This window comes from Ixodes scapularis, unplaced genomic scaffold, assembly GCF_016920785.2.
Source record: "Ixodes scapularis isolate PalLabHiFi unplaced genomic scaffold, ASM1692078v2 PGA_scaffold4__175_contigs__length_147842914, whole genome shotgun sequence".
In the NCBI taxonomy this organism is placed as follows: Eukaryota; Metazoa; Arthropoda; class Arachnida; order Ixodida; family Ixodidae; genus Ixodes; species Ixodes scapularis.
The window spans coordinates 83,471,289-83,534,579 of NW_024609879.1; the positions used below are offsets into that span (position 1 = coordinate 83,471,289).

The window sequence follows — 63,291 nt, forward strand, 5'->3', positions numbered from 1 at the left end:
GACATGTGGTTTTTCGTAGATAGGGCATACCAAAAGGTGTGCGAATGATTGGTTGAGTGGGCATCTTCGGCAGTGTGGAAATTGTGTGGCTGAGTGGGATGGTATAGCCATGTTATTCTAAGAAAACAATTGTATGAAAAGTGTCATCAGTGAGACAGTTAAAAGATCTTCTGATGAAAATTGTATAAGCCAGCCTTCAATGGCAATCCATGGTGCAACCAAAATATTTTAAGCTGTAATCTGTTTTTTTTTTGTAGTTGTTTTTGAAAGCGTGTGGGAAATTTTGTTGGTGATTGCAAGCGAGCTTGGCCATTGTGTAGTTTTTAACTAGCGGAAATGCAGGTGTATATGTCCTTAGGCATGGTCTTTATGTTTCCTCTGAACCTTATAATTATCTTTTGTAGTAGTGTGTAAACTGTAACTTTTCTTTTTTTTTATTTTAAGAACACGAAATTCTACTTAAAACTTTTGAATTAGATAATAACGATTAGTTCTAAAACTTTGACATCTGGCTCGCATAGCTGGCTCTACATTTGGGCAGAGAATGAGCCAGGGGTGGCCAAACTGCGGCTCGCGAGTCGAACGCGGCTCTTCGCGTGTTGAAGTGCAGCTCGCGGCTTCCTCCCCCCCCCCCCCTTTTTTCCCCTTCCCCGCCTTCCTCCCGGTCACATGAGCAATTCTCCAAGAAGAGAAATGGAACGCGTTTTAAATCGAAAGACAGGTTGCGGTTCGGTAGTCTTGTGCTACTGCTACCTTAGGTACAGTTGGACTGCTTTAATTGGACTCGGATAGTTCGAGTTGCGTTTATTGCTCTGGACAAAAGTTTGCCCCCCGCTGCTCTTGGAAGTTTCGTGGTTTTGTTTGCGGCTCTTAGGCCTGGTCAGCCTGGCCACCTCTGGAATAAGCGTTCGGCGATGCGTAATTTAAGTTTGCATGCCGTGCATCGAACTTGAAGCAACTACTAATGTTCCAGATTGCAGACAAAAACGCAATAAAATCATACAAAAAAAAACATAATCTAGGTATTTCTTTCACTACAACAGTTGCGGTGCCCGCGCCTGATGTGGTCAAACGATAGAGACGCAAAGGCTATAGCTGCCAGCCATTATCTCTACCCACTAATCCTTCAAATCAGAGCTCGCCGCTCCGACGCCCCCGCGCGTTCTACTCTTCCTCTCCCTCAGTTTCATACCGTATAGACTTTCTTTTTATTTTTTCACAAAGGAAAGATTTTTTATGTGGATTTTTAACGTGAACATTGTCAAAGCAATCTAATATTGATTTTACAGCGAGAAGTATCTTCGATTGCGGTCGATGCCTGGGTCCAAACGGATACGTCAAAATCATATAGAGGTGAGATCGTTCAAAGCGCGCGAATCATCTTAACCTGCCCTCATTTTGTGAAGCCACAAAATTAGTTCATATGGTGCGCGTAACACCTCCTACGAAGGTGGAACTAGGTAAAAAACGTATTTATGTGTTTTTTTTTTTTTTTTTTTTTTTGCATTAAACGTATTACATGAATTTTAGCGTCCAAGATTACCTAACGAACGGTCCATAATAAAAATTGCCTCTTTTTTTAATCAACGTACTTTTTTTCTTTTTTTGTCAAGAAGAACATTGCCTTGACGACCGCTCTGGCAAATTAGTTCATAACAAAAGAAAAGCAGGGCGGCAGAATGCGTTTTTCTTCTTATATTCCTGAAAAATAGACGCAGTAAAACACCCAATCATAAAAAAGTCTTGCTGGCATAGGTTTAATTCAGACAATCAAAAACATTCCAGATGAATTCCAGTACTCTGCTGAAAGCGCTAGCGCTGTGAAACTGCTCTCATCCAATATTGGGGGACTGAAGTATCACAGCACAAATACATCACACATGACCTCTTGGTGAAAACGTTCAGCTCGCAGAGCCAAGAAACTTATTTGTGTTGTCTAAAATAATAACACAAAAAAATATCGATTCACTTATTATATCTCGCTTGTTTCACATTTAATTAATACCACACCTCAATACACAATGTTCTTCCGATATTGAGGCTTAAATATAAAACAAAAACAAAATACACACTTTCTCGACTTGATTTTCGAGTAGGCAACGATCATATCTACATTTTAACAAAAAAATAAAAAATTGTTTTTTTGAGAAAATTGATTTCAGATTTGGTGCTTTTTGGTTTTCGCATAACATTAACGTAAACGTCCCTCAAAGGATATACCATACAACCGGCTCATTTTATAATATATATAAAGAGAATTTTGGGGCTCTCTGTAGATATAAAGAATGTTGCTGTAACCCAAGTAGATCGCCAGTATTTAATTGTCAAAGTTTGTCAGCAATTAACCAAGGGGGCGTTTTTGACATTTTGACAGAAAAAAAGCTAAACGCCTAAAATTATTTTATGGTATTAGAGACTTTTAAATGTGCTCAGAGAGTGCTTGAAAAAAGTTCATGTAATGTGGGCTGAAAATCCACGGCGGGAGATCGAGCGAAACATCCGACCCACCACGTATGTGAAAAACACTGCTTTCCGCCTCGGCCTCTTAAAATTCGTAAGTCGAGAACAAAATATCCGACGAACTTGCGGTTTGTGGCTACTGCGTTTTTAGAGACGACGCCATAACATATATTTTTTTCAGCGAAATTAAAAATTCGACCCTTTTTGCCTGCACGATTTGAGATGAAACCACCTATATATACAAACACCTAATTTCCGCTCCAATGTAACGCTAGCGGTGCGTACCGGATGCCAAAGTTTTAGCACTAACCATTATCCTGTTCAAAAGTGATAGTCGATTTTCGGAAATTTTAGATGGGAAACTGACGGCCGCCGAAGCCCATAAGAATTAGAGAGCCTCAAGTGAGAGCGTGTCCAGCTGCTCGGCCGGGGTACACGTTTAAAGGCGCCATTAAATTGCAAACTTTTGCTGTGGTTAATTGGGGCTACGGGTGGTTATCGCCTACCTCTTCCGGCGTTCTGAATCACCCAGCTCAATAAAGGTAAAAAAAAACAGTGAATGCTACTATGCACGATTAACCACGGCTATGTTCGAAATTTACGGATCACATGACAGCAGAAATAGTGCAACGCTGTGGAGGAAGGTAGATTTTCGAACGCAAAAACATAAAACGGCCAGATGATTTTTTTTTAATCGCGGTTTATATGGTTGTTTGCAATCTGTCGCCGTCGCCGCACCGCCCTACTCCTCTTCCGTCGCCACTGGATTACAAGGTAAGCAGTGTTGCCGTTGGTGGCTACTTTGCGCCAAATACGCTACTTTTGAGCACGGTCTGGCCACAAAAATGTTAAGTTGGCTCCTTGACCGTTTTGGCTACTTCCTGACTACTTTTAATTTATATTCTGGCGAATTTTTAGTATAAAGAATGTTCACGATACTGAAAAAGCGGTCAATTACAAGTTCACAAACATAATATAAACGGAAGCAACAGAGACTTTCTTGGCAAACTTGGTTGTTTGCTTTTGTTTTCTGACAGGCCCGGAAATGATACGCGGTATTATTTCTAGGCACACTTCCCGGCTATCACGATACTGAGCGGCTGCTTACAGGAGCGTTTGTGGAGTATGCCCTTTTCCACATCTCGCGGAAGGTGCGCTTCCAGTATCGAATACATATTCTTAGTGCGTGTATTCTCAAATTTCACTAACAAAATCTCAATTGAGAAACAGATTAAGTTGGACGACCTTGTGGCGCGATTCTGAGACCTAAAGTTCGGGCTAAGGCTGCAAGAGAAAACGACCTTCACATTTGACGTGCCTATGGAGCTTCTTAAAATAACTTCCCCTCAATTACTCTAGATGTGGGAGCATTTAATCACGTTGATTGAGGCTGTGCATAACCTCAATTTATCACTTCGTATGACGATTCTTTTTAGAAAAAACGGCGACATTTTTGGCGCCAAGACAAATCAAATGGGTCCTTTTGGCTGCTTTTGTCCTGTGTTTTGGCTACTTTCACCAACCGCCCAATGGCAAAACTGGTCGTAAGAGTACAGTAAAACGCTACGCTGTTCCAGAGGCGCATATACGTTTTCCCGCACGTGGCATGCACTTGTCAAACAAATCCACACGGCGTCGATTCCTGAACGGTATCCAAGCCTGCGAAGGCAGGGACGCAGCACCTCGGCGTGTCAATGAAGCTCTGATCACGCCGCGAGACCGGCGAGACTTGTGTCTGACAAGTTGCGCCTTTCTTTGCTCCGGTGGTGCGCTTTAGTCCAAATTTCCACCCGTTCTCAAAGGCAGTTCTCACCGTTTACACGGTGTTTTAATAAACTCATTCGGCGATTGACGACGAGCGAGCAGAAAATGTGTCTTTAGCACGCTGCCGCCCAGCCTCCACAACGCTCCAAACTGTCGATTTTCCGTGTCCCAAGATGGCCGTCCGATGGCCGCACTTACGCTGCAGCGACCAGGCGGGGATGCGCGAGATCAGTGAAATGCACTGATCTCTATGACAATTGCTGGATCGCGCTTCCCCGCTTGTTCGCTGCAGCGCAAGTGAAGCCACCGGACTTCACTCGCTTGGGATACGATTTGCCGTTTTTGCTAGCCTTTGCTGCGGTTTTCCAGCGTGCTGTGGACACGTTTTCTACTCGTTCGTCGTCATTCGCCGAAGAAGTTTTTTGAAGACTCTGTGTATTGTTGAGACTTGCCGTCGTGAACACGTGGAAAATTTTACGAAAGTGCAGTGTCGCAGGAAAAAGGCACAACGCGTCGAAAGGAAGGGCTGGCGGCATGTTCAAAGCTTCCTTGTCACGCCGAAGTGCCGTGTCTCTGTGCCTTCGCACGCTTGGATACCGACCAAGAACCGACGCCGTGTGTATGTGTCTAGCGAGTGCAATGTGCGTGAAGCTGTTCGTGCCTCTGGATCAGCGTCTTTTCCCCTCGCGGTTTAGGAACGAGCTTAATCCAGCGTCCACTAGCGACGGAAGATGGGGGGAAGGTACGTCTTTTTTTCGTCCTTAGACGATTTACACAATACCGTGCACAACAGCTCCTCGTCACTGATCAGTGCTGGCTTATTATCAACCTACTTAATTGCACTTGACGTTTGAGCGCGGCTCGCCTAATTGTAATTGGTCAGCAGATTGCACACGACCATATCGGCCGCGCTTCAAAGATTATCATTCTCGCTGTCTTGTACTTTTGCTTTCGAAAACCCCCCTGGCTCCACAACGTTGCCCTATTCGTGCTCCCACGGAATCTATTAGAGTAGATTTGGGACATAGCCATAGTACATAAGAACACGTACAGATCTCTCCCTTTTATTGATAGCAACTCACCGGAACAGCTGGACGATCCAGAACTCCGTGGCCGATATATATAAATGATCTAAAGGCTTCTACGCGCGACACACGTTCAGAACTTTGGCGCGGCGTCAATTCTTGACCGGTATCCAAGCGTGCGAAGGCACAAAGATGCATCACTCGGCGTGCCAAGGAAGCTTTGATCACGCCGCGACACCGGCGACACTTGTTTTCGACGAGTTGTACCTTTTGATACGGCTTCACGCACATTGCACTCGCAAAACACATCCACACGGCGTCGATTCTTGGTCGGTATCCAAGAGTGCGAAGGCACAGAGACACGGCACTTCGGCGTGCCAAGGAAGCTTTGAACACGCCGGCAGCCCTTCCTTTCGACGCGTTGTGCCTTTTTCCTGCGACACTGCACTTTCGTAAAATTTTCCACGTGTTCACGACGGCAAGTCTCAACAATACACAGAGTCTTCAAAAAACTTCTTCCGCGAATGACGACGAACGAGTAGAAAACGTGTCCACAGCACGCTGGAAAACCGCAGCAAAGGCTAGCAAAAACGGCAAATCGTATCCCAAGCGAGTGAAGTCCGGTGGCTTCACTTGCGGGAGCGGCAAGCGCGATCCAGCAATTGTCATTGAGATCAGTGGTGAAATGCATGGATATGAATCGTTTCAGCCGCCTGGAAAGGGCCCCATTTTCCCATTGGAGCTTAAAGAAAATCACTAACATTTGAATAAGACAACAGTTAGTTCTGAAACTTTGGCATGTCGTACGGACTGCTTGCGTTGCATCTGGGCAGAGACTGAGTGTTCGACAATGCGTGGCTTGCCCGCATACCCATTTAGATTTATACGAAATAATTATCAGGTGAATTCACCTACGGCGTCTGCGTCATTAGCACAACACTATTGCACCCCATGACCGACTTTCGTGATACTGCGCAGTAAATTCAACGGTGCCTCCCCCGAAGAGGTTTTCGCCAAAGCCGCTTCCGAAGGAACCCGAGTCAGCAAAGATCTTCAGGGAGCTGCTCGAGAGGACTGCCGGCAAGGCCAAACGTCTCAACAACCGCCTCAACACCCCTCAACCAACCCACTACGGTACGTCAATTACAAGTTCGTCCGAGGTCACGTTGTGACCATGCATACTGCTCTCTTCACCCTGAAATCCACCGCTTCCTTGTCAGAAATCATGTGACAAACAAGTTCTAAAGCTTAGGGCTCTTTTGTCCCGATTCATAGTGAACGGGACCCTGCAAATGTTGCTCGGATTGATGGACTGACTAAAGGCCGCCGTCCTTACACTTCGTTGCAATTTTTTATAAATCACAGAGTAGCATAGGACAATTCCAGCAGTCGCCTTTTACGTGCTGCCGTTTGTCTACTATGCTGCGGGACGTGTTTTGACCATACGCAGTACTCACGTTTGTATTTTCAACGATGGCTATATTTTTCATTCCAAATAGCAGATTCCAGCGAGCGCTCGAAAAACAGCCATCAAAGAGCGTGATGCGTTCGGGATGCCCGGCGCCGCCAGCGCGTTCGTGGCGTCAGGTTTTCCTTCAGTCAGGTTTTCCTTCACGGGCAAAACCACAGGAAAGCTGGCGTGGTTGCAAGCTTCGCCACTTCGTGGCGTCAACGCGTTACGACCTGGCAGTTAGGAATGCCCGTTCCCCGCAGGAGTGTAATAGGCATGGGAAAGGAGGGAACTCCGGTTCGGCCAACAATGCCTAGCTAAGAAAGCCTAAGTGCTGAATTTTCCTGTGTAGCTAAAGAAGACCGCCGTAGGCCAGAAATTGAACACGACAAGCCGCCAGCCGTTCGACTATACCCATGTTGAATATACCTGAGACTGGGGTAGAAAGGAACATAAAAGTCAAAGGAACAGAAAGGGACAGGACGACGTCTCAAGCAATTGAGACGTCGTCCTTGTCCTTATTTGTCCTTGCGTTTGTCCTCTGTCCCTTTTGTTCCCCTTCTCCAGGGATTATTTTCATCGTCCTTGTCCATTTCTGTTTCTTCGACTTTTATGTTCCTTTCTACCCCAGTCTAAGTATATATTCAATTGAGACGTCGTCCTTGTCCCTGTCTGTTTCTTCGACTTTTATGTTCCCTTCTACCCGTCTCAGGTATATTAGACATGGTTAACATCCACCAGCTCGCCTGCACCCTTACTATTTTATCGACTATATACCCGTTTTCACCTCAAGAACCGTAGTAAGAATAAAGTCCGGCTCCTCGCAAAGCATTACTGATTTGCTCCTTTCCGTAGATAATTAAAATATATGTAGGCGTATTCTATATTAGATATATGTTATCTTATCAAGACGTACACGTTCCAAATACCAAAAGCATCGTTTTTTTCTCCGACAACCTAATCTCGTAAGAACTACTTCGCGCCGAGCATGAACGATACGCAAAAACTTGCTTGTTTCTTGAGGTGAAAACGGGTATAGGAGTCGTGTTCTCACTGAATGGACACGACTCCTAGCCGAGCGCTGATGCCTTAGTCGTGTCTTATCTCTGGCTTACGGTAGCCTTCTCTAGCGACGCAAGAAAATTCGGCACTTACTAGGCTTTCTTATCCAGACGGTGTTGGTTCGGCCAAGTAAGGACAGCTAGGGCTTGCGTGGACGCGGCTTGCCGCCGCACTTCCGCGAAGCGGCACTGATGTCATTCGGCTTATTCATTTAACGTTGTCGTTTCTTCTCGAAAAAGAAATTGGTGTCTGTGTGGTGTGGCCAAACCTGGTTGACATTTCGACAATAAAAATAGGCGCTAGAATTTCGTTGCAGTACCCCTTTAACAAACAATAACCTGTTGTTGTTGTTGTTTTTTGCATTTTTTATAGGAGCCGTAAAAGCGGAAGTCCTGAACCGAAACAGGAAACAGCAGACGAAACGACGCCAGGACTGCGCTGAGACTCCCCAGGTGTCGCCACTTCGCGGTCGCCAATCGAGGACGAAGTTTCGCGGCCTGTTCGGCTTCGATACAAGCTACGGTCGACTGCCTTCTCGTTCAGCGGAGCGCAACGATTACCACCACACCATGCAGCGAAATCGTGGCCCCACGGACGAGTCAATACGATCTAGTGAGATACAGGACTTCTACCGCTACACCAGTCCCGAACGGCTAAGGTCGCCAGCACCACCTCTCGGACCTACAGAGAACTACCGTGACTTTGGTTTGCCGCGCTGCCACCACCAGTGCAAGCGGGACGTGGCGCCCCCGAACGTGATGTTGATGAACAAGTTTGAGGACTTCGAAATGCCGAGTCCGCGCTACGTCCTATCAACACCAGGCTTTGCCAAGCACAAGGGGAATGTGCAGCGCTTCCGGAGGTTCGGTTCAACCATCGGCTGGGTGACAGACGAGTACACCAAGCATAAGCAGCATGGACCCAGCTACTATGATTCGCCGTAACATATAGCACTCCTGTATATTACAAGACTTGACTATCATAACATTTTAATCATTGTAAAATACAAATCATGCAAATTACTGACATTTCACACACTCCATTACCAGCATGCCACAGTAGTTATCTGGAAAGCCATGAACAAGCTTATTTTCTTTTACAATGCAAAATAAGAGTTGTGTTTATGTATGTCTGTGCTGTTGGGTTAGCAGCCACTACCTTCAAAAATAAATTATGTAATAACTTTACAGCTATTTCCTAAATATAAAGTTGAGCAACCAACGATTCCACTGAAGCTTTTTATTAAAACCTTTTGCACAAACACCCCGGTAACGTCCATGAAGTTATATACAGTATGTTAGAATGATGAATAAACTTCCACGCTGAAGTGCCAACCAATCACTGGTGCAGCAGCGACACAATCTCGTCGTACTCCCGCTGCTTTTCGCTTTCCTCCAGCTTGAGCGCGTTGATGATGTTCTGGAAGCGCTGCTTGAGGGCCTGGTTCTCGAGCGATGCAATCTCCAGCTCCTGGGTCTGCCTCCGCTCCTGCAGCTGCCCAATCTCCCGCTCCAGCTCTGTCAGCCGGTCCAGCAGTGCCGTGTTGTCCTGCTCAGGTTCGTCTGCGTCGTCGTCTTCAGTATCCCCCTTCTTCGAGAACCCTTCCCCGATGGCCTTGCTCCCATTGAAGTCCGGGTCGTCTATGTACTCCTCGACCAGAGAGCTCGTCGCGGCAGCCGTGGCAGCGGCGCTGCTGCCGCTGCTGCTGCCGCCCCCAATGCTGGAGGCTGCCATTTTGGCATTTCCGGAGGGACCCAGCATCCCCCGCTGGAACGCGGTGACCATGTCCGGAGTCGCGACAGCAGAGACGTCATGTTTGGACAACGTCGGCCGCTTGGACCTTGACGAAAGGTCTTCCTCGCCGGCGGAGTCAACGATGTTGACATCGTCTTCGTCGGAGCTGCTGAGCGCCTCACCGAAGAGGTCATGCTCTCCGACGTCCATGCTCTGTGAATTACTGTTGAGCAGCGCGCTCACGGAGGGCGAGCCGAAGCTTCCGCTCACGTGTGGCTCCCCCTGGCCACCCTTGCCGTCGTTCTTCTCATCGTCAACGTTGACGACCTCGTACCGGATGCCGATGGCTTCGTTGTCCATCCGGAAGAGCCGTTTGACCTGTGGGTGGGAGAGCAAAAACAATCTCCAGGGGCCAGGCCACACGTACGGCGCAGTGCCACCTCGGCGCTGAATCAACACTAGTCGCCGACAGGCTAAAGGCTGGCTCATGCACTTGCGACTGCTTACAACTGAGTGCTTTAAAATCTCCCAGAATCTTTTAGGATGAGAGAACACACTGATGCCATCTGCAGCAACAACAAAGGCGCTGCACACAATCACACAGCATACAGGCATTTTCCATCTTAACTTACCGTCATGGTTTGGAAATGCATGGAGCATTTCCCCACGATGAGTCGTGGGGGGTTAGCGGGAAAATGATTTAAAGGGGCCCTGCAATCGTAATTAAGCGTCTACCTTTTTTGCGGTTTACACGTCTCTTGGGGTTCGGGCAAGCCAGCGGGCACGGAGAGAGTAACTAAATATCGGTGCATCATAATTTAACTGTACGACGCAGAAACCTCCTCCACCAACGGGGGCGACCCGCGGTACCGAAAGCGCGCGAAATGTGACGTCTTAGGTCCTGGGCTTACTACTGGTCAGAGCCGCTAAAAGCTTCTTTTTAGTCAAAATACAAGACATAAGTGGCACGAACCATCTAAATTATTTATAAAAGTAATTTTTGTTCAGTATTTTAGATTGGAAAAGAAACAAATGCAGTTTATAAAGTACGGAAACAAGAAATGACCCGTCGACATACCCGCCACCAAGCGGTGGAAAAGGCGGCGCATACTAGAAAAGAGTAGTGGGATTAGGCGCCGACACGGAAAAATCCCGGATGTACGCGGCGGTGCTGCGGTCGTTTATGGACTGGAGGATCCGACCGGCTCCGAGCGTTCCGAAGGCCTTCAGCGAGTAGTTTTGTCTTGCGTTTTGGCCATTTCGCGGTACAGCAGCGCTAAGTGGCTCCCTTTCTGAACTGATCTTTACCCCGTGTTTGCTGTCGTTTGTGGCCAATGAAGTGTCATGCCGAATTAGTGTTCAATCGCGCAGCAAATGCAATGACAGCCGCTCTGGCTGTCCGCTGTATACAGCCTATCCAGAACATGCTTTAGTGGCGCCCTCACGCGCCGTTGACACGCAGTGCAGCAGTCATGAGCGCTCGCTCAGCTCACTATATCCCTCCTCTAGTTCACGGCCACTCAAGCAACCAAGGACGTCATGAGGGAGGTTATTTTTTGCTTGTTTTTGTAATTTTATTTTGCCTATAACTTTTAAAATAAAGTGAATTTCGAGAAAAGAAAAGTTACATTAAGTTACTATACTCTGTTTCACCTTGTGTTGTACCGCAGGAAAGGCTACAAGCGCGAGCTCCTTGCTCCATGGCACATCTCGGCGGCACAAGCTCACGTGCACCAAGGGCAGTTGCCAACGCTATGAGCTCGCGCTTCTAGCCTTCGCTGCGGTATAACATAAGGTGAAACGGGGTATACAGTCAGTGCGCTCGGGTTTGGTGCAAATTAAAAACCAGTAAAAAAGTGCTTGCAGGGCCCCTAAGCATATCCCCGCTAACTTTAGGAAAGGGATTTCTCCACCAAATGTTACTTGACAGCGTGTGTCGGATGACACAACACTGTGACATCATGCGACACTGTCACATTGCGTGAAACCATGGTGCCGCACAACAAAGCAAAGCCACATGGCACTGTCATGTCACATGTGTCGTCACCAAACTAGAAATATGCCCGGAGATTCACCGTGAAACCTACGCAATAACAACTGTTACAGAGAAAAAAAACAAAAAAAACACGCCAAGTCAAAGAGTTGCAAAACCAGAGCTGAGGAAAAAGGTGCCCACCTCCTTCTCGATCTCGGGGAAGTCGACATACTTCTTCTTGAGCACCTTGCGGAACCTGCGCTTGCGGACGTTCTTCAGGGATGGGGTGATGCCGTGGGGGCTCTGGTACTTGCGATCCTTGCTGTCCTTGCGGTCCTTCTTGCGAGGCGACTCCTCATCATCCGTAGGCGGCATCTCGTCCTCCTCCCTGCACACCATCATCTGGGCCACGTCCGCCGCCTTGTAGAAGGTCTTCTTGTCCAGCGTCTTGTGGGACTCGATGATGGAAGGCAGGTCCAGCACCCGCGCCGCCAGGGCCCACCTGGGCACCACGTGGTTTGGAGGGCGACGTCGGACGGTTCGGGGCATTGAAAACAGGTGTGCTAGTAAGTAGCTAAACATTCGGAAAGAATCAACACAAAAGGGGACGAAACACAGACGCAACAGCTCTGCGTCTGTTACGTGTCTGCGTTTCGTCCCCTCTCGTGTTTACTCTTTTCGGAGATCTAGTCGAACCGCCCTTTTCCAAATTCCTGGTTTGGCAGTTTTTCGATAGGAAGCTTTGTGGGCTTGGCATAGGTGGGCAGCAACGCTTTGAGTCGCGGCACTATGGCACCTGAAACATGTCCCCAATTGGTGTGTCAACCGCGTCCAAAACAAGTAGTCCCTGTATTTCCGCCTGACAACGTCAGAACTGTCATGCTGTCGTCGGCTGTGATCCTGGCAGTGTTGCAGCCGCGGTAAAGCATGCGGCAGACGCCCATTTTACTGAGGGTTGGTCTCCGACTTGACAGTCTACGAAAGTTTCGGCAGCCAGGAGTTGGGACGCCGCAACGACGGTGACACTCGAGTTTGCTCGGAACTTCTGCGACCAAATGGCGGGATCGCAACATCCGACAACATGACACTCCGGCTTTCGTGACGTCATTTGCGGCCACTTCGGGATCACTTGTGACGCGTGGGTGCAATGGGACGCTAAACACACCGGTCGGAGACGCGTCCCAAACACCGTGGCAGCGCTAGATCCTCTTGGCCCTATTAAAGTGCTGCGACCAAGATTAAGCTCCCTAAACATCCCTTTCAAGCCTATCGTGGCTTATATTTTGTCTTCAAGTTTGGACAAAGAAGCCTCTCTCCTATTCTTCCTACTGGTGCCGTTTCTCGGGTTTCCTACCGAGAAATTCTCAAACCGAGTCTCCGACAGGGGGCACAGTGATGTGATTGGACTAAGCCGTTTTGGAGCACCTTTCGGAGCAGCCAGAACATAGTTTTGGAGCAGCAAAAGTGGCCTTTGGAGCAGATATTCTTAGAAAAATAAAAATATTTGTTTTAAGTGCTGGACAAAGGAAGGGCACTTCGCTCGCCGCAATAAACAAATTATAGTCAAGTTAGACCACCTGGAAGTCTTTCAACATGTTAACGAAATGCCAATGACACGACATATTTTGCAACGCTTCAGTTAAATTATACATATATATGTACCCGCTATAGATAAATAAGAACCAAACCGCACGTATTAAATTTATTTGAAAATGACCAGCTTAGTAGTAAATATGAAAGGATAAAGTTCACTAGTTATATAATATAATATATTAAATTGAAGCAGTATCCGACTGATGAAACATGTAACTACTGCAGTGCAGTACGAAACTGTACATATGAAAAAGGTGCAGTACGACTGGCGGGTGCTTTTCCTTTTGCTTTTTGAAACTTGCTGCAAGCCTCGCTTAGCTTTCGGCAAGTAATGAATGTCCACTTTCAATGTCTCCAAAGAGACGTTGGGACACCCCACAAGTGTACAGTGCTGTAGGCGTTGCCGAGCAATTCCAAAACGTCTCCCACCGTTTTACTGGTTCCCGACATGCCAGATTTTTGTCAGAAGCAAGCAAATGTAAAGCAATGGATTGCAAGCGTCCCGGCTGGTACCTCTGTCGTGCAATCATGTTCGCATGCACGTGAGGGCAACTTCGGCAGCTTGCAGGTGCACGCGCTTCGTTGTACGAGCGGAGACGGCTGTTCGATAGAAACCGAAACTCTGCCACTCCGCTCCGTCGCCATCTGATCCCCAAAATTGTAGGCAAAATGTAACGTTCCAGCATACAAAAAAAAAGCTTAGCAGCGCGTGCTTGCCAGGTCAGTAGGCACAAGCTAATTTAAAAGCTTAAAAAGCGCAAACAAAATAAGGACAATAAAGCTAATCACACACGCAAAAAAAAAAAAAAGAACCTGAGCGCATCAATGCAAGACATCGCGAATCAGGGTCAAAAAGTTTTTGGAGCGCTTTGCGCAACAACTGAACTCGAGATAAACAAGCGCGCTGTGCGGGTTCAGCGTGCAGACATTGCCTTTTTTGATTTAGCTGAATTGCGCCTTAAACTTTCTTTTGCGACAGACTTTTCACCGTACCGGGGCCCCTCTCAAAAGAAAGCCCACCGAGAGAAACCTAGGTAATCAATACTTCGACACAGCAGTCTTTGAGTTAAAGAGGAATTTTCGTAGTAGCGTTCCATTTAAACAAGGACAGGATTGCTGATTACCTTGCAGCGGTATTTTCGTTTCAGTTTAGAAAGCGCCATATCTGCAGCAATGTGTGGACGGGAACACCCGACGTCATGTAACCACGGTGACTGGAAGGCAGGAACCAAAAATAGCTTTGCCACGCCAGTTCTTTCAGAAGCGACTGCTTCAGGTCACAAACACAAAGTAACTCCCGCGGCGCAAAAACATGGTTTCGTTTTACAACATGACGGCATGGTTGGTACCCGGCAAGCCAGCGTCGGGGCGTCCATATACGCTTGCATCTATCGTTAATTTTTTTTTTAAAGGATCCGAGACAAGACCCACGAGAGAGCGAAATGAGAAACGACGGGAAAAACAATGCAAGACCGGATGGACGACTGATGCAGCATACTTTCTGTCGGGCGGCCGCTTGCGCCACCTAGCTCACGCATGCTCAATTACGGTACTCAGTTTAGTTTCAGTTTTGAAAGGCGACCGAAATTGGTCCTTTGGCACAGGCTTGGCGCAGATTACCCATATTTTGGCGAAATGGAGCAAGATGTAGCAGGGTTAGCCCCTTGGCGCAGTTTGGCGCAATCGGCGCAGCAATCACATCAGTGGGGGCACCAATTCTTTGGAAATAGGTGGCAGCAGAGCACCACAGATAAAACTTACCACATTTTTCCGGCTACGGTCCACAGACCATTACACGGTTCCACTGTTTGTTTATTACCCGAGCGAGAAACGCAAAGTTGCGGAGCGGCGGACGCTTGAGCAGCAAGAGATATTTCGCGGAAGAGAGGTGCTGTGCAAGCTCAGAACGCAGTCCACAGCCCAGTAGGCAAAGATGGCAGCTTCCAGGATGTCAATATTGAAATTGCCTACCCATACATGTTTAGAAGTTTATATTCTATTCTACCCATACATGTTTAGAAGTTTATATTTTATGCTGTACAGACTTTACGAGGACCTGTTTTTGAGAATCGTTCGCTACCAGTGCCGCAATAGAGATCACGCTGTTTTGCGTTAGACGTCAGTCGGCAAAGAAGACTGCCTAGGTGTTGTTTTCATCCTTGATGTCCCCGACGCCCCGTGGCTGAAACGCGAGGTACCTCCGCCCAAGTAGTCAATGTTTGTGCAATCATGCGCGAGATCTTGCTGGCGCAAACACCCAATGTGTATGGCTGTTAAGTTATTATCGAAGGAAAATAAGAGACGTTGCAGCCTTTCAGGAACCAGTCACAATGCCATAAAAATTAAGAGTCTTCACACTAATTTTTGTTTCTATTAAAACAAATTATAAAAGCAATATGGTCTATGAGAAAACATAAATTTAGATTCACATTGTTCCATTAGTTAGCACAGAGTGCAATTTGTTGGGGAACTACAAACTTCAGTTTTAGCAGGAGTGAAATATTAAAAAAGTCAGCACCACCTGGTGCAAGATATCTAAGGAAAAAACTTTTGTTTTTAGTTGAAATGTGCCCCAGGTGTGAACCACAGTGAAAGAACGGCACTTTAGGTCACCTAAAGCTTTGTGTAAAATTACCTTTACCATGGTAATTTTACACAAAGTTGTACTCGAAAACAAACGACAAGTAACAATAACCATATAAGTTTAGAAAGAGTTATATACATAAAGACAGGGGACGGGACAACACATCTTTCAACTTTCAACAAACAAATGATTTATAGCCGGACGGTTCGCCCTCGGAACTCCACTGTAGGAGAGGGAAGTTTAAAAGGGGGGAGAAGGGGAAGGAGGGGGCAAGACAAGGCCCTGGGAGAAAAACAGGGGGAAAGTAAACCGCAGAGACAGCGGAAAGGAAGGGAAGGGAGGAGGGCGTCCCGATTTCCCTCTCAGGAGCAAGAACCACTCGCCCGGCCCGCCAAGGTCGTCAACTTCGGTCTCAGAAATGTCACCTCTCTCTCCGACAGCGAGTCGCTGACGGAGAGAGAGGTGACATCCCTTCCTTCCCGCTGTCTCTGCGGTTTACTCTCCCCCTGTTTTTCTCCCGGGGCCTTGTCTTGCCTCCCTCCTTCCCCTTCTCCCCCCTTTTAAATTTCCCTCTCCAACAGTGGAGTTCCGAGGGCGAAGCGTCCGGCAATAAATCATTTGTTTGTTGAAAGTTGAAAGATGTGTTGTCCCGTACCCTGTCTTTATGTATATAACTCTTTCTAAACTTATATCATTACCAACGCGCTCACTAACAAGTAAACAATAACCACCAGCACAACAGAATGGCATCATCTGTACACCATGCATAAGGTGTCCAAAAAAACCAGGCTCGATCAAAAATGGGCTATAAAAATCGGCGCCTGCACTTAGCAATCTAAATTTTTCATCAAAGGTGTATTTCGCAGGCTGATTTTATCTTGTAAAGTTACAAAACGTAGCTCACTTTCTGTAAAAAAAAATGGGGCCAAAAATCTTGCCAGGGTCAACGGTGGACTGCAACGACCAAGAGTCAAGTGGCAGGGTGGGTTCGTCACACATATCAATAGATGGCATGGGGATATGTGTAGCCGACCAGCGAAAGAAAGCAGACGACACACAAACGAAATCCGGCGGCAGCAAAAGCGACGTCATTATGCAACATTTTTTTTTTACTTCAAGTTTTGGTACATTACAAAAAGATTGTTTATTTTAGTAAACCACGGTCAGCAAGGAGGTGGTGCCATCTATAAATATTTGGGACAAAACGCACTCCGCCACTGGACTCGGCAGTCTGCGTCGCCGTCCACCACTGATCTTCACAAGTTTTTACAGTGAAAATGTCAAGGACTAGTTTCCCCAGTATTGTGTCCGCGGGCCTACAAATGTTGACACTAAACTCTGGACAGCTACCGCCATCTATGAGCGACGGCAGCAACCTTTCCAGCTTTTGCACTCTGGTTTTCACCAGAGTGGAAAGGCTGAATCCTCAAGGTCATCCTAGAAGTCATCTTGACGTTGTCCTAGGCACCGTCCTTGAGATTGTCCTGGACGTCGTCCCTGAGGTTGTCCTTGAGGTTGTCCTAGACGTCGTCCTCAGGCGTCGTCCTTGAGGTTGTCCAAGAAGTCGTCTTTGACGTCGTCCTACGCATCTTCCTCTAGGCATCGTCCTAGACGTCGTAAATATTACAGCTTCGGTCCTTCATCTTCACATGAAGTGGAAGGGCTCTACATTTTTGGCCCTATTTTTTACAGAAAGGAAGCTATGCTTTGTAATTATACATGATAAAACCGACCTGACAAGTACACCTTATACAAAAAGTTAAGATTGCTACAAGCAGGCACCAATTTCTAAGGCCCATTTTAGAACGAGCATGGTTGTTTCAGACACCCTATATGTACGTTAGTGTGCACGGTTGAACTGTTACATTTTAGGCAAGCCCTCTATTCTGATTTTGATTCAAAGCATTCCCAATGCCAGCATTGTAATAGGATAACAATTGTATTTGAGAGGCTGTGCTGGTTCGACAAGACCCCAATCCAATGCCATATCGGACTAGATGACTTAGAGATCACTATTTCAACCTTCCCAGCCTAAACAATGCAAACCTCAGAGATTTGACCAGTGTTAGTACAACCGCCGGGGTCTGCAACGTGCAGTACCGATCGAACAACTCGACACAGTGTAACGCACGTGAAAAAACGTCTTCGAGCTGCAGAAACACGAATGATGCTGCGTTTGACAGGTGCGATATACCGTGCCTTAATCTAAAAAACGGGTGTCACCAGGTGGTTATACCTGTCAAATCGGAGCGTGCCGTGGCGGTTGTCGGACTCCAACTGTATGGTGAGCCGGTCTTTGAGGTTCATCACACCGGATCGCACCGCGGCACGTAGCGACGCGGCGACGGGTGCTGGGAGGCGGAGGATGAACTGGCTCTCTAGTTCGGCCGGGGTCTCTTCTTTGGTCTTTTTGATGTCTCCGTTGGGCACTGACACCTTGTCCATCTCCTTACGAGGGATGTTGAACTTCAGACCCGACATCTTGCTTCTCCAGATCACGTGATCATTAATTAAGACGGGTGGAGATCGCGTTGTTGACCTAGCATTGAAGCTTTGTGAGCATGTTGCGACACCTGGACTGGAAGGCCAATGTACAAACTGTTTTCACCAAAAACAATATAAAATTATGAGCTAATAAAATAAGCTTATTTTAGAAACCAGAAACTGACTGTTTATTTATACTTGTTTATCTAACTTTCTTAGTAATGCAGGTTTATAAAACGCGGTCTTGTGATAGACAAAAGTGATCATAAAAACATTAATAATTAGTATTTTCAAACAAATTTAGTCTAATATTTTTAGCTACAAAAATATTTTATTGGAGTAGATTTAATGTAGTAGATAAGTAAACAAGTGGAGAGAAGTCGAGCCAAGTCAAAACGAGACAGATTTTTGTTTATGTGTTCCAGTCAGGTGCGGTGCGCTCACCCGCTACCAGCATTTGTGACCCGTGATGTGTTAAAATTCTCAATCAACCACACTAACTCGCCATGTCGTGTCAACTTGTTCGCCTAGCTTCTATCAGCGACCTCAATATAGTCAAGTCAACTCTGTTCCCCAATGCTGAGGAGGCCGAAGGTACGCTAACTTACTCGCAAGATGTTCAACATTTTGCGTTTTCGATGTTGAACCAAATGTGGCTGACCAAACGCTTTCACCAAATATTTGTTGAGTTCGATTGACATGTTCGGTTTAATTTTGTTTGGACGTAGAACACACAATTTTAGGTTGCTTTTAAAATCTCGTGCCCCTTTTAGTCCTTGCACAGCAGCGTGATTGAAACTTACGACTGGTTTCGGAATGAATGAGTGCCGCAAGTTTGAAGTTCGTCTGCTTCGTTTGCAGGGGTTATGATGACGTCAGAACGCCGTGCTCTGATTGGCTCTGAGTGAAGGATAGTGGGTAGACCTCAAGGCAGCTTGCTTCGAGTGCTACCCATAGTCCATTAATCAGCCAATCAGAGCTCGGCATTCTGACGTCACCACAGCCCCTGCAAACGAAGCAGACGAACTTGCGCTCCGCATTACTACGCAAACTTCGCTGCTGATATTTATGAAGAGTAAGTTCATCGCTCAGATTTGTTACCAATCTCTGCGGAGCACAAGTCCGTCTGCTTCTTGCGCAGGGGTTTCGGTGACGTCAGAACACTGAGCTCCGATTGGCTCTGGTTGGAGGATAGTGGGTAGACGTCAAGGCAGCTAGCATTGATGTCTACCCACTATTCTTTTAATCAGACCCAATCAAAACTTAACGTTCTGACGTCACTGTGACCCCTGCGCAAGAAGCAGGCTAACTTGCGCTCCTTTACTCCTACTCCGACGCCCCGGGTTTCATACTCCGAGCGCAGCAACTAAATGGAGGATAGCGTACGGGAGCTCGACACATCGAAACTATCGACGAGCCGCATGAGCCACTTCTTACAGCATGGTTATGACGCACCCGGCATCTCGTGGTTACGGGTGGCAGAAGCCGAAATTATTTCAAAGATAAAGTAGTGTAAAATAAAAAAAAAAAGTAAAAAAAAAGATGATGACATTAGGAAGTTGCTACAAATGTTTCAATATTCCTGAAAGGTTTGAAGACTCGCTTCGAGCATACATGCGGAGAGTTACATTGACCGATCTATTTATTAACCATGCACGCTGTTCAGATTTAAATTGAAGACAGCATTCTTGAGCCCGTTTGTTGACGCAAGAAGCTGTCAAACTTGTAAGATGTTCCGTGCCCTCTTGCAGCGCAAGACAGAATTCATCAATGTGCTACGCCGATACTGACACTCCACTGATCAATAGATAACATGTCAATTCATTTTCAGGCGAAATGCATGAACAAACCTTTTCCGCAACGCTAACTGATGTTTTGGCTTTCCAATCAAAGTATCTTGATTCGCTGGGCTAAGCATTCTAAAAAAGGCACCGATCTGAATGCCGTCATTTTGACAACTTTTGTGTCGCTGAGCTATCGGCACGCTGCCGTTCGATAGGTGAATTCATTCTCAGGCGAGATGCACGAAAAAACCTTTTTAAGAATGCTAATTGCTGTCTTAGATTTCAAATTGAAACGTTTTTACCTCCTGGATAAAGCACTAATTAACTGAAAAGAGGCAGCGGTCTGGCTACGCCTTTCATCTCGACGGTCTCGGAGACAGCACAGCCATCTTGTTTTTGGTTGTGACGTCGCGGAGCGCCAAGAAGTCACTCGCGCTCTGAAAAATACTTGTTGCACGAAGAACATTCTTGAGTGTCAGTTTTCGGTGCCATTCCTCTCCGTTTCGTGGACGGAGCGCCAACCAGAGCACTGATTTAACACGCCCGTTGACAGATGCAGGGTGTGGGTTATTATGTTCATGCTGCTTGCTTCGTGATTGGCACTTCGGCATTCTTATTGGCTCGTGCTGCAACCCCATTGGCTCCGGTCTGGGGTCTCGCCGGGCCCTACGTTTATTAGCTCTTACTGTACCATGGGGAAAAGTAACTATTTTTGAAAAATGCACAAAACTTTTTTTTTAACTATTCAACATATGGCTAATTATGATAATTGAAAATGTAGCCAGTAAGCTGCTCTTTGAAAAAAAAAAAAAAAAGTTTACACTAGGCTCGTTCGATTCACGTGCACCTCCTGCGCCGGTGCAGAGAAGTGTAGGGCGGTGTAGTTATGGTGTGTGTATCGAGATACGACCGGGATTACACTGCCCTACACTTTTCTGCACCGGTGCAGGAGGTGCAACTAAATTAAACAAAGCTGCTATCTTTTTTTTTTCTTTTGTCTGTTGGCAAATGTGTTTTTGTGGCGTCATGCCATTCAAAGATGCTGTTGCATGCAGAGGTGCGTGCCCTCCTGGAAAACTTTTGTTTCTGCACAAAGCATTAGTTTGTCATAGCACAGCTTTAACATCTCCTCTGCTGGTGTTTTTGTAGCTTGCAACACACACAAAATGTGTACCCCGGCTCAAGACGGCCTAGAAAGCTAGAGCGACGCTCTCCAACGAGCACCTGTCGACATTATGCGCCTCAAAAATGAAACGTGACTGTAGGAGCTAATGATCCAACATCATCCACAGTCCTCACTGCTGCTGCCATCCAAAAAACAAGCAGCAAGAGCGGTGAAATTGTGCGATCAGGCCTATCTTTGTAGCGATCTCTAATGTCAGCAGTACGCCACGTCTGACAAGTGCCACCATCGTGCAAAGATTTATTCCTGATTGCTTACCAGCTTGGGAGAAAAAGTGAAATGAAATAAAAATCAAACGTGTAGTTTCTTAGCTATCCACGAGACGGCACAACATGTTCCTGCGCACCAAATTCAAATTTTGGCGCGCAGGAACACGTAGTGCCACTGGCCATTGAATGCAAGGGATCGATGGCCAATGGGCATGGCACTGAAAGAGTTCATGTCTGTGAACATAACAGTTTACTGCCACGCTATTCATTCCTAAAATAAATCGCAAACGATAGAGGATGCACGGTGCAAGGTGCCACCTTGCGAAGGTTTTTGTTAAAGATCTCTTTACTCGAGAGATGAAAGCTGTTTAAAAAATGTCTGTACCGACATGCGCGATAAACCCTTCTTTACTTAAGTTACGGATTCCCGAGACAAGCAGCAACCGAAACAAAAGTGGGCCTACCAGTTGCATCGTCGTCATAGTGAGAATACAGATATGGTAAAGCAAAGCCATAGAGTCGGGACGAGGGGACCAAGATGGCGGATGAAGCTGCATGGCTGTCAGTGATCTGCAAAAATTTGTTTTACTGCTTGAATTATTTGTGAGGAATGGTCTGTTATTACACTGCCAGAATACAAGCCCAGTGTGAAAGAATGATCTGTACACAAAAATATGTACAAAGACGTATCCTTCAAGATTCTTGGCATGCCGTTCAATTTGCTGGGGGAGACTGACATAGGGAGAAAAAAAATGACTCGCAACTCTTTTTGTTAGGCGGTGATGCTTGGCTTAGACCTGCAAACCATTGTTGTCAGGTCTGCTTGGGTAGCTCCCTGGATAGTAAAAATGTACTCATTTGTCTGAATCATACTCGTTGCCCTTCTCACCACTACACACATTACTCTTTCAAGGAAGTGGTAGGCTGAAACCTGAGTGTTGTTCTTCTAAAACCGGAAGAGACATAGAATAAACACACGCCCGACTGTTTTCAGACAAACTGCATGTCCAAGCATTTTGAAAAAAAAAAAAAAAAAAAAACTGGCGAGTCGATAACGAGGTTTAACAAACATTTTCCCCGAAAATGCTTCTATATTTTTTTTTTGTCAAACTGAGTGAGTGAAACATTATGCTCATTATTCTTTCGCAGATCGCATTACTAAATAGGAGGAAAAAGGGGTTCTTTGGTGTTGTCATTTGCTTGGGGCTTCAAACTAGGTTGTTTCCTTCGTAACATCTTTCTTTAATTTTACATGTCGTCTCTGTTCTGTCGTTTTTCGAGCTTCTCTCAAGTGTTCCTCGAACAACGTCTTGTCGCGACTTTGTTATCGGTAGGGCTTTGACGACTTGGGCCCTTTCGCCGCGATGAAATTTTGTGCGATGATCTCTCCTACCATTTACTAATGATCAGAGCGGTCTTGCTAGAAGCCGCGTCTTAGCAAAGGCTGGGTGGAAGAAAGCATGAACCAGCGCACAAGTTGAGCTGCACTTGAATCGCGTCTCGATGCGCTCGCGCGCCTCCTCCTTCAAAGTGTCAACGATACTACGAGGTCTATACCACATGCGCACATTTAATCTTGGAGATGCTGATGCCGGCTCTGTATCAGAACCGCCTTGCAGAGCTCTGGAGAAGCACGTGCTATGCGCTCCTGCTGGGAGAACGAGCGTTTGGAAGCGCCAAAGGATGGCTTTGCGCACCAAGAATTTCAGAGGCCACGACGCAGGCAGAGTTCCTAGGGCTGTCAGACAGTTTGTGCCAGTCTGTTCTCGTCACAAGCGGTTAGAAGAAAATGTGACGCACCCGAGCAGACTTGGACGCAAATGTGTGAACCAGTCTTTGTTTTGTCCGAATGGCACCAAAAAGTATGCGGCAGGTACGTAGTAGTTTCTCTCTGCATTTTGTCTTTCAGAAAACAAGAAGACGTACCACGAGGCCTGGGACTGGCCCGTAGAAAGCTTCGAGCCAGAACCCGACAAGAAAGCGGCGAAGGAAGAGAACAGGTGGCTCCAGGAATGCATCACGGCATTGTCCCCGACTGCGGACGTTCTTGCGTTTGGGCGACGGTGGAGTGCCGTTTTTCTTACCGGTAAGCTCGTATGCCCATCTCCCACCTCACGCTCCGGTTAAAAACAGGTCGTATCAATTCGTTCTCCTCGGAGTGCAGCGTGTACAGGGCAGGGCAGTGCGAGCTGACAGAGCAGAAGCTCCACGCGGGGACTTCAGTTGCTGAATTTTTGTGCATAATTCTTTCACTGTGGACTTGCAATAATCCCAACAATCTTGTGAGCAGCCATGTCTCATAGATAGTGGGTAGATCTATTGTCGCAAATACTTGAAAAATCTTGAATCTAGTTATACGCAAGTCGGGAAGTGTTCCAGCCTCCAGGGCTTCCTGATGAATGGCACCCTTGTGCCAGTGTTTTCTACGTGCCCCAACGTCATAAGCCGTCTCAAGCAGACAGAACGCGATCGGTCGTACTACACATACAAGTGCATGAACTATAGCTTTTGGTAATTAGCTGTTGCAGACTTGGTAGTTGGCAATCCTTCGTTGCACACAAGTTGAAAATCGTACACCACCAGACGCGATCTGATGCAACTGTTTACAACTCTTAGTCATTCCTTTTTTTCAGCTCTTTCCGTTTTGCTTTTTGGATACTGTTATAGGCAATCATTGAAATGGTTGTTTCATTTGTTATAACATTTGAAGCAATTTTATGATGCACACTACAACTCTGATGAAATCTGGGCACACCGTGGGGATTAATTAAGTTTAATTTTAGTGAGTGGAACACCTTCCATCTGGTACATGTAACAGCAGTAGCTAGACATAAGTGGCCTAGGTTCAGTGCTTCATGCGTGCAAATATGTATTGCGTTTCAGCCAAGCACGGCGTCACGTCTCGGAGCGACTGGAAGTATGAGATCTCTTTCTGTGGTCAACTCAAGTCGCCTAATGGGTACGAGCTACGTTTCCTTCCGACGTTGCCAATGAGAAGTGTGAGAACTGAAAACGCCCGTAGATTTATCCTAATATTAAGGGCACGGATCTTCGGAGGGAGCGCTTCACCTTTGTTCACCGTTGCATTGTGTGGAAGTGGTAGGGTGCGAAGCTCTAGCTCCGTTGTTAACTCCACTCTATTCTCTGCTATTTGCATTAATTAATTATGTTTGTCATTACTAACCCATTGTTTAAAATTTCGCAGTGGCGACATCACAGCCATGCTCTGCCTGCCTCTCAGCTCTCAAAAAAGGCAAGTTGTTTGTGTCTCATCTTGGTTCTGTGCAAAATGAAGTTTGCAAGCAGCGTTTAAATGCAGTCAAGGTTTTTACTATTTTTCTAGGATACTTAATGCTTTAAAGGGCAACCCCAGTCGAAAGCGAAATTAAAATAAACGACTATCGCTTTAGTGCAGTGGTTCTCAACCATCAATGTTTCGCGGACCCCTTGTGGATCGGCGGAGATGATGGAGGACCCCGTTCGTGGTGAGGGGAAAGGAAGGTATAGCTTAAATATAATAATTATTTAATAAATTAATAAAACTAAGGGCTAGTGTGAAGTAGCCCTTTGGTATTGACATACACACGACGCCCAAAAACTAAAATATTTCTTCTCAACCTGAAAAAAGAACTTTTATTGCCGGGCTTGAGTGATGAGGCAGGGCTTCGTAAACCCCTAGATTGTCTTCGCGGACCCCAAAGAGTCCGCGAACCTCCATTTGAGAACCACTGCTTTAGTGGCACAAAATATGGTCACAGCCGAAATATTATGATGAAGTGAAGCCGCATACTCCACTAAAACCGATTTTAAAGATGCGACCGGCTGCTCTTTAGCGGGCGGCAAGTGGGTTAGCTTTTAGTCAGGGAAGACTGGCACAGCACCCTCGTGACGTCACGTCACGTCACGGTGGAGCTGCGGTCGATTGGATGTGGCGCATACCGCAGCCCTTTTGCAGCGTCACATTGCAGCCGTACGGCTGATGATCAGTGTTGCCATCCCTCTAGCAAATAGTTTTGGTTTTGCCATAGACGTCGAAACCAAACTTTGAGTCGTGATATTTATAAAACCACACACAATATTAAGAAAAAAGTTATACCCTGTTATTCAGGGGTACTGCTTTAGCTGAAAACAGTCGCAATCCCAAACTCAAAAATATTGACCAGAGATACTCTTATTAATAACCTGTGGCAGGAATGCTCTTTCAATGACTGAGGGCAACTGTCTTATAAGCAAGTCAGAATAGCATGTTCCTTGTGTTGTGAATGTTCCTTATAAAGGAAAAGGCACCTTTCTCTTTGGCCTTCACTTTATTGCAATCAGTATCAAGGGACTGCTTAAATAATGTGCGTCGTGAACATTGCTACTTACCTTTTATAGTAGCGGGTGTTCCTGAGAAATAGTACCATGTTTTTCGACCCGGGCAAATAAACTGCATTGCAGAAAGCTCAAACTCTGTGAGAATGTGACGCTAGTGGTTGGTATAGAACGGGAAAGTTTGAGAACATGACATTACCTGTATCAAATGGTAATTTAGGAAGATGACATTTTTTTATGAGCCAACATCCACCTAAGACTAATGTGTCAAAACAAGAAATGACATTGTAAGCACCTTTTTCAGTAAAAAAAAAAAGGAAAAAAAGAAACTTGTTAGCAAAAAAGAAAACAATTTTTTTGTTGTTTTTTGCCAACAGATGTTTTTAACTGATATAGGTATAAATAACTGATATAAATATAAATATAATTTCTGGCTCAGCTGGACATCGGCTCATAGATAAATTTAGCCTTTCTCAATTATTCTTTGATCCAGGTAACGTTATGTTCCAGGTCATGATACAGGCAGCGTCAAACACAGTTCTCTTTTTCTCTGAAACTTCCTGTATAACGGGGTTAACATAACTTCTTGGGCACCTGTAAAAACATTCCATTTAGGGTCCCTTCAATTATTAGAAATTCATCCAAGTTCATGAGTATATTTTATTTGTTGCAAATGGTGACATATAATGACGTAGCCATTTTAAACGCTTGCAGGAGTTATCAAGGTGCTCCTGACTGGACATGCGTGATTGTGGGCTTTCGATCCGGCCACATTCAGATCTACACTGATGTGAGTTGATCACATTCATCGTGTTTACATCCCTGCAACGATGTAGGTGGGAATGTGTTAAAGGGACACTCGAGTGGATTTTGAGATTGTCTATCTACGGTGATAACTCAGTCTACAGGCTCTAAGCATCCTAAAAAGATAAAATTGAACTCATGGTAGGGATTTCCCTATTAAAAATCTACCTGATCAAAAATTGTGGCACACCCCCCTGTCTGCGCCTTGAGCAGACACCTTTGGATGGCATTTTCAAACAGTTGCTGTATTACGTCTCCCACACCCAAAGATTTGACGTTTTTGTCAAAATGTAATGCACAATGCACCTAAGAAAAACAATATTATAAACGTTAGTAATTTTCATGCAGTTACAGTAGAACCTCTTTGATATGTTTCTCAGGAGACCACGGAAAAAAAACGTATGATCCGGGAAAGCATAAAGCTCGGCGGGACCGGCTGTTTTGAACGTAAAAGCTGGGCAAACATAAAAACTTGGAACCTATCAATAAGGCTCTGCTGTAACTAGTATTTTCTATGGAGGTGGTGGGGACCCTTCCCACACACACACAGAGAAAACAGTGCCCGTGTATTTCTGTTTCTGTGAGCTTGCTACAACGTCTTTTGCCATCAAGAACTGGTCATTTTAATTTACTAAACCCCAGCAAACAATATGCCATCAAAAACAAGCTTCTACAAAAGCAGTTGAGTGCCCTTTTAATGTTTCTCATTGATTAGTGTTGGATGTGTGCAAATCATGAATTTCGTGGTACGCACCAAAGGTGACATTCTTCATAATGTTGTACTACAGACCACCCTTCCATATTATCAAGTTTAATGCCATTGCATTATTTTTACTGCTCTGGTTCATCTAGGACACGATTGCCATCCTCATTGACCTGTGAGGCACGTGGTAGGCCACAGGTTTAGCACTTTCATGAATTACTCTGCTGGGTACACACCCTCAAAGATCGACATATACTAAGAGGCTTCACAAGAAGCATAAGAACCGGCTCTGCGTTTTTCAAGGGGAACTTGCATTGTTAGCTAAGATGGAAATTATTGTATTGATCAGATGGTAATTATTGTACCGTCTTAATACACACTAGTGTTATACTTGGTTCATTTTCGCAGCAACCCATTTTGTCACCTGTCTACTGAGCCATCAACTACGCTTACTGCTTTGTAGCTAGTTAAAGTAATAAGGCAAGCGAGCGGGTATAGGGTCGTGGCAGATACCCAGAACCGAGGGAACTAAGTTCTGGCTTTGTCTGTCCTTTTTGTTAGTTTCCCTAGTCTTGGTCATCGGTCTTCATGCTGCCTTTGTTTTCCCTTCAGGATGGAAAAATGCTGCTGACCCAGTTGTTGCACGAGGAACCCGTGCTGCAGCTCAAGTGCCAAACATACGCTCCACCCCGTTTCGGAGGATTCAACGAACAGGTCTGTACTTGGAATCTTTGTCCGAAACTCGATGGTAGAGAGTGGAATGGACGCAGGTCCCTCTCTATCCGCTTGTTGCTTAGAACTTGCTGGTCATTTCAGATGCGAAGCTTGGTCGTCGTCATTTCTACGACTATTAAATAATAATTTCTCGGTACCTTGACAGTGCATTTGTGAGCTTTGATTTAGCACACGGTTAGACAAAGTAAAGCTGATGCGTACACGAGATGTTATATTTAATATATGAGGGTTTTCTCGCACATGTTCAATTTATTAGCATAAAAAGAATTGGAAACTGCAATTAAAAGGGTTTCTTAAATTGTCTCGTGAGAATTAAAAGCTCATAGGTGCTTCCCTCTAAAAGCTTTATGCGGAGTGATAGAATGCTTGGGGAAAACAAAATATCTTCAATGTGCCGACAGCCCTAGCTCGAAATTTAAACTTTTTCCCAACTGTAAATTTTTCATGCACACTCAGTCTGGCAAAAGAGCAGGCTTGCTTAAACCTACTATATCTTTTATTTATTTTTTTATTTTAGGAAACTAACGTTTGCACACATTATGGGGATGTACATATTGCCGTCACCGTAACATTCCGGGAGATGCTCACCCTCGAAAGATAATTCACACCTATTTTGCGCATGGTGTTTTTCTATTTTTTCTAAACCTCCAAAAGATAGCCCACTTCTAGTAAATGGGGTGCCCTGGCCAATGGTGGCATCGGCAAAAATGGGGTTACTTAGCTATGGTGGGAGATAAACGAATATTGCTGACTGGGAAGTATTTCATATGTTTGCTTCCTTGCTCCTCGCTGATATAGCAAGTTTGACAAATCGCATCATCTAAAAATAGCAATTTCTTTTTTCATCTTTTCTTAATTGCACATTGGAAGTCAGCCTACTCCTTATTTTCGCTTGACTTGCTCTCAATTTTACGTCGGCTATGTCTCGGGATGTTATGGTAGTTAAATGCTCTTGTTTCTCCCTAACGTGCATGATACTACTGCTGACAAAGTTTGGAGGTTTCTGAACTGCCGATCTGCTTTACCATGTGGCGAGCTTTCACTCAAAGTGGCTAAGAATTTTGTGAGATTGAAACACTCTAGAAGCTGTATCCTGCAGGATGTCGGTATCGGAGATTTTCGGCCTACTACGCTGAGCAACTCGTTGTGGTGACGTATTACCATTGGGACTGTCTTGCAGATGCGAAGCTGAAGTTATGTCTTGTCTCTTTGTTGCAGCCCGATGAACTGAGCGTGGTCTACCCCCGTGCCGTCGTCTGCGTCGAGGGCTTTGGTCTGTTCCAGACCCTGAGGGCTTGCCGGAATCAACTGGCAAGAAGTAAGTAAGACCGGTGTTTTCAACTATTATTTTGTTTCGTCAGTGTCGTGGAGAGCTCAAACTGGTGCCTTGCAAAGAGGGACTGGCACCATGCAAAGAGTGCAAAATTTAGTCATAGCAGTACTGACCAAAATATTTTTTTTTTACAGCAGCAGCTGGAAACCAGGCTTCGGTGATTCCACCGCCCCTGAGTTACAAGAAGTGGGGGCCACAAGACGCGCGGAATGTCAGAGACTGCGAGATTGCAGGTCAGTTAACCCTCAGAATCAGCTTCCCAGGTCGTCTCCATTTTCCACTGCCAGCTGTCTCTCACGCTGTTGCAGTTGTGGTGCCAGGAATGTTCCACTAATGAGATAATGGCAGTCTGAAAAAAGAATGTGTAGAATATGAAAGCTGTCTAAAATTTTGCAGGTCGCTGACGATGGCACTGAATGTTTTGCCTCCATGTTAACCGCTCAAATGCCTACCGGTCTTTCATTCATCAGTTAAATTCACTGTAACCCTTTCACTTTCAAAGACAAGCCTGGGTCGTTTGGCAAGGCATATTCTTTTAGCAATTTTAAGCAAGCTACGAGCACAAGGTCATAGCTTCCTCCATTTTGCAGTTATGGAAAGAAAACCTGTCGAAGCTATGAATTTGCACCTGTAGTCTTTGCTCGACTACAGCTATAAAACACCGAGCAAGCGCCCACCCAAAATTGGACGTAATCTTGGTGAAACCGGGGGATGGGCACTTCTTAGATCCAAGAGCAAAAATGCAGAAGGGCGCACAATAGGGCAGTCTTTAGTGCACTGCACCAGTGCATGTGTCTTGCTTGTCCACTTTGCACCGGCATGCACACTTCTATCAAGCTTGACCGCCATGCACTGGGGCATGCGCTTGAAGCTTCGCTGGTTTGCACTAGCGTTTATACATCAAACTTCACCGCTCCGCACCTATGTGCTTGGAGATGCGATTGACTGGAAGGGACAGTCTAGGGTGGTCGCTCGATATGTCCTTCGCTTATTTTTTTAGGGCCTTAAAAGTGGCGGGTGTACCGTATTTACTCGCAGAATGAACGCACTTTTTTTCCGAAAAATGATGCAAAGTTAGGGGGGCGTTCATTACGCGAAGTAAAATTTTTGCGTCCGTATTTACTCGCATAATGAACCGACCTTTTATCCTGAAAAATCGAAGTAACTTCTTATCTCTTTGCGCGCGGCGCCCGACCCCGTAACCAAACTAAGCTGTGCAAAAAAAAAAAAAAAAACTTTTTTTTTTTATGCCGCTTTTTGCAAGTTGTCTTGTTTGCTTAGGCGTCGCTTTGGCGAGGGCTCTCCGCTTATCTTTCTTATCTCCTTGCTCGCGGCGCCCGACGCACGACCCCCGTAACCAAACTGCGCTGTGCAAAAAAGAAAAAAAAAGCTCACCTTTTTTTTTTTTTTTCTCAGTTCCGTGGGTTGTTTTCTTTTTTTTTTTTTTTTTTGCCGCCTTTTGCAAGCTGTTTCGTTTGCTTAGAGGGCTTCTCTGCTCCTCTTTCTTACCTCCTTGCGCGCAGCGCGCGACCCCGGTAACCAAACTGTGCTGTGCATAAAAAGAAAAAAAAAAAAAGCGCCTCTTTGTTTTTGTTTTCTCTTTGTTCCGTTTTTTTTTTTTTTTTTCTCTCTTTTTTTTTTTTTGCCTTTTTCGCAAGCTGTTTTGTTCGCTTAGAGCGCTTCTCTCTCTTACTCCTTGCGCGCGGCAGCGCGCGAACCCAAAGTCCAGACTGCACCGTGCAAAAAAAAAACTCCTCTCCATGTTCCTTTTTCTTGCTTCAGTTGGATCTTTTCGAATTTTTTAACGCCTTTTGCAAGGCGTTTTGTTCGCCCACACTGCCATGCATTCGCGACCTCGCTGCACCAGGATAGAAAAGTGCGTTCATTTCGCGCGCGTGGGGGGAGGGGGTCAAAAGTTTGACATCCGAGTTGGGGGTGCGTTTATTACGCGAGTGAAAAAAAAAGTTGAAATTTTGAGAGCCAACTTGGGGGGTGCGTCCATTACGCGAGTGTGTTCATTGTGCGAGTAAATACGGTATTTCGATACACTCTTTAACGCACTTCCGTCACGTGTACACACACACGCACATTGCAAAATTTTCTTTCCGAGCTGTCGCTTTCACTGTAGAGACTTTTGCTGACTTGTCAGACAGTGGCAAACTAGGCCTTTTACGATGACAGAAGAGCTAAAAGTGACTGAGGTCGAGTGCGTGGGTTGAATTTCATGGCGGCCTTACATTTCGCTGGCAGGTACGGTGCTGCCCAGCCTGTTTGACCAGATGGTGACCGAGTCGATCCGCAAGGCAAACGGCGGCAAGGTTCGCTACTCGGCGGCATCGTCCAGTCTGCTTCTCGCCACCGGGTCGGACCCTTATCTGGCCTTCTACTACGCCAGGGAGGTGAATATATCGCTCCAGTTTTCAAGCCGCAAACTACGCTCTATAATATGCGGCGCCTACAATCAATGAAGCCAGCTCAGGAAACGACAGGGTTGAAAATATGTTTACCATAATTTTCAGAATATAGTCTGCATACTACACACGTTTCAAAGTTGAAATTTCGTATGGTGCGCACTTTCTACGGGCGCACTTTATACGGGGATTTGTATTGAATGTTTGCCATGACTGGACATGACGGGTTCTCCGAACGACAGAGTTTGTGAGTGGTGATTTATGTACAATACAAGCTTCTTTGCCACCTAATAAAAGGGGCATTTGGCAAATAACTGTGCAGGTGTGTTCTGAATTTCGATGGAACCTAAAAATTCCTCAAATTTAATCATAGTGCTTTCGTCTTAACATAGTGAAGTTATAATTTACTTACCTTGATGCTGACTTTTTGCAAGTTTCGGTAACCTGAAATCGACCCTTTCATTCCTGACTGGAGTAAGATTCAACAAATCTTATAAATATGTAATATGTTTTATTGAACTTAAGATTGCTTAAGTGCTGTAAGGAATCTTAATGACAAAAACAGCACTGTTTTACCCAGCTTTAGAGGGCCATGCCAATAATTCAAGTTAGGTGTTCGCTTGTGCTGAGGCCCCAGCATGGTGCAAACACTGCATGCTTCATAATATTGGCCTGCATCACTCCTGCACCATTACAAAAAGGTTTTAATTTCAGGGAAGCATCCAGCCTTTCTTGTCAGATGTTGCTGTGGCCGTGGCATCAAGGCTCAAGAGTTTTCTCGCAGAGTAAGTCTGTTTTATAGTTTATCATACATTCTTTGCTATAGGATTCAAATCATGCGGTTTCCATCTTGAGTGTGTGTACAAAAAGCGGCAGTCTACAGTTCTTTGGGCACTGTGTCTTTTGTCTTAATTTCTTAGCCATCTTCAAGTTATTGCTAGTCAAATTTGGGGGTTTTACGTGCCAAACCAACGGCGGGCATCTGGCACGCCCCAGCAGAGGACTGAGGATTAATGTCGACCCCTGGGGATTTTTTGACGTGCAACCGAAAGCTCGGTTACACGGCGCCTTCTCCGCAATAAGCCTCCGTCAGATTGCGGGCGCCTCGGCCGGGATTCGAACTTGCCACATGGGGATCCGTAGGCCGGTGCTCTCGCCTCGGAGCCATCGAGAAGTTATTGCTAGTAATTTGACGTTGCTTACAGACTTCAAAGAATAGTAAAAATTTAGGGGTGCTTTGATGATACTGTGAAAGATCTTTGAAGGGAATACTTTGGTCATGCCCAATAAAACCATTGCATGTGTAGAGCATGTTATGTGGGTGACTATGGACCACATGGTTTCCTACATGGTTGGTGCCACTATGGGTCACGTCATGTGACTGCACAAAGTGGCGTCATGTGACATCTTGTCTGTTATGTTACATTGATTGGAAATTTGTAATGCTTTCTTGTCAAGCTGGGTTGTTTGTGATCCTCTCCTATAACATATTCTGGCCATGAAGTTTTAATGTGTCGTTTGAGAATTGGACCTTCACGTGTGACCCATCGACATCTTCTTTGTGATGAGGACACCCCAGTCCGTGGGCATTGCGGTGAATTGCTAACCATACTGCATATTCTATGGCACTGCAAATTCTTTGATCAGGAACGTCAAACAAGCTTCCCTTCACTTTCCGGATATCTTCTATTTCATCCAGCCTTCTTGCTGGGACATGAACTTTTAGTTCCTTTTGGTTACATTTTAGATTTTCTTAAAAAAACTGGCTACCTGCACCAGTTATAGATCTTCTGCATAGTAATTCCTTTCTTTTACTATAGAGTCTTTTAATTATTTCTTTGCCGCAGCATGGCCTATGTTGCTTTTTGCGTCATTAACCATTTAATAATCAATCATCTATAACATATTCTGCATTAAAAGATGTAAGCTTTAGGATATATTTAGCAATATCTCAGGCTTGGAAACAAATTCTATCCAGTCTTCTCATTTTAGCTTAATCAGCTTGCAAAGCTTTTCTGAGACATTTCTTTTGTGCTCTGCAGCAACCTGCTTGGGAAGCTGACGAAGCATCAGCCCGAAGAATTGAAGGCACCTCCAATTGAGCCAGCAACCCAAGTGCCTCTCAGGTAGCTCCTTTTTTTTTTTTTTTTTTTGTCTAGCTTGAGTTGAGATGAAGCAGTGTGTGTCATACCATATTTCCTCGATTCTAAGCCGGCATCGATTCTAGGCCGACCCCGCAAAAACGGCACGGCCGAAAAATTAAAAAAAAATTCTCGATTCTAGGCCGACCAAAAAGTATAGGCAAAACACCATAAATTAAACACAGAACGGAATTTATCTGCAATGTACTGTCCACTTCCCACAACGCGTGGTCATCCGTACCGTCCAGGGCATTCGAGATGCAACACTTTCGGAACGACTTTACTGCCAGTTCCGCCGGGATGTCGTCCCATGCGGCCGCGATCCACCTCGTGGTGCCTTCCCTTCCGCGGTCCTGAGAACGCCATTCTTGTTGCCGCACATGCAAAGAGCTGACCACGCTGCTTTCTCCAGTGACGCACATTTTTTTCGTCCACGCCGAAGTCACGCTGGGCTTGCAGGTTGGACGAGTGTTCAGCAGCCAAGACAACTTTCCTCTTAAAAGCCGCGAAGTAGTGGCATCGACTGGTCGATGCCATAGCGTCGAGTAGAGACGAACGTTCCGTGCGTTCCGTGGTACACAGCGTATCTTCCCGAAGCAATGTAGACAAGATGGCAACCCGCGGTCATGGCGGAGCCGGATCCTCGTATTTAGGCCGACTCCCGAGTTTCGGATTTAATTTTTTTGGAAAAACTATCGGCCTAGATATGAGTAAATACGGTATTTATCTAGACCAAATACCTAGTACCTTGCTTCTTTCTTTTTCTTTCAAAAACAAGTCATCCATTTTTGTCGTATTTGATGTGGCTTTATGGAGCACACGAATCTGTCGTGCAAATTTATGAAAGTTTATTAAATGAAAAATGTATGCATGTCTTTACCGTATCTGGTAGACTTGGAGATCCACAGAATCAGTTGCAAATGAGCCAGGCACGTGCTGCATATGCTTGCGCGTGTCACATTATGATGTCATGTGACATCAATGTATCATCACATGGCCGCGGCCATGTGACACCCAAACTTGACGTAAAATCATGCGATGTCATAGAGTCGGGCGACATCGTGAGGTCACGTGACCAGTAGGCTGGTGAAGCGTGCCGCTTTTTTTCCTAAAACTTGTCCCTAAAAAGGTAAAACAAAAAACTCCCGAAAAATTAATTGCCGTTGGTGGGACGGGAACCCAGGGTCTCTTGACAGCCGGTGGAGTTCTCCCTCATCTGAGCTATGCTGGACTACTCTGAAGCTCTTTGTGGTTTTTAACTTCAATGCAGCAGAGATACAATCAGAAAGAGCAGGCCTCAGACTACTTTCTACGGTGCTTGCTTATTGCCCTCCACAGGTGCGGGATCTACGACAAGCATCGGTGGGGCGCCAGAATCTGTCTCTCTCCCAACAAGCGGCTAGCGGTCATCACCGACAGCGTTGGCAGGATAGCTCTCTTCGACGTCTTCCATGGCAATGCACTGCGCATCTGGAAAGGTGTGGGCCTTTGCATTCGTGAAACCTACGTAATATGTGCGAGTTTTATGTCTGTAGATGTTATGTACCGTATTTACTCGCATAATGGACTCACTTTTTTTTCCTGTAAAATTTACACGTATTTGGGGGTGTGCATCTGTTATGCAGGGTAAAATTTGGTGCATTTAGACACCTTGCATAAATGTCATTTTAGGTGCCGATCTGACGTGGCAGGGTACCGTGGCACGGTTCCACTGACAGCAGCGCACCCACGGCTGGTTGTGGGCGCTCAGTTTCACTGTTGGTCACTTCCGCAACTTCCCACTTGCAGCTGCTGTGCACACGTGTACTGCCATGCTTCACTTGGCTCGGCCTACCGTAGAATCCCATAAGAATTCTCGCTCAAAATGAAGAGATAAATTGGGAAAAACATGGGGTGGGATATCTTTGAGGATGCGACAGCAAAACTTTATAAAAGAAGTGATGATGAACGTCCAGGCACTTGCTACAGACCACGTGACGCGGGAACTGATACCGCAGATCACGGACACGGCAAATTAGTGTTTCATGATGTGATAAACACGCGGGAATTCGCTACAAACTCCTGTGTCACAAGAAAGGATATGGCAGATTGCAGACGCAGCAGATTCGTGTTTCATGGTGCGAAGAACTCGTGGATAGCAGCCGAGAGCTCGCATGTCACGGGAACAGATACCATAGATCGCAGACGCAGCAGATTCAAGTTTCATAGTGCAATAAACATGTGGGAACCTGCTACAAACTTGCCTCTCAGGGAACCGATGTCACGCGCGCAGATCGCGCACTAAAACATTGAGATTGCACGCGCAAATCGCAGCCAAAAGTGCTGGAATCCGCTACAAACTCGCATGTCATGGTATCGGATATCGCAGACGCAGCAGATTCGCATTTCACGATGCACTGTACACGCGGGAACAACTCGCATGTTACAGGAGCCGATATTCCGCGTGCAGATTGCCAACAAAACCACGGGCGTTCGCTATGAACTCGCTTGACGTACCAGTACTGCAGATCGCGCAGTTGATGCGATTCCCGTCATACATCGCGTGACGTCCGACAATGATTGAGGGGGTGGGCGGTGTTTCAAAATTTTTATGTTACGGATATTTAGCCAGAAAAAGGGGATGGGCAATCTATCGGAGGAAGGCGTCCTTACGGGATTTTAGAGTAATTTGGCTTGTGACGGCTTGAAGCTGAGCTAGTTGGTTCATGATTGTTAAAGTGCCAGCTGAACGTTTTACAGACACACATACAGAGAGGAACAAAAAAGGCAGACACACCGCTGGACTATCAACTATTTTAATGAAATCTTCTTTTTTTATACTGTACAGCTAAACGGATTCTTCCCCTTCTTCTATATCCGAACCTTCGTCTCTCGCTCTTCCTCTTCTTTCATGTGCCTGTCAAGTGTGCGGCTCTTCGCAGGTATACCAATTCCTTCTGGTGCAGCGCGATTGACGGTGCACTCACGCAATGATCCCCCTTCGCGTCAATAGCAAGGGCCTCGAGAACTTCTCGAGCAACCCTTATGCGATTTTTTGCCAGGATGTCAATGTTGGCAAGGTTTGGCGTACATGTGCACACCCAACAATGGGCCGCGAGGTGCCCTGCTGCTGTGGTGGCCTTCACTGACGCTGCGTGCTCTCTTGTTCTGTCGTTAATACACCTTCCCGTTTGAGCAATGTAGCATTTGCCACATGACAAAGGGATCTGGTACACAACTTCTTTTGTACATTCAGTGTATCTGGTCTTGTGAGATGTGCTGCAACCTGTCTCTTCGTTGTTGTCCTCCTTGTTCACCTTCCGGCACATGGAGTATGCCTTATTAGGCGCAGAGCATATGACCTGTACGCCCTGTCGGCCAGCAATCTTTTTTAGTCGATGGGTGAGCCCATGGCTGTAAGGGGCAACCACATAGGGTGTTCGAGGCTTTTTTGTTGTTGTTGTTCCATCTCCTTCAGGTCGGCGCTTGACCTTTGCAGATATGTTTTCACAAATCTAAACAAGAAGTGTCCTAGGGTAGCCTGCATTTTGTAGCCTAGAGATTTGTGTCGCAAAACTCCTCCGCACCTGATGCTCACATGACCTCTTAAGGGCTGTGGTCGCAACTGCTCTTTTCACATTTTCGGTATGTTCAGAGCTAAAAGGAAGAAATCCTTTGCAAGATCTTGCCTGATATCTCCAGCATACATGTCTATTCCTAAACTCTAAGGAGAGATCTAGGAATTTTATGCAGTTGTTAACGGGGAGCTCGTGGGTGAAGGCAAGATCGGCGCAGCTTTTATCGAAACACGTCATGACTGCTTCCTGACATCTGTTGGTTGTTTCATGGACCTGAGTGTTGCACAAGATTAAAAAATCAGCCACGTACCTAAAAATGGCCTCTACTCGGGGATCTTTTAAGTTTTCTTGGATAGCAGAGCCGCATGCGGCAAGGCAAATGTCACAGAGGTACGGAGCTACCCGGGATCCTATGCAGATACCACTTCGCTGTACGTACTGCTTGCTTTGGTGTACTACTGCCGTCGCCTTTAGGTAGATGGTTAGAAGCTCTAAGAAACTATCCAAGTTGATGCCGGCCGCGTTTTGAAATGATGAAGTGCCCTGCTCCTCGATGGTGTTTCGGAGAATCTTCAGAAGGCCTGTATGTGGGATTGAATAATACATATTTTCAATGTCGATAGAAAACCCAGAAGTAATGTGACACCCTTGTGTCACATTACTTCTGGATGTCAGGTCATGACACTGTGATGTCATGACCTGACATCACAGTGTCATGTGACTCGCGACGTGAAGTTGTGATGTCACAGGATGTCATCTAGTCACGTTCACTGTCAAGTTGTAGCATAGCAGAATGCTGTGATGTCACATGACATTACAGCATCATGTGACAACGAGCCACGTGTCAGGACATCACGTAGCCACATTGCCCGATGCCAGGTCACATCACATCTGGGTGTCATGTGACAATGTGCCATGTGAAGTGGCGTCACTTGACCCTGTCACTTCACACTCTGACATCATGTGACCACATCGCATGATGTTGTCAGTTAATCGTAGCATGCCAATTAAAAAATCGAACGAAAATGTGCCACTTCTCACACATCGCATTTTTGCGTGCGGCGGTTAGATGAAAAGATTGAAATGCAGCTGTCGATTATTTATACAAGAGTAGCGCTGTAAAACATGCTGTACGTAAAGTGGTTTTACCGGGTGTTTTTGAGAAAAAGGAATTGTGTTTTTCGGCCTGCAAAAGTAGCAAACTGGAAGATGATAATGTGACGCTAGCAGTTGGAATAGGACGGGAAAGTTGAGAGCATGGCATTACCTGGACCAAGAGATAGAAGAGAAAGACAAAATTTCTCTATGAGCCGACGACTACCCGAGCCTAATATCTTCAAAGCAAAAAATGACACTGTGGGCGCCTGTAGCGTCTATTCCGCTTTAAAAACAAAAAAAGCTTGGCAGCGTGAAAGAGAATATTTTTTTCTTTTTTGACGGCAGGTTTTTTTTTTTACTTGAATAGACGCTAGAGGCATCCACATTGTCATTTCTTGTTTTGACGGTATTAGGCTTCGGTGTATGTCAGTTCTTAGACAAAATTGGTCTTCCTCTTTCATCTTGTGAACCGGGTAACGTCGTTCGCTCAAGCTTTCATGTTCTATAGCCACTAGCGTCACATTCTCATGGAGTTTCAACTTCTTGCAATGGAAGTTTACTTACATGGGCCAAACGACACGGTTATTTTTTTCTGAAAACACAGTAAGATCGTCCGGATGTCCTTTTGCAGGCTACCGTGACGCCGACTGTGGCTGGGTCGAAGTGGAAGACAGCTCCCCCGACACAAAGGTCAACGGCGTTCCCCGGAAGACGCAGTTCCTGGTGGTCTACGCACCACGCTGGGGTCTCGTCGAGGTGAGCATCGCTCCGATGCAATGTCCCGTCTCAGATCGCACGCGGTTTACCAAATAGAACTCTCGTGTAGGACAGTCACGGATTTTTGTTTGTTTTTGAAGTGCAGTAGCATTTTTTTTTTTTCAGCAGTCCCTCTGCAAAATTTTGCCCTTTAATATGAAATGAATCTGCACGCACATGAGAGTGGTAAGTGGATGAATTGAGAAGAAAGAGCGAAATTTCGAAAGTCCCCCAAGGGAAATAGAACTCAAGATCTCAAGATGCTCAGCCCGATTCTCAACCACTGCACCAAGGGGGAGGTGGCTTATGAAGGTGAAAACATCCGGTAACATTTCTTTCACCAACCGACACCGCAGAACTAGCAGGTGGCATGAGCAGGTAGCTTAAATATTTTGCTCCGTTTAAAGCTGAAGCATAATCGAACAGAAGGAGCTCGCGCTTGTGTCCACCATTGTGCAATGGTTCCATAGCTTCAAACAGAAAGCACGCTTTCGAAAGGTGCCTATGGTAGAAGTGGTGCGCTCACTGGACGTGCCCCGCTGATCTTCATCATGCCTCGAACGAGAGAGGGGTGGGCCGAGGAAGACTCCGCTGTTTTGCTAGGGACAGGGGAGCAAGGTGGGCTTGTTTCACTACGACCAAGGGGCGAGTGAGGGGCCAAGGCCTGATTCAGTTTAATCGGCGGAATGTGGCCTTCGTAGAAAACGTCTGCAGCAGAGTACTGCAGACGCGCAACCCTCTTTTTGTTTCTTATGCTTGGGCAGCAAGTAGCCCCGTGCAGTGTCATTTTTTGTGGCTGAATCGAATAGAAGTAGTATGTCCATACTAATCAGATAGGTTGAATCAAATAACATCATCTTGAATATTGAGTATATTTGATTTTTACAAAATGGGAAAGCTATAGCAGAAAAATATGAAATTGATATAGCTTCTTGAAGTTCTTTTAGTTTTCTTCAGTTTTAATTTTTAATATGAATAAAAGTAAAGTATAAAAAGTGAACTGTTTCTTTTTAAATATTTTTCTAAATGAAACTACAGCACACAAGTCCAGTCTTAATAGAACACAAAATCTCCACTGCAAAGGCTGAGATTCCTTTTTACAATAAACCTATTAGTATTTGAATAAATTGGGCATTTGACATCAGAAGCGAAAAATAATGATCACCTGTATTACAAATCGCGCTTTTATGTCGTTGCTGTAAACTAACCATGCAGGTACAGCAGAAACTGGTAAGAACTCAAAAATAAATCTCCTAGAGAGAGGTTTACAATGACAGCTAACGTTTTGCTAAGAGACGACAAGCAGGGAAGTTGCACATTGATAGATTCTTTCCGTCTTTCTCCCACAGATCTGGTGCCCTCACCAGACCTCCAGGGTTGCTGCATTCGAGGTTGGCAAGGGCGGGAGGTGAGTGCTGAGGAAATGCAGCCAAACATTCAGTGACGTCTTGCACTTGAAGTCGACTTGGGTTCAAGCATGCCCTTGGCTGTCTCTGCAAGAGAAGCCATCGGCAGTCATTGACCTGGGACACCACCACATTTTCCTTCCAGAATGTCCGGGACATAAAATGAGCGGTGTACCTTTTTAAATAAGCTTTGCGTCTAAAGAAGCACTGCAACATACCTTGCGATTGCAACTGCTATGGTATACAGTTGAACCTCGATTTAACGAAGTTGACTGGAGCCGCAAATTACTTCGTTACATCTCGGAATTCGTAAAATCGGGAAATGCATTTTTTGGCCATTAGCCGCCGTGACAGGACGCACCTTTTTGGGCAAGCGTTTTTTTTGGTAGCATTTGATACAAGAGACCGCTTTCGTCGGCGTTGTATATGTTTCTGGGGGCATAGCTTGTTAGGATGTCCGGTACATTCTTAGACAGCCAGTCGCTGGCCTCAAGCCTGTTGACGCTACTTTCCTCGCCGCATATCACCTTGCCTACAACCGCGTAACGCTCTTTAAGATGCGTCAGCCAGCCAGAACTTGCTTTGAAGTCATCAAAGCCCACACTTCCCCCGATGTCGGAACGTTCTTGGCTCGCATGTCCATAAACCATGTGTAAAGCGCTTCTTCCAACTTTTCGTACGGCATAGTTTTCAGGTTTTTCTTTTTCGTCGACTTCCTTGACGAAGCCGCTCGAAGGATAGCGTCCTTCCTCTTCAAGATTGTTGAAAACGTGCTCGCTGGGATGCCGTGCTCTGTAGCAACGTCGCATTTTTTACATTCACTGGCAACAGTGTTAATTACCTTCGCTTTTTCTTCTAGAGAGAGAACTTTTCTTTTCTTCTTTGGCGGCTTCATTTGGTGGCGACGTAGAGGTGTTGGTAGAGGAATCCAAAGTCGTGACAACAGGGAGTACCCAGGAACAAAGAAACACGAATCTCGGCTCTGCAAACGGCCAAAACGACGGCGAACGTCGGCGGCGCCATCTATTGCACGCGACGTGAAATACCGCCGCCAGCGCCATCTGGTATAGTTTACTCAAAGCTCGTGATGCACAGTTTGTTTTTGCGTGGAGTTCCGTAAAATACAGACTTCAAGTTCCTCAATGTTACTGATGCACCATAATGACAATCTTCTGAGCCTTTCTTTTCGAAATACCCGTGAAACGACCTCGTTTTACTTGCATTTATTTTCAAAAAAGCTTTGTTAAATCGGAACATTATTCCGTTATTTCGAGTTCAGAAAAGCATTGAGCCCTATAGGCACGTTACAGAGAATCAAAATTTCTTCGTTAGATCGGGGAATTCGTAAGATCGGGTTTCGTAAAATCGAAGTTCAACTGTATTACACTGAGCCTCGATAGGGCTTGGGGTGTGAATCATCCAATGCCATCAGGCGGTTTATTCGAAACTGCAATAACTTTAACATAGGACAACTAGGCCAACAAATTATTTTGCTAGAGAAGTAGAAACTTAATTGGAAGAATTTGGTCAAACACGAGACGAAAACATCTACAGCTTTTCACCTCAGTGTGCGTAAGGAGTGACAGTGATTGCTCTTGTGTAGTAACACCTGCTTTTATGCATATCCTATTTTTATTCCATCGCACAGAAAACAGCCTTAAGGTCACTGAAGTATAGGAATGGGAGCACACATACGAGTCAATCAAGACATAGTGTTATGATTGGTCAGTTGCTTTACATCCGATGGTAGGTACACGCAAACACGCAAATGAAGCCCTGCGGTGTGTATGTAGCAGTGTCTCCCGCCAACCGTAGAACTAGACGACATTGCCAACTGGCAAGAACCAAGTGCGTGCACTTTGCCTTGTGTCACGCCTAAGCAAACAAAACAGCTTGCGAAAGGCGGCAAAAAAAACAAAAAAAACAACCTACGGAGCTAAGAGAAAAAACAAAGAGGAACTTTTTTTTTTGCACAGCGCAGTTTGGTTACGGGGTCGGGGTCGCGCATTGCGCACCGCGCGTAAGAAGGTAAGGAAGAGAAGCGGAGAAGCCCTCAGCTAAGCAAAGCAAACGAAACAGCTTGCGAAAGGCGGCAACAAAAAAAACAACCCAGGGAACTAAGAGAAAAAAAACAAAAAAAAAACAAAGAGGAGCTTTTTTTTTTCTTTTCTTTTTTTTGCACAGCTTAGTTTGGTTATGGGGGTCGCGCACCGCGCGCAAAGAGATAAGCAGTTAAGTCAATTTTTCAGGATAAAAAGTCCGTTCATTATGCGAGTAAATACGGAGGCAAAAATTTTACTTCGCTTAATGAATGCCCCCCCCCCCCCCCCCAATTTTGCATCGATTTTTCGGGAAAAAAAGTGTGTTCATTCTGTGAGTAAATATGGTATTGTTGTATCTGGACTAAAACTGATTGTTTCTAGTCTAGAAGCTCTAGAAACTGACTGTTATAGGCAATACATTGTTATATGTGGTATCGTTATAAGTGGATTGCACTGTACTAGCATTTAGGTTCTCAGACTTAGTGGCCTTTCCTTTATACGTGTTTTTTAAAGTGGTTGCTTTATAGGGCCAACTAACCTCAGGAGCTGCGTAAACACAAAATGCATAGGTCAGTCAGTCCGTAACCGCTAAACAATCTTGAAAAGAATAACAATCTGTGCCAGGGGTCAAACACCGGTCACTGTCGTGGAAGCCGAGTGCTCCGCTGAGTGAGCTACAAACCTAGCTTGCAGGAACGGGAGGAGCGGAGGCAGGTGGTGTGAGAAAGTGCATGGAGAGGACAGGGTTGAAAAGGTCAAGAAAGAGAGGAGCACAAGCAAGGGGTGTAGAAAGAGTGAGTGGAGAAAGGAGGAGTGAGAAGGGCAGAAAAACGCACTCCCCCCCTCTTGGTGATCCAAAATATTCAGCACAAAAGCTTTCTGTCCAAGTGGTGCTGACGGGAAGTGCGCACAACGTTGCAAGGAGACATGGGTGTGGCGTAATCTGTTTCCATACAAAACCCTGCCCTATGCACCAACCAGACCAAAGAGCCCTACCCACCCTAGGCACTTAATTACTAATGGTCATCCTGCCCTAGGCGCCACCCGAACTATCCTATAAAGCTACCACATTTAAACGCGTTTAGCAAAATGACAAAACATGCAGCCAATTTTTACAGCAGAGCTGTTAAGGGCTCGTTTTCCTAGTACTGTGTCCGTCAGCAAACAAATAATGACACTAAACTCTGGACAGCTACCACCATCTATGAGCGACGGCGGCAACCAGACGACCGGCTTGCCGGTCGTCTGGTTGTTGCTGTTGCTCATAGGTGGCGCAACCTTTCCAGCCTTTCCACTCTGGCTTGCCGACGTGCGGCCAGCCATTACTTCATTCCCACCATAATACAGCTTCACTGGTCTTCCTTCATCACCAGAGTGGAAAGGCTGAAAGTCTTTTTTTTCAAACTTGCTTTGTTCTCGGGATCCAAGCGGGCCACTTCGGTGCCAGCAAGGTTGTTTTCAAACCTTCGTAAGCGACTGAGGTGTCGCGCATCCTCTTCCGCAGGTTGGTGTGCAACAACTACACCCTGATGGGGCTGAACAATGTGCTGGTGAAGACAGTGAAGCCCAACACCTACCCCTGCTGCTACATCTCGGCCGAGGGTCAGCTGTACGCGGTGGCTGTCCCCTTCCACCGTGTTCTCAGGTGGAACTCTTGTTTACAGTTTTGGTGGACGTGGGATTGAGAATACCATATTTGCACGAATATAACGCGAGTTTTTTTTCCAAATTACGTGCTCCAAAACGCACCTCGCGTTATACTCGGAATCAAGTTCCGCCATGAGGCACGTGAGTCTCGAGAAAGCCAAAGGAGAGAGCCGTTTGTCCGGCTCAATGCAGGAGATCAAGTGGGAAAAGAAGTGGGGGTGTGGGGGGAATTTATTAGCTTTTGGGCCACGTGAAGGGGTAAATAGAAAACATAAAAAGCACTTTTATCGCTTTTGCATTTATACAACGCACCTGCAAGGCGCAGAAACGCAGCGGCATGCACAAGCCAAGCCAAGACCACTGCCCGTGTTTGCTCAATTGTGCAACATGATGCGTTTGTTTATGCGGAGGGACCAGAACAAGAATAAGTGTCATCGTGTATCGGATTCCGCAGTCTTTTTTCTGCCTGCGCATTTTTAGTTTCTGCTCCAGAGTGGTCTGGTATTTGTGTTTCTGCTTCGTGCCTTGCTTTGCTTGTGGGCTGCTGAGGAGCTCACGCTGAAGAAATAGGAACTACCAGACAAACGGCCCCGTGCTGCTTCATATCTGCGTAGTCGCCAAGTGGATTGTAAAATTGTAAAGGACCTGAGCAGTGAGGATGAGTGCAGTCAAAACATAAACTGATAGTTCTTCGATTTCCATTGCCTTTTCACTTCTGCTACGCTCCCGAGTGCGGGAAATGTATGCGGCCTCAGCTCGCGTGATAATAGTAATAATTTTTTTTTTCTTTTTGAGGGCATCAAATCCTGCCCTCGTGTTATATTCGTGGCCGCGTTATATTCGTGCAAATACGGTATGTGCAAAGAACCAAAGCCCTACAGTCTTCGTAAACAGAAAACACTTGGACTAGAAAATTTCATAGTCTGGAGAGATATTCCCAACGTTTATAGGAAACTTATTTTTGAGTGTACAGAAACTTCTCTTCATTCTATAGAAATCTTCACTAGCCTTGAGAAATTTTATTAGTTTAGGGAATTGTTTTTACTCTAGAGCAGTGGTTCTTAAACATTAATGTTTCTCAGACCCCTTGTGGATTGGCAAAGATGATGGATGATCCTGTTTGTGGTGGGGGAGACAGAAGGTATAGGTGAATTATGATAATGATTTAATAAATGGATATAAGTTAGGGCTAGTGTGAAGTAGCCTTCTCTTATTGACATAAATATGAGAATACTCACCAGAAAATTAAAACGTTTCTACTCTATTTGAAAAAATACATTTATTGTCGGGCTCGACTGATGAGGCAGGGCTTTGCGGGCCCCTAGGATGCTATCAAGGACCCCCATTTGAGAAACACTGCTCTAGAGAATATTTTTAAAACTTTAAGAAGTCCAGAAAATTTTTTTTTTACTTCAAGAAAATGTTTTTAGGTTTAAGGGTAATTTATTCAGCGTAGAGAAATTTCTCCCTACCCTAGGAAAATTTTCCTGGCTTAAAATTTTTTTTTTCTGTCTTTTAGATAATAATATCTGGGGAATTCTTTCAGACATAGCCTAAGTCAGGGGTTATTGCCTGGGGAGTTTGTCTGGATCTGGGTAATTTTTGATTATTGTATACTTTTTGAATGCAGATGTCGAAAAGACACCCACATCAATTTTCGGTGTACATACAGATTCATTAATACTCATTTTATTTACTTGTATCTGTATCCCAGCCAGGCTGGGTTCTGCCCACAGTGGGCAGCAGTGGTTTTGCCAACCTTCAGTCTGGCTGACTGTCCACCCCCCCTACGTCCAACCCACCTCTAGATTTTGCACCTGCCAAACAAAACAATGTTGATTTTGAAAACGCACACCGCCCCAGATTGTCGTGATGGGCAGACTTGTGTGACCCTACGCAACAGAACTGCATGGTTCCTGCAAACAGAATCACTGCTGTGCGGCAGAGAAAGTGCAGAGAACAACAAAAGTTGCACCAATCGCCCCCTCCTCCTCCCCTCAGCACCCTTGAAGTTGTCAGATGCCCAGATCTCAAAAGTTTCTGGGGAGAATCCTGCAGGCCGGGGCAATCACGTTGTGCACGTCTGCTATTGTCTGCAGTGAACGCAATCGGGCCCGAGACTGGCAGCTTCTGAACGAGGTGCAGGGGAGCCTGAAAGATGGAGATGGTGTGCCCGATGAAGGTATGGTGCCCTCGAATTGTTATAACTTCTGTTACTGGTGTAATAGGGGCTCAGTTGAATTAATTGTAGGAACCGATCCTCTCGTAAGAATGTGGGCCGTGGGCACAAGCGGCTTAAAATTAGGATACCGAACAAAATCCTTTTGTTGCCACTGTTGGTGACAGTCCTTGTTGCGTTGCATTGTATGTTCGGACGAGAATCTTCTTTCAACTGTTACTATTTATCGTATTTATTCGCACAATGAACGCACTCGCATAATGAGCGCACCCCCCAAGTCGGCTCTCAAAATTTCGACTTTTTTTTTTCACTCGCGTAATAAACGCACTCCCAACTCTGACGTCAAAATTTTGACCCCCTCCCTTCACGCGCGCGAAATGAACGAACGCACTTTTCTATCCTGGTGCAGCGAGGTCGCGAGTGCATGGGCAGCGTGGGCGAGCAAAACGCCTTGCAAAAGGCGTTAAAAAAATTCGCAAAGATCCAACGGAAGCAAGAAAAAAAAAACATGAAGAGGAGCTTTCTTTTTTTTTTTTTTTGCACAGCGCAGTCTGGACTTCGGGTTCGCGCGCCGCCGCGCGCAAGAAGGTAAGAAAGAGAAGCGGAGAAGCACTCTAAGCGAACGAAACAGCTTGCAAAAGGCGGCAAAAAGCAAAAAAAAAAAAAAAAAAAACACCACGGAACTAAGAGAAAACAAAAACAAAAAGGAGCTTTTTCCCCTTTTTTTTTTTTTTTTTTTTTTTGCACAGTGCAGTTTGGTTACGGGGGTCGCGCGCCGCACGCAGAGGTAAGAAAGAGGAGCGGAGAAGCCCTCTAAGCAAACAAAACAACTTGCGAAAGGCGACAAAAAAAAAAAAGAAAAAAAAACACGGAACTGAAAAAAAAAAACAAAAAAAAACTTTTTCTTTTATTTTCTTTTTTTTTTTGCACAGCGCAGTGTCGTGCGTGCGTCGCGAGCAAGGAGATAAGAAAGATAAGCGGAGAGCCCTTGCCTAAGCAAACAAAACAGCTTGGGAAAGTTGTCAAAAAAAAAAAATAAAACCCCAAGAAACAAAGAAAAAAAAAACAGGTTTTTTTTTTTTTTTTTTTTTTGCACAGCTTAGTTAGGTTAGGGGGTCGGGCGCCGCGCGCAAAGAGCTAAGAAGTTACTTTGATTTTTTCAGGATAAAAGGTCCCTTCATTTTGGGAGTAAATATTAGTAAATAGAGTAAATAGGAGGCAGAGGCAAAAATTTTACTTCGCGTAATGAACGCCCCCCCCCCCCCCCCCCCCCAACTTTGCATCGATTTTTCGGAAAGAAAAGTGTGTTCATTCTGCGAGTAAATACGGTAGGCAATTTTCTATCGCTGTATTTGATTTCTCTTTTAATGTGAAACATTCTTTGGCTAGTAGTGGCTCTGGATTTCGAGAAAGCCGCACTTCATGAAGCCGTGGCGGGTGACATCGCATGACTTCAGTTTCCCCGCTAGATTTAGCGGGAAAATTGATGTCACGTGACCTCAACGCCAATTCAGTTTCCCCGCTAAATTTATTGGGAAAAATGACGTCGCATGATTTTGTGTCACATGACCTATGTACAAATTCAGTTTCTCCGCTAAATTTTGCAGGGAAATTGACATCACGTGACCTGATGTCCCGTGACACTACAACGTTTCACGTATGCAACGCAATTGTTTACCAGTTTGCCATATAACTTTGTTTAGCCCTTTGAGTGCCTGGTTTTTTTGCCCACACACCAAACGGAAATTTTGGTCTCACACTGTAGCATGCTCTGTGAAGAATATTGATTTATAAAAAAACACTATTATATGGGCAAAAAGTTGATTGATGTCAGCATGCTTCCAACCTGTGACATATTTCTCCTATTGTACCTTTTGAGAAGCGGCACTATGCAGTGGCACCTCGACCTCGGACCCTGAGGTCACTCTTTTGAGCGGCCGTACTCAGCCTTTGTTTATTCGGAACTGTAACTTCCTTGTTTTCATGGATGTCCAATGTTCATTAGTAGTTCCTGGATCTCGGTGTTTGCCACAAAGTGCATGGCCGAACGACATAGATTCGCTGTTCTGTAACGGCAAACGTTCATACCAAAACAAAAGTCCAAAAGTCGCTTGAACAAACAAAAATTATGTGCCAAGTGGCACTGCCAGGTAAATAAAACATTCTTTTCATTGTTTGCTCATGCATGCTACTTTATGTTTAAAAGAAAAGTGTTAGCTTAGTGGACAATGGCATGGAGCAAACTGAAACTCAAACCACACAAAAACGTGCACGAAGGTGCTATTAATTGAATAGGTTTAAAAGGTAAAAGAAATAAATAAGTAATATTTACGACACGCGTCGAGTCGACAAAGGTCAACTCTTCGTCTGTGGCTCCGGCACCCGTGTACGCAGACACACAATACATGATTTGATTTGATATGATATGTTCCTAGACTGCCCCAATTAAAATGAAACTATGGTTGAACGGCTTCAGCTCGAGTATAATGACGAGTGGATAGCACAAAATTACGTAGCTGATTCGTAAGTTTTGCTTTGAGTGGGCACTGGCTAGGCTTACAAACTTTTCTCGTGGCACTTTTTTTTTCCAGCACAACTCGTCGCAAAGCTGTCTAGGTTATTGAGTGACATGAAGGCACCCAATGTGCAACAACAGGTTTGTTTCTTCCTTATCATCTTCCCTTTAAAGGGCTTTTCACAGCTTAAAAAAATACTCTATTTTTTAAAATCTTTTTAATGCTTTTTTTTTTTCAGTGTTTTTTTTTTTTTTTTTTTCATTTTTTAATTTTGACGAGTACTTATCCGCCTTTGACAATAGCCAGAAAATTCTTCCCAGTCTTGGCATAGAAGCAATAAAGTCGGTCAGAAGCCTAGAGACCTTGTAAACAGTAATGCACGCAGCAGGGAATGTCTGGCACATAGTGGTGGATGAATCTATGCCTCGGATCTTCCTAAACTGTGCTTTAACTGGAGGATCTTTTTACTCGTGAGCAGGAATGATCAAGGAAACTTGGGAGCTTGGGGGAACCCTTTCAGAAAGTAACAAATTGTCACAAAGGAATCTGAAGACAGAGACCTTGGAAGTTAATTTTTTGGTTTACTTGACCATGTGTTCAACATTTTGGTGGCTTTCAAAATTATGTTTTGCAGTAGGTTTCATCATTTTTATAGTAAGAAAGATATGCCTGAGATGACTCATTAATTCTGAAGTGTTTAGAGTTTTCTGCTGTCATCAGAGAAGCCCCCAGGTGGCTGCTGCTCGTGTGGTTTTTATGCTGAATAACCCCAGTTTTAAGCATTCTATAATTTTTTAGATAGCTGAATTTCTGTAGGTTGCGTTTCTATAAAATTTTAGGCACGCATAAATACTAGTCGAAAGCCCTTTCGTTTTGCGTGTTTGGAGCAGCAGAAATCTGTCAGAAGCTGTGCAAGATAGTGCACAGACTGAATCAAAATAAACCTGTGGCACATGGTAGGCATACACTTTTCTTTCTATATTACGAAGAGTTGACTGTAGCCAGACTCTTATGTCTGATTGAAACTTCCGTGACATTGGGAAGCCATTCTTGCATGGTGCTTCAACTCGAAAACCATCAGCTGTTATAGACCATTCTATTCGGCACTCTCAGGGTGGCGCCATTTTGTTTAACCGCAGCGCCCTCTCCGCACATCCGGGAAGTTCAGCAGGTTCGGCGGGGTAAAACGAGAGAGACGGCAAATGCCCAACTCTACTAGCAGACGACAAATTGGGAGGTTGCCGTTCTCCACCTTTGGGCTGTACCGGCGGACATAACATCGAACTCTCGGTCGTGGCTGCCGTTGTGAAGTGTTCTGCGTTCTTAGAATATTCATGGCTACTCCAAAATCAGCCTATAGTGCTCTGTTGTTTTATTTCAGTAAATGATGAACTAGTGGATCTTTGTTCTGTTACTTCAATAGCAGTGGAGTCAGCCAGCAACTCAACCAACCACTGCGTCTATTGCGCCAGGAGAGCATGTTTTTATTTATTATTCCAGCTTTTCACTCATTGTCGCTGAAGGCCTACACCAGTACAAACTTTTTTATAGTAAAAAAGCTACAGCCACCGGATTTACTTTTTGCCGGAGAGACGGGCCGCTCTGACACACCTGTCCCATTTTTTTTTTATTTGCACACAGGTAACAGTGCAATTGGACCCTCTTTTTATAGAGTACAGCATTACACGATAACTTGCAAATAAAAATCTGTGCATCTGCGCCTGAAATGTCCAAGATGACGCGATTTTAAACCGAGTTTGAACGTCAGCCGGATGTTAGGTACAGCCCACTCGGTGGAGCAGACGACGCACTGGGTGAGAGGGGAGGGCATTTCTTCGCTCTCCGCTCTTCCTAGTGGAATGGTCTATAGCCGATGGTTTGTTTTTAATTTTTTTGTTTTGTAGGCTAGCATTTCTTCTTACACACTCCATGGCTAGAACACTTTGCTGAAGGGTGCTACAGATGTATCCACTTTTCTTTTTGTCTCGTATTGCTCGCTCTCTTGTAGCTTTTTTTACTGTTCTTTTGCTTGTCTGTATGCCGTCGCCCTAAAAAAATGTCCGTTCTTTGTCTTCCATTGAAAAAATAAACTGTGCATTGCCAAATGCTCAGTCTCTGCCAAAACGTAGCGTGCTAGTGGTCTGGACCAGATGCCAAAGATTCATAATTAGACATTATTTTGTTCAAAAGTTAGGGATGATATTTTTAAACTTTCAACGAAAAAATGGGGCCAGTTCCCTGTAGCTGACAACATTCACCTCCAGGCATTTGCAGGCTTCTCCAACCGCCGTTTTCCCATTGAACATTTTCAAATATCGCTTATAACTTTTAAACCGGATAACAACAAGCTCTGAATACTTGAAATCTAGTTTGGACCGCTGACCGTACATTTTGGCAAAAAGTGAACGTGCATTTCGACGATGCTGTTTTTTTCGGGGTGGGGGTGGGGTGTACATCCTGTATGCTCGCCCCTGCCTTGCCTGCCAAGTGGTGGCTGGCAATGTGTATAATTAACTAAATACATGATTTATGTGGCTTCTCCCTCAGGCCCTGGAGAAGATTGTGTACAGCAGCCGGGCAACTCTGCACGTGGTGACAAGCGTGATCGGCGTTCTGGAGCCAAAGTTGCTGGAACAAGGTGTGCGAGTGTTCCCTAATGTTGCCCTTGAATTCGTGCTATCAAGAATGGTCTGTTAATTACCGTACTTACTCAAATGTAGGTCGATGCCATTATGTTAAACTTGCCGAGCATGAAAAGAGAAATTCAATAAGAAGTTGACCTGTTTTTGTTTTTTTTGTTTTTTTTTTATAAAGAATAAAGTTTTGGCAAAAAAAAAAAAAAAAGAAAACATACTTTCATTACAGCACTCTTAGCTAAATCACAGCGTGATGCCAAGAACTTCATCACTGTCAGAACTTGGGGACATGTCATTGCCGTCGGAAGCTTCGTCAGCTTCGTCCACATCCTCGCAAACCCAGCCGACGTTCCTTTTGGTGCTGTCAAGCACATTTGAAATGCAGCCTTTTTTGAAGCCAGTTTTGAAGAGGAGATACAAACTCGCAACAATACCTGGCTGACACTGTCGTAAAACGGCGGCCATGACAAGAAACGAAAGAAGGTGAAGACAAGCGAAGCGACGAAAGACGAAAAACGAAAACGCGTGAGCCGCCGCAAGCTGCAACGAGTTTTATATTTTATTTAGGTGCGTGTCCCCGAAAGGGGGAGGGAGGGGCGAGGCACATGGCATTGGATGGTGTATCACGGCGTGCCCCCCTCCCTCCCCCCTCCACCCCCCCCCCTTGCGGTGCAAGGGGCACTCGCAAGCAGTGCTGGCCGTCAACTGGCGCAGGGCCCGAGGGGCAGTTGATCAGGCGCCCCTCAGGCCTCGCGCAAGCGGCAGCCATGGTGGGCCATGGGCTGCTGCTGTTTCAGTTGTCTTCGTGCACCAAAAGCTTTCGGAAACAAGAAACGCTACGGTGACTCCGGATCGATGGCTCGATAGCTCAATGCACTCAGTAGAGTCGCGAAATTTAATCACGAATGTAAGTCAACATTTTTTAATCACGATTACAAGTCAACCTTTAATTTTTTACATTTAAGGAAAATAAAAAGGTTGACTTATACTCTTATAAATAGGGTCACCATACCAGATCTACGTTGTCAGGGTGTTTGCGAGCACTATGCGGGCGTAAAAAAAATTTATAATTAAGCCAACGAACAGAGTCCACCGAAACTTTTCACTAGTGTGTCTTTAAATGGTCAGTTATCATGCCCAAACTTCACACGTATAAGTTTCTTGAAAAAACATTAGAACTGGAGATTTCCCGTTATTCACGTGCGCAGGAAGGAAAACGGAAAGAAACTATGGTTAACGCCGCTACTCACAGATGACATCGCACGGAACAAAAACTCAAAAGCTTCTTTGAGACGAACACCAAAAGCAGATCCAACAAATTCAAGCGTATGTGGTACTATCCGTCATAGCATACTAGTAGCAGTACGTAGCTTATTACTAGTACTAGAGTTATGGTAATATGAAATTAGTGGTAAAACTGGAAATATGGCATCCGGAGGCTGCTGACACTCCAGATGCTAAATTTTCAGGTTGCTCCGAAGTGGGTCTCTAATCTCTTTAGTATTTTGATTGGTTCGGCCAGTTGCTCACAATTCTGGGCCGGATGGTGGCCGCGATGATAATGTCATCTTGAAACGACGAAACCCTCATTGTGGTTCTATTTGCGTTCCTGGTAATAACTTCTTTTCAATGGCGCCGGCTACGTGAGCCGCTCCCTCCCCACAGACGAGGAACAGCTGAGCTACGATGCCAAGCTTCTGTGGCAGACCTGCCGGCGGCTGAGGCAACTCTGCCAGCTGCACAAGGCCGTGGACAGGTCGCACGCCGACGACTGCATCCCGCCGCCGTTGAGCGACCCGACGGTGGAGGTGAGCAAGGAGCACTTCTCCGACAGTTGCTCGTCCGCACGTTGTGCTACCACGAGGTCACCGGCGAGCCCGTACAATACGGCCTAGGAAACAAGTCCCGTGCCACGTCGTTTTTCGTCATTGGGACGTTGTACATAAATTGAAAGATACGTCGCCATTTTTCTTTGTCGGGACGTCGCGCGTAAGTTTATGGACGCATTGCCGTCTCTTACCATCAGGAGCTGGCGGAGGAGTTGTCGGTGCAACCGAAGAAGCTGTCCCGCATCGCAGAACACGTGGAACGCTGCCAACCCCTGTGGCGTCGCGCGGACCGCAGGGTGACATTTGGCGACGAGAACCCCGTCTCTCTTTCCGTCTTCTTGGACTGCTTCGAGGTCGGAGACAGCCACCTGGCCAAGGACGGGGACGAGGAGTCACCGCTGGAGGTGGCTCTCAAGAAGGACGCCGCCTGCGACCAGCTGGGTACCACAAACGTCGTACCATTCTTTGATGCAGAATGCATTTGTACGTTCGAACAAACACATTTTGTGTTCGCACATAATGACTAGGTTTATACCCTAGTCATTATATATGACTCGGACAGAGTAATGTTGGTGTAGGGTCACCTTGAACTTGCAAAAGCAAACGAAGCGAGGATGGAACAATAATGTTCTCTCAAAAAACAGTATTTTGGACAATACGGCAGCGAGGCTTTCTCTATCGTTGATTATGTGGGGGAAAAAGGAGTGCCCAAAAATGGGAGGAGCTGCAATTATTCAGCAGCCGCTAAGAAAGCCTTCTAGTATAGTAAAGGTCAACGCTACATGCTAAGATGCAGTACTGGTACTGCCATCTTATGCATTGCCTTCAAGGGGTTTTGAAAGGTATTTAATTTGAGTGGAATATGCAACTTCCACTGCCTTCTCACTTTTAGAGTGGAAGGCATGCATCAACTCTCCTTTTTTTTTTTTTTTCTTGAAGGTCACTTTTTATTTTCACGAGCCCTGGCTTCAGAGGGCTGCCATTCCTGCCTCCTGGAATCCCTGGTCAAGTCTGGCATTGCACCGACCGCACTGCTGGTAGGTGGTGGAAGCAACATATTGAAACTGACAAAGATAATCCCCCTAGAAGGGGAACAACGGGGACAAAGGACGAACATAAATCTCCTAACACAGCTAGGTGACCGGTGCACGACCGAAAATATTCTCCAGGACCAGGGGGATTTTTTCAGTCGTGCACCAGCGCCCAGCTGTGTTTGTGTTTGTTCTTTGTCCCTCTTCTTCTCCTTCTCCAGGGTTTATTATCGTCAGTCTTGTCCAGCTTGTTTGCACCTTTGCATTTTTAATTGCATTATCAAAAATTGAAAATGAAAGTTATTGTTGCACGCTTGTTTCAAATTCCGAAATTTCCATTCTTAACTCGGAATGCATTTACAGCCCGGGCTAGCATGCTTCCACGAAACATTCTGCGGCAAAGAAACATTACGCTTGACCTCTACACCCAGACTCAGCGAACCGAAATGCAGTGCACGTTTCATATATAGTGTTTGCTGGTGTGCCGCCTAGGATCGGAGTGAGGTGAAACGGAATTTAAACACATTTTGTGATCCACTGCCTTTACTCGGCAGGGGCCAAAGGGACGTAGCTTTTCATCTTCAGCTGACTCGTAGGTCATAGAACTAAATAATTTTCATGCTCTAGAAACTTTGAGCAGTGTTGAAAATGTCGAGGAACTGGCGGGAGTTTTATGTTTAGACCTCTAGGATATCCAGCAGGTCACCCGATTACTAGCAGTTAAATATTTTTGCGAGTAATTTTGTACTATTGTTACAGCTTTTTTTTTTTGTATGTACCTAGTTAAGTCATTTTGTTACGTTTTGAAGTCATGAAATCGCTGGTAGGTTACTTTTGGAGATGGTTATAATTAAACCTCTTTGTCTGCCATACTGTCGAGACCGTTTATAACAAAGTCAACGGGAATCGGAAATCACTTCGCTATATTTGCTATTTCGTTATAATCAACTTCGGTTATAACGAAGTGCAAATGGGAATCGGGATCGCTTCGCTGCAGCCGCTATTTCGTTATAACCGAGTTCGTTATAGCCGGTCTCAACAGTAGATATTTAAAAAATATATGCTTTGCTACCAATTCTACATAGAACTGCGAAGAAACAAAGAAGTCTTGCATAGACAACACTAATTCGGTAACAATAGTCAATATATAGTTACTGATGTCAGTCTTACTGCTTGGTACATCTAAAATAAAATCACGAGACAGGGCTGTCACAATCTAGTGATAAGCAAATTACCAATTGGACAAAGTAGTAATAGTTACCTTTGGTGGTAGTCACTAATTACTCTTGGTACCTTTTGCCAGTGACAGGCTGAATTTAAAGGAAGCTCCTCCCACCTTTTTCCACTTTAACAGAGCGAATGTTAGAAAGGGGTCGACCTCCTTTTTAGCATTCGCTCTGCCACAGTGGAAAGAGCTAGGAGGAGCTTCCCCTGAACTCTTAGCTTGTCGCTGACTATAGTTAATTGTCTAATCAAACACTTCTTGTCTAGAAGCAAACTTAATGTGCAAGCGAGATGAGGAATGTAGCACCCAAAGAAAGAAGTAGCCTCACAGACAGTTCAGTGGTGGCTTTGTTCCGGGTCGGCGCAAATTAAAGCTGTATGTAAAGACTGCTTTCCCCAAAGTCTGGGTTTTCCTTATTTGAGGACTGCTCGAATTTGGGGTTTATTGGTATATACCAAAAATTCAAAACCCCTAGTTATGTTTAGGGTTCTTTGTTTTTGGTATACATGCTGATAAACCCCAAAAAGCAACCACCAACCAATTTTTTATCAGGATTTAAAAAAAAAAAAAAAAAAAAAAAAAAAGAACCCGAAATTAGAGCTGTCCTCAAATGACAAGCACCCCAAAATTCGCGGAAAGAAATGTTAGAACGCAGTTCTTAGGCGGCCGTTTCTATGCTGTCGCGGCGTCGCCGTCACCGCGCTAAATTTAGCGGGAAAATTGACGTCACGTGACCCCAACACCAATTCAGTTCCCCACTAATAGCGGGCAATTGAATTGCTGTTGAAGTCTCGTGACGTCAACAGCAATTTTCCCGAAACTGAATTTGTTCATACGTGACGTGACAAGAAGTCAAGTGAACTCATATTCCCCTCTAAATGTAGCGCAGAAATTGAATTGGTGTTTGAGAGCACGTACGTACGTGGCGTCAATTTTCCAGCTAAATTTAGCTGGAGGAGGAGGAGAAAGAAGGGAGAGGAGGAGGGGAAGGGAGGGGGATGAGGAGGGTGAAGGATACCCCCCCCAACCCTCCACTCCTCCTCCTCAAGAGCTGCGCTCTAATTTCGCATAACAGAGGTTTGTAGACGTCTCGTTTTTTTATCTACGGATTTATTTTGAGTTGTTGCTTCTTTCTTGGGAATTAAACTCTTATCCGGTTTCCTTCTCTTATTTGCATCGAAAAGTTTTCCAAATATTCTAACCGCACGCATGTTTCCCGGAGGTCGCGAAACCCCATGGCCATATTCTCTTTCTTTAAACTCAATCCCCGATAAACGCAGACTTTTCGTTCAACATCTAAAATAGAGGCAGAAAAGCACAGGATCTGTAAAAAGATATAAATCCCCCCCCCCCCCCCCCCCCCCCCCAAAAACACGCTCAAATTCGAAAGGAAATAAACCCTGAAAACGGAGAACCCCTACTTACCCCCGGTATGTTGCGTCTTCGGTGCCTGCAGTGACGTGACCGTGTGAAAAGCGTTTCAGGGGTAATGCTTCTTTCCGCAGCAATGCGTGATGCTGGAATGGCTGTCGGGCACGCGTTCAATCGACAGCAGGAAAAGCTGGGTGCTCTTCGGCAAGCTGCTCAAATCACTCGTCGACCTTGCTGGTACGTCCAAAATATCCGGATTCTGTAGATATTTCACCTTGTTTCCAGGGGCTTCTCATACTTTTAAAGGGGCCCTGCAATCATTATTAAGCGTCTACCTTTTTTGCGGTTACCACATCTCTTGGGTTTCGGGCAAGCCAGCGGGCCTGGAGAGAGTAACTAAATATTAGTGTGCCATATTTTAACCAGATGACGTGGAAACCTCCTCCACCGACGAGGGCGACCCGCAGAACCGAAAGCACGCAAAATGTGACGTCTTTGGTCCTGGGCTGCTGGTCCCAGGACCCAGGACCCAGGTTCCAGGACCAGGTCTGGTCAGAGCCGCTAAAAGCTTCTTTTTAGTCTAAATACAAAATATAAGTGGCACGAACCGTTTCAATTATTTATAAAAGTACTTCTTGTTCAGTATTTTAGGTCAGAAAAGAAACAAATGCAGTTTATAAAGTACAGAAGCAAGAAATGACCCGTCGACATACCCGCCACCAAGCAGTGGAAAAAGCCGGCACATACTAGAAAGGAGTAGTGGGATCAGGCGCCGACACGGAAAGGTCCCGGATGTACGCGGCGGCGCTGCGGTCGTATGGACAGGAGGATCCGACCGGCTCCGAGCGTTCCGAAGGCCTTCGGCAAGAAGCTTTGTCTTGCGGTTTGGCCATTTCGCAGTGTGGCAGTGCGAAGTGGCTCCCATTTTGAACTGATCTTTACCCCATGTTTGCTGTCGTTTGTGACCAATGAAGTGTTATGCCGAATTAGTGTTTAATCGCACAGCAAATGTAGTGAGAGCCGCTCTGGCTGTGTCGCTGCATACAGCCTATCCAGAACATGCTTTAGTGGCGCCCTCTCGCGCCGTCGACACGGAGTGCAGCAGCCGTGAGCTCTCGCTGAGCTCACTGCTCCTCCTCTAGTTCACGGCCACTCAAGCAACCAAGGACGTCATGAGGGAGGTTATTTTTTGCTTGTTTTTGTAATTTTAATTTGCCTGTAACTTCTAAAATAAAGCGAATTTCGAGAAAAAAAAAAAAAAAAGCTTCACTAAGTTACTATGTTCAGTGTGCTCAGGTTCGGTGCAAATTAAAAACCAGTAAAAAAGTCCTTGCGGGGCCCCTTAAAGGGGTACTCCACAGGTTTTTTCATTGTCTCCGATTTGCTTGAAATTTTGCTAAACTAACCAACAAACATCGCGAAAATAGTATCCCGAATATTAGGTCAAAATATTGTTTTTTCGCGAAGTTATTGAATTTACAGTTTTGGTTTTCACCGTGTTTTTCAAGCTCGAAGTCTCTACTGGCAACAATGAAAAAGTGACGTCAGTGGAAGGCAGGGGTTCACTCTTTGGGCTGTAGATTTTGTTTTAAACTGATTCGAAGCAGTTTCATGGTGTCAAATGAATGCTTGGGAAGCTCGCTGCAGTACCCGCGCTCCAGCACGGAACAAATGATTGGCATATTCTATTTTTTGGCTGCTTGCTCGACTGGCACGCCTGCCTGCCTCTGATGTCACGGCACTGAAAAGTGTGTGTATATTTGAATGTTGGTTTTTGCATCATTTTCATTTGCCGATTTCACAATACCTATTATGAATCTCGCGATTCTAAATAGCATACTGGAGAGAGTAAAGGCCGGGGAGTCAGAAAATATAGTTAGTTGAGGTAGCTCAAAAAATCGGTGGACTACCCCTTTAAGGAAAGATGTGGGTCAAAAAACAACAGTATTTTGCAAAAAATTTAATTTTGGGTTTTATGGTGTTTATTATTTTTGAATCTTTCTATTTGATGTATAAAAAAAACTAGTTCCAGTTATAATCGCGAAATAATCAAATACGCCTTTGAAGACCCTCCAGGCAATTAAGAACGGCATGAATTTGAGCAATTTTTTTCTGCGTTGTTCTTCAAACTGGGACGTCGTCCGCTATTACATTTACGTTGACAATCAGGCCTACAGTCATTGAGTCATTGAGGCTACATCTCGGAGACTGACAGAAAACCGTTAAGAGGCAGCCCCATAAATGCCACGCATTTAAAAGAGGAGAGATGCACAAATCCTCTTCACCCAGCTTGCTAGGGCCAGGCACGGACACGATCACCCACTTCTCCGTTTCAGGGGAGGACGCCGAGTTCACAGCTTCCACCTCCGTCTCCCCTTGGTGGCAGAGGCTGCGGGCCATCCTCGCGGCTTCAACCAATGTCCCTGCAGCTTACGTCGGCTCGGCAGTCTGCCAGTCCGTAGCCGCTCGCTTCGTCAGGTCTGCACCCGTCGACCAGCACGTAGCCACGGACAAACCGCAGGAAGTGGTAAGGCAGCTGGCGTCCCGACCTTTTTGGTAGTTCGCTTGTCACGAAAGAGTCGTCGATTGTGACCAGGCTTCTGTTAATACAGAAGCCTAGTCACAAATACGAAAATACAGAAGCCTAGTTAAAACTAGGCTTCTGTATTTTCGGTAAATACCGATAAACCTAAAAAATTAGCCCCATCAGGGAAAACCAAAAAAAAAACACAAATTGGATCTGCCCTTATATAAGGAAAGGAAAACAATCTTCACGGAAAGAAAGCTTTTGTCTGGAGCTTTTTCTATTGTGTTGTCCCAGAATGTCTGTGAGGCTTGTTCTTGCTTCGGAACCGCGCATCTCATCTACTTTTATTTTCTTACCGGTTTAGGGAAGTTTTCCAAGCACTCAGACCACGCGTATGTTCCCTGGAATTTGGGAAATCTCATTCTCGTGTCCTATTTCCTTCAACATGAGCCCCGATAAGAAGACAAAGTTATTAAACAGGCGAGCAGGTTAATGTTACATGCGATTCTAAACCGAATATGAACGGACGACAAGGGGACAAACGTACACGTCTCAAACGCTGTTGAATAGACTTTATTCACACATCACATTTTACATGACACTCTTGCACATGTTCACGCAGCCAACACCCTCCATAACAGGGAAAATGGTACAAACTATATATGCCACCCTCTCATAAGGCCTCTACCAAGTTTGCACACGTTCACAGAGCCAGTGCTACAAAACTCAAACTTCTCCAACAAAACAAAAAAAAGCAACAAAAAAAAAAACTTTATATGTTTCTTTTTTTCCTTTCCAACCCCTTACTAAAGTAAAAACCTCCGCGTCACTGCATCCAGTGCAATTTAAGCTTGGCTAATACAAATTCCTTTAGAGCTAATCCTGCCTCTCTTAAAACCCTTTTTTTTTTTCAGTTTTTCTCTTTACTTATGTCCTCCCACACCTGCAGACAATTATTGCACTCTCCCACATGCCTCGCAATTTTAGAGTTTGATGCATTATTCTTAACTGCCCTGTTGCACTTGAGTAATCTTTCATTTAAACAACGCTCTGTTTTTCCGACGTAAGAAAGCCCACAGGCCATCGGAATGTCATAGACAACACCAACCTGGCATTTTACGGGTAAAGGTAGTCTTCACTAAAGACTACAAGTTGAACAGGCTGACGCAATTTTTGGGGAGACTTCAGGATTGTTTAAGAAGACACAGGGAAGCCCCCGTGAAATGCCAGGGTGGTGTTGTACTATATGACATTCCAGTGGCCTGTAAGCTTTCCTGCGTTGGGAAAACAAAGCGTTGTTTAAATGAAGATTACCCTAGCACAAGAGTTAACAATAATGCATCACACTCTAAAGTTGCAAGGCCCTTGGAAGAGGGCAATAATTGTTTGTCGGCGTGGCATGATACTATTGTGTGGAGTAAAGAAAAAGATTTTACATAAAAAGTTTAAAGAGAGGCAATTAGAATTGGCTCTAAGAAATTGCATTAGCCAACCTTCAATCGCAGTGGATACGGCGACGCGGAGGTTTTTATTTTTTTTAAGAGGTAGAAGAGGGGAAAGAGAAATTGCAACAGCTTGGAAGCTAAGCTACAGTCAAACCCATTCATAACGAACAGCAGGAAACGCTACGATCAGTTTGATATAGCAAGTAGTTCGAATCGTCATAGCAAAAACCATTTACAACGAACTTCCACAATGCGTTTGTTGTAACGCGAAGAGCTTCTCTTTCTTTCTCATCTCTTCGTTTCTACCTTGTAACAAAGCGCTGGAAAGTTTTTTTTGTTTTGTTTTTTGCATGCGTGCAGTTTTTGTTCTTTTAGCTTATCTCCCCTTCTGAATTGCTTCTCTTCGTGGGCAACCGCTTTTGGATGAAAAGCTTTTTTTTTTTTTTTTTCTGTGCATGCGTACTGTGTTCTTTAGCTTTCTCCCCTTTTGAATCGCTTCTCTTTGCTCAATTTTGTTCGCGGCTTGAGCTTTTGGAAATTTTCTTTCTTTCCTACTTTTTGGGGGGGGGGGGGGGGGGGGGGAATGGACAGGCTAGAAGACGATTGTGTGGGCATTGAAAAAGTTTGATATAGCCAATATGTTGTTCATTATAAAAAATGTTCAGCCTTTCCACTCTCGTGAAGAAAAAAGACCAGCGAAGCTGTACTCGATACGCTGCCGCAACGCGCACGCACCCGTTTCCCGCTTCTTCTTGTCCGACACGCCGCCAATCGTGGATAATGTCCGGCGACCCAGAGTCGGTCGCACACAGCGCACATGATGCCAAACAGGTAATCCACGAACTCCCTCCGGAACATAGCCGTCGCGCCCGGGAACTGTTCAGCCGGCGTGGAGTGCAGTCGTCGCCGGGCCTCGCGCTCGGGCTTGGCCTCCGTGGCACGATCGTCGTCCATGGTGTTGGCCCGCCGGCGCCCTTTACATCGCTGGTTCTGTTCTCGGCGAAGGCTTTCCAGGCGAGCGATGTGCTCTTCTTTGGCAGGGGAATCTGAAGCGCTCGACGCAGTGGCAGTCGAGGCGACAGCGGCTTTGCGGCGGTTACGGATCCATTCGCACTGCTGCGTATGTCGTCGCTCCTTCCACAGCCAGTCTTCTTACCTCAAAAGGGCACACGGCTGACCCGTCCTGAGTCCAAACCAAAACTCATAAGAGGGTAGGAAACAGCGCGCAAAACAGACGAGGACGAAGAAATACACGCGACGAGCGCTGCGCTCGTTACGTGTGCTTCTTCTTTGTCGTCGTCTGTTTTTCGCGCTGTTTCCTACGATGAATTCCCACCAACGCGCCACCCAACTATCCATTCTTCTATGATAGCTGCAAAGGTTGGCGCCATCTACCAGCGACGGCGGCAACCTTACTGGTTGTGTGCTTGCCGCCGTCGCTTATAGATGGCGGTAGCTGTCCAGAGGTGTTTTTGTCGACAATTGTTTTGTACCGGACACAATCCTCGGGAACCTAGCCCTTAACAGCTTCGCTGTAAAAGTATTTTTTACATGCATTTTTATTTAAATTTTCCATGAGTTTGATATCGACATTTGTTTGCTGTACGTGGGTTTGTTCTAAATAGGTTTCACTGTAGTTGGTTCATTGCTGTATATAGTGCCAGTTGAACACAAAGAAAACATTAGAGAGAGAGATATGCATACACACCAGCGGAGTGTATGCCTGTCTCTCATGTAAAAGAATCAAAGAGAAAAGGCATACACCAGTGGTGAGTACGTCCTTTCTATTTCTCTCTCGTCCTTTTTTCATGTTCAGCTGGCACTATATATGGGAAAAGAAAACATTGTATAAAATCTTGAATTTTTTTTTCCCTTGTTTTTGACACTTTTTTTTTTTTTTTTGAAATATCAAAGTTTTGTATCTTTCGCTGTGTCATGAAGGGCGTGGCATTGGCTGTGTGAACGTGTGCAAACTCGGTGGCGGTCATGTGAGAGGGTGGCATGTAAAACACGACGTGTGAGTAAGATCTATTCAGCTACATTCGAGATGTGTGTGTTTTCCCCTTGTCGTCCTTTCATTTCCGGTTTAGAATCATGCGCATCGATGAGCGACAACTTTTAGTCCGACACCAAAAGTTGATACCGTAAAACGCCGAACCCGCCGAAAATATAAACCCCCGATAAAACGCCTGCCAAACCCAACTTTTTCCAACTAACATACCTTTCTCAGAAATGGGTGTCATTTAGTAGCTGCTACTGTCATCCGAGTCTGCCATTG

General features: G+C 45.3%; 2 protein-coding genes and 1 long non-coding RNA gene across 3 annotated transcripts; 2 read left to right on the top strand and 1 right to left on the bottom strand.

The window, feature by feature from the left end:
• Positions 1-6,000: 6,000 nt before the first annotated feature.
• On the top strand, positions 6,001-9,129 carry LOC8050493. The gene is made up of 3 exons (XR_005716415.3): positions 6,001-6,150; positions 6,228-6,383; positions 8,134-9,129. It is a non-coding gene; the product is annotated as an uncharacterized LOC8050493 (long non-coding RNA).
• On the bottom strand, positions 8,986-18,158 carry LOC8053927 (transcription initiation factor TFIID subunit 7). Its single transcript, XM_002433423.4, has 3 exons — positions 17,884-18,158; positions 11,672-11,972; positions 8,986-9,873 (listed from the first exon to the last, which is right to left on the bottom strand). The coding sequence occupies exons 1-3, from the start codon at positions 18,126-18,128 to the stop codon at positions 9,100-9,102; spliced, it is 1,320 nt and encodes a 439-aa protein (XP_002433468.2). The 5' UTR covers positions 18,129-18,158; the 3' UTR covers positions 8,986-9,099.
• A 395-nt stretch (positions 18,159-18,553) lies between these two features.
• Positions 18,554-54,937, top strand: LOC115313073 (rab3 GTPase-activating protein non-catalytic subunit). Its single transcript, XM_040216320.3, has 22 exons — positions 18,554-18,725; positions 23,217-23,393; positions 24,191-24,266; positions 24,513-24,560; positions 26,336-26,411; positions 27,741-27,842; positions 29,082-29,181; positions 29,331-29,429; positions 31,447-31,595; positions 32,322-32,392; positions 33,650-33,733; positions 35,087-35,226; positions 39,035-39,159; positions 40,509-40,567; positions 44,112-44,252; positions 46,354-46,436; positions 49,025-49,089; positions 51,497-51,587; positions 53,251-53,393; positions 53,612-53,855; positions 54,354-54,451; positions 54,809-54,937. Exons 1-22 carry the CDS (start codon positions 18,638-18,640, stop codon positions 54,935-54,937), a joined length of 2,388 nt encoding a protein of 795 aa, XP_040072254.1. The 5' UTR covers positions 18,554-18,637.
• The last annotated feature ends 8,354 nt before the right edge of the window (positions 54,938-63,291 follow it).

Bases quoted from the DNA above. Each gene is read 5' to 3' on its own strand.
- LOC8053927 (XM_002433423.4), bottom strand. From the start codon at position 18,128: ATGTCGGGTCTGAAGTTCAACATCCCTCGTAAGGAGATGGACAAGGTG. The intron at 11,973-17,883 runs GTATAACCACCT...CGTGGTGCCCAG, and splicing joins GGCACGCTCCGATTTGACAG to GTGGGCCCTGGCGGCGCGGG. The intron at 9,874-11,671 runs GTGGGCACCTTT...TCCCACCCACAG, and splicing joins TCCCCGAGATCGAGAAGGAG to GTCAAACGGCTCTTCCGGAT.
- LOC115313073 (XM_040216320.3), top strand. From the start codon at position 18,638: ATGTCGTGTCAACTTGTTCGCCTAGCTTCTATCAGCGACCTCAATATA. The intron at 23,394-24,190 runs GTAAGCTCGTAT...ATTGCGTTTCAG, and splicing joins GAGTGCCGTTTTTCTTACCG to CCAAGCACGGCGTCACGTCT. The intron at 53,856-54,353 runs GTACCACAAACG...TTTTTCTTGAAG, and splicing joins CGCCGCCTGCGACCAGCTGG to GTCACTTTTTATTTTCACGA.